The sequence below is a fragment of the Populus nigra genome, chromosome 3, assembly GCF_951802175.1.
Source record: "Populus nigra chromosome 3, ddPopNigr1.1, whole genome shotgun sequence".
Lineage (NCBI taxonomy): Eukaryota > Viridiplantae > Streptophyta > Magnoliopsida > Malpighiales > Salicaceae > Populus > Populus nigra.
Window position 1 is genome coordinate 26,349,739 of NC_084854.1, and position 72,089 is coordinate 26,421,827.

At 38.1% G+C, this 72,089-nt stretch overlaps 6 protein-coding genes across 6 annotated transcripts in view; 4 read left to right on the forward strand and 2 right to left on the reverse strand.

The window, feature by feature from the left end:
• Positions 1-3,479: 3,479 nt before the first annotated feature.
• LOC133689502 (uncharacterized) lies at positions 3,480-5,378 on the reverse strand. Its single transcript, XM_062109358.1, has one exon. The coding sequence runs from the start codon at positions 5,376-5,378 to the stop codon at positions 3,480-3,482; it is 1,899 nt and encodes a 632-aa protein (XP_061965342.1).
• A 29,862-nt stretch (positions 5,379-35,240) lies between these two features.
• LOC133689503 (uncharacterized) lies at positions 35,241-37,292 on the forward strand. The gene has a single exon (XM_062109359.1). It carries the CDS (start codon positions 35,241-35,243, stop codon positions 37,290-37,292), a length of 2,052 nt encoding a protein of 683 aa, XP_061965343.1.
• A 2,194-nt stretch (positions 37,293-39,486) lies between these two features.
• On the forward strand, positions 39,487-40,369 carry LOC133689504 (F-box protein CPR1-like; the record flags this gene model as incomplete). The annotated part of the gene is made up of 1 exon (XM_062109360.1): positions 39,487-40,369. A coding segment is annotated over exon 1 (861 nt), but the record flags the coding sequence as incomplete, so codon positions are not given.
• Positions 40,370-40,908, forward strand: LOC133689505 (F-box protein CPR1-like). Its single transcript, XM_062109361.1, has one exon. It carries the CDS (start codon positions 40,399-40,401, stop codon positions 40,906-40,908), a length of 510 nt encoding a protein of 169 aa, XP_061965345.1. The 5' UTR covers positions 40,370-40,398.
• An 8,769-nt stretch (positions 40,909-49,677) lies between these two features.
• Positions 49,678-55,581, reverse strand: LOC133689506 (uncharacterized). Its single transcript, XM_062109363.1, has 2 exons — positions 53,515-55,581; positions 49,678-53,273 (listed from the first exon to the last, which is right to left on the reverse strand). Exons 1-2 carry the CDS (start codon positions 55,338-55,340, stop codon positions 49,823-49,825), a joined length of 5,277 nt encoding a protein of 1,758 aa, XP_061965347.1. The 5' UTR covers positions 55,341-55,581; the 3' UTR covers positions 49,678-49,822.
• A 13,657-nt stretch (positions 55,582-69,238) lies between these two features.
• LOC133687899 (uncharacterized) overlaps positions 69,239-72,089 on the forward strand; it is a 4,741-nt gene continuing 1,890 nt past the window's right edge. Inside the window, exons 1-2 of the mRNA XM_062107235.1 lie at positions 69,239-69,444; positions 71,785-72,089. The exon at positions 71,785-72,089 is cut by the window's right edge and continues 1,890 nt beyond it. Of these exons, the coding sequence (XP_061963219.1) occupies positions 69,443-69,444; positions 71,785-72,089 (307 nt within the window). The 5' untranslated portion in view covers positions 69,239-69,442. The remainder of the gene's footprint in view (positions 69,445-71,784) is intronic.

The window sequence follows — 72,089 nt, forward strand, 5'->3', positions numbered from 1 at the left end:
ATGTATTTCACAACATTAATCTGAAGTCACTTTCATGTATTTCACAAGATCAATATTGAAAACACTTTCATGTTTTTCACTTGGGCAGGTCGCCCATAAGAATTAGACCAACTGAAAATCTATGCAACACTACCATCGTTTTTCTTTGCAAAACTTACTATGCAAAGTCAAAAGAAAATGAATTTTCCAATGCCTTTGCACCGTAAGCATTGTAAAGAGGGGGCAACTGTTGTAACCCAATTTTGGATCCACCAAGATTTTCTCGAATGTTATTTTTATTTCTATTACTATTTATAAAAATCCAAAAAAATTAAGAAAAAAGTTTAAAAATTCAAAAATATACTTTTCTCAAGTCAACCGCATCTTTCCATCAAAACCGAGTCCACCGGGTCAATACGGGTCAAACCATGTCGATCAGGGTAAAAAATGAGTTTCTGGCCGTTTCGGGTCAAAACCGTCATTTTTTGTCAAAACCGAGTCCACCGGGTCAATACGGGTCAAACCATGTCGACCAGGGTAAAAAATGAGTTTCGGGCCGTTTCGGGTCAAAACCGTCATTTTGGGTCAAAACCGAGTCCACCGGGTCAATACGGGTCAAACCATGTCGACCAGGGTAAAAAATGAGTTTCGGGCCGTTTCGGGTCAAAACCGTCATTTTTGACCAAAACCAAGTCCACCGGGTCAATACGGGTCAAACCATGTCGACCAGGGTAAAAACTGAGTTTCGGGCTGTTTCGGGTCAAAAACCATCATTTTCGACCAAAACCCGGTTCACTGGGTTGATACCCATCAGAAGTTTTTTTTCTCTCAGTGTTTCAACATAATTTTCGGTAATTAAAATTGATTTTTAGCGGTTAAGTCGGGCTTTTTCTAATACTGATTTGAGTTTTAATTTTATCTATATAAATATTTATTATTATATATAATAAAACAAAAAATCAATAATTCAAAGTATTTTTTTCAACGGAGCAGTTCAATTATGCATGTAGTAGTTATGTTAATATATTTTTTTTATTTGGGGTAGATGAAAGGTGGATGTGATTTGTCCCCTACTCATTGGCTATAAATAGCCACGAGAGCGGGAAGAAGAAGGAAGAAAAAAAAAAGAAAAGGGGAAAAAGAACAAAGAAAAAATCTTTACTATTCACGTTTTTTTCACTATTTCTTCATGCGAGTAGGATATTGATTTTCAAAAAAAACAATTTGAAAAATACCAAATATATCCTAACCGTTAGATCTAGAGTGTTTAGATCTGAACCGTTGATTTAATAGGGTACAATAGAGCTTACCACACCAAATTAAAACCCAAATCAATCTCAGCCCTTAAAACAATTCTCCTTTAGATCCGTTGCGCCACGTCATCCGGTGTAACGAGCGTTCGGTGCACCGCGACACACCAGATCGGCTCCTCTCATCCGGACCGTCCGATCAACTTCCAGATCCAGCCAATCGCAGCCGCAAGATCAGTTCAAAGGAGATCCAACGGTTCACAGCCTTCAGATGCACCGGTGAACCATGCGCGCGTTCACACCATAGCACAGCTTAGAGTCTCTCTCTCCTCTCGCCGGCGACTCTCTCTCTCTCCCCCGATCTCCCATCTCCGGCCGTCTCCAGCTTCCGCACCACCACAGAAAGTTTTCTCCCTTGATGTAAAGAAAACCCCCGGTGGTTTTCATTGATTTCGCCGCCTCAGTTGGCCGGAAAAGGGTCGCGATTGTCGGCGGCCACCGAAGCTTCAAGTCGTCGATTCTCCTTCGTCAGCCATCAACGACCGACGATACCACCTCCATCAGAATCCTCGTCCTCAGATCTACCAGGATCGACCGTCGGTTGGACAGAAATCTCGCCGGGAAATCTCGCCGCCGCCCACAGTAACCGCGCGTGTGCCACACGCGCCGCCAGTGGCATTTTTGTAATTTTTCGAGAAATCCGAGGGTATTTCAGTTCTTTACCTATACATTGACACTCAGGTAATTTTTTGGGTTTCAACTGGTATTTTTGATATTTTTTATATATAAATGCTTGTAAATTTTCTTGCATGTTGTAAAAAAAATACAAAAAAACAAAGTCGACAAGTCTCCTAATTTTTAGGGACTGATGTCAGTTTTAACGCGTCTCCTATTTTTAGGGACCGACGTTAACCGTTTTTAAAAAAACAAGTTACCAATAAACCCAAAATATAATGGATTATATCCATTATTTCTTTTGGTAACCCATACGTAATTCTCCTTTTTAGGGACAAACATCAATATTTTAGACGAGTCTCCTAATTTTTAGGGACTGATGTCATTTTTAATGTGTCTCCTATTTTTAGGGACCGACATTAATCATTAAAAACTTTACAAATAAGCCCAAAATATAATCGCATTTGAATCAAATAGAAAACACACAAGTAAGGGTAACCTTTCTATTGAAAGGATGTTTTAAGGGTGGTGTCTACCTTCCCTTAATCATAACTAACCCCGTACCCGAATCTCTGGGACCAGTGTCTAATTTGGGATTTCTAGTTCCCTCAAATTACTAGATGGCGACTCCAATAAAATCTTTGTTTCCCCCAATCGAGAAAAAAACCCTTTTTGTTAAATAAAACAAAAAAGCGGGAGCCGTCGCCCGACGTTGTGTATCGACACTAAGTGTATGTGATGTTGTGGAAGATCCACTTTCATAGTTCCTGAAAGTGGAAAGTGTTTGGTGTAAATGCACGAATAAAAAGATAAATTTAGAAAACGCATGATCTCATTATTTAAAACAAAGGTGGGCTCAATGACAATGACAAAATCTGATTGACATCATGAGCCTCGATTGTCAACCAGGGAAAATAAAGCAAACAAAAGCAATGACAAAAGCATGTTAAGGCAAACAAAGTTGGTTTACATTTTAAATACTATTGGGGCTTCTTGAGCCACCCAGTTTTGAAACTTCTCACCTTCGGCCAGCTTTCGTACAAAGGTCTTAGTAGAGACTTCTTCCAAAGTGTGGATAGTTAGTTGTGGTAGTGCTTCATCTTTCTTTCCTGCTACCGTCTTCATGCCACCTCTTTCCACCTTATTCTCCTCCAAGGTGTTTGTGCTCATTTTTGACAGTTCTTGACCAAGGCTTTCTGCTCCTTCATCGGGTTGCATTAGATATGCAGCTTTTGGGAACGACACTCTAAGGGGAGGGATTTCAAGCTTTTCTTCTTCAGGCTCTCTTCCTTCAATCCTAGCCATTCTTTTTTCCCTTCTTCGACCAGCAGCCCACCGATGATCCATTTTTTTAGGTTTATACCCCAGTCCAAATCTTTGATCAACACCTTTCATCTTTATCGGATTAACCCTTTCTGGTACCCCAGTGATAGGGTTATACTGAAATGGGATCCCGCATTCCAAGAAGCATTGAGTTGCCATCCTTGCTGCTTTTGAGATCCTTGGCCTTCTTAGTACTGTATTCTCAGGCACCCAGTCAGTGTTCACAATCTCAAAAGCATGGATATTGTTATCCTAGCGATCCTCCACCTCGATGAAAGGTATGGCCACATTCTTCATTATGGATACTGTCTCCTCAGCTTTGATAGTTACCAACATCCCATTCATGATATACTTCAAGCATTGATGTAATGATGAAGTTACCGCCCCAACCGCATGAATCCAAGGTGTTCCTAACAACATACTATAGGAAGGGTGGATATCCATAACTTGAAAGGTCACTAAGAACATTTGTGGCCCCACATATAGCTCCACTTCTAAAGTCCCAATTATTGGCCTAGGTGAGCCGTCATATGCTCTGGCCAACATAGTACTCGGCTTCATATGAGATTCATTAATTGACATTTCTTCCAGCATGTGCTTTGGCAACACGTTAAGAGCCGAGCCATTATCGACGAGCACCTTTCCTATGAAGCAATCCTTGTACCTAACAGTAATGTATAAGGTCTTGTTATGTCTGGTACCTTCAGCATCAAGCTCATCAGCTGTGAAGTACAGGTAATTAGTTGCATGAATTCTCCCCACCAGATGCTCCATGGTTTTCTGTTCAATGTCTTGGGGCACATACGCCTCATTCAATACCTTTTGCAAAGCGTTTCGATATGGCTCAGAGCTAAGTATCAAGGACATAAGGGAAATCCTTGCTGGAGTCTTTTTTAATTGATCTACTATGCAATATTCGCTATGCTTTATCAACTTCAAAAATTCATTCAACTCCTCTTCAGTTACTGACTTATTAACTTCTAGTGCTTTATCAAGATCTATCACTTCTTTGCCTTTTGTTTTCCTCAACTCCTCGGGTGTGAAGCATCGGCCACTCCGAGTTAACCCACTGATCTCAGTTTGGAACAAAGGAAGAGGGGTTTGAATGTTGGAGGCATAACTATAATTATAAGGCATGGCATTGTGACTTCCTTTTGTGTAGGAAGGTTTAGCCAAGATTAACTTTGGGGGCCCATTAGCTGTTGGTTGGACCCTACATACTCCTGAAGTCTTATCATTACCTTCCATCATACTCACCTCACGACTACCCTTCATGGGTTCGATCCTCAACTCTCCCATTATCATCATTTTCGCAATCCTCTCGCGAAACTCGATGCAATCCTCAATATGATGTCCCTCTCTACCATGGAACTCACAATAGTCACATCCCTCCAAATGGCTTTCAACATTTATCTCTAGAAATCCTGATTGTACCAACATGTCGTATAACTTCTTCATGGACACCTTCAACACCTTGCCTTGATTCCCAACTTCTATCATGCCCACTCCATTATTACTTGTGGTATAATTAGGCAATGGATTTGAATTGATGTTGGGCATGTCTTTGAAAGATACCCACCCCCTCTTGATAAGCTCTAACAATCTCCTTTTAAAAGCGTAACAAGTTTCAATTCCATGCCCCGAATTACTAACATGGTATTCGCAAGTTAATTCTGGTTTGTACCATATTGGAAAAGGCGGTTGGATTGGTGGTAGAAGGATCGGAGCTATCTGTCTAATGCTCAGCAGTTTAGCGTAGAAGTCTTTTAAAGGCATGGGTAGTGGAGGGAGCTGCCCCGAAGTGTGTCCTGTATATGGCCTTTGGTGGTTGTTTGGCTGGTGATTTGTTCGATTGGTGTTAAAAGGTTTGGTAAAGTTCATGTTGGCGAATTGATGGGTAGGCATTTGTGGGTTTTGGTAATTTACCTTTTTGCCTTTGTACCCACCTTCCAAGTTGTTAACATCACCTTCCCTTTTCCTTCCAATAAAACCTTTCTTCTCTAAAGGCTCCGCTATGCACCCAGCTTTAATCCCTTGCTCTATTCTTTCTGCCACGCGTACAACATCATAGAAATGCTGAGATGAGCTGCCCATTAAATGCTCGTAGTAAGGTGCCTTGAAGGTATTGGCGAACAAAGTCACCATCTCCATCTCTATCAAAGGGGGTTAACATGTGTTGCCTCATCCCTCCATCTTTGCGCATAAGCCCTTACTAACTCTTGGCTTCTCTTTTCCATTGACATAAGGCTCGTTCGATCCAGAGCAATTTCCAAGTTGAACTTATACTGTTTAAGGAAAGCTTCCACTAAATCCTTCCATTTCTTGATTTTGGCATTATCCAACCTTATGTACCAGCTTAGTGCAGACCCCGCTAGATTGTCTTGGAAAAAGTAGATCAGCAACTTATCGTCATTGATCACCTCATCCATCTTGTTGCAATAGGATCGAAGGTGAGTGTTTGGGCATTCCAACCCAGTGTACTTTATAAACTCCAGTATCCTAAAATCTTTTGGTACCATGATGTTTGGTACCAAGCATACTTCAGAAGCTCGCATGGGGTTAAACCAATCATTTCCCTCAACTGCTCTTAACCTTTCTTCCAAAGCGGATATCTTGTCATCGTTCATAAAACCAGTGGACCTATTATCAGAAGGCCCATCCGCTGTTAAATCTATGGTGATGTGAGCTTGAGTGGGCTGGATGGGAATGGCAGGTGTAAAGTGTTGCTCCGTTACTGAATCTGCCCCCAAGTTCTGAGATACCTCAGGGACATGAGCTGGCGGTTTTCCTTTTGGTGGTTGGGTAGACGTTTCCTCCCCGTTCTTGGCTCTTATAAGTTGCTTAAGCAGATTGGTCATCCGGGAAACTTCATTTCTCACGGATTCCAATTCACTTTGGTAGCGGGATTCTAGGACGACCCTCTCTTTGTTCTCTATTCTTGATCTTAGCCTAGTATAGTGGACCTTGGATGGGGGACCTATGTTTCACAATCTGGAGTGCATGGAAAAATGTAAATGAATGTATGATAATGAACAATGCATGATGCATATGTAATGTGAGCTTGTTTTTCAAAAACGATCGATGGCCAACATTTCGCTTGCGTAATGGGTATGGACTCCTTTGTCACGTTCCTTATTAAGGGTAGTTTTGCTCAAGTTGTTGCTTTGGTAGACTTAACCCTACTCTATAAGATATATTTCACAAAAGATGGGTCAAGGCCCCATCTTGTTTAACTCATCATACTTCTCGATTCGGTCCATCAACTCTGCTTGAACGTGCAAGAATTTATCCTGATTGTATTCAACATTTTCTTGATAGTCACTAAAGTCGGCCTTTAATGCTTCTAATTAAGAGCTGCTCTGCATCCAATCCAAAATTAGTGTTCCCCTCTCTTTCTCGAACTCTTCCATTACAGCCTTTCCTTTGCTCAGTTGCAGCTCCAACATCATTATTTTTGCATCTCTAGATTCGAGTTGTTTGTTTAGAAATACTCTGCTTTTGTCTCCTTCCATCATCATCATTTCTAATGTTGTTTTATCTACCTTACTCTTTCCCAATTCTATTTGGAGCCTTTCTAATTGCCCCATAAGGTCCTCCTCATTACTAACCTTTTTTCTTTTGAATGACCCTTCTATAATTCGTGAAGGCCCGTCTTCAGAACATGGCATTCTAGGAGTGATAGTCGGGGTCAAATTCCTCCACTTTTCATATCCTTCACTTGAGCTGGGGTCTCTCAACCTTTCAGACTCCTTTCGAATTAAAGTCAAGTGGCTCTAATCTTGTTTGATAGTTTCAAGAACTTCTAGCGCGGATTGTTCCTTGAAAAACCCGGAAAATTCAGCGAGTCCCACAGTTCTTGGGATGTGTTGTATGCCGCCTAATTGTCTTATCACCAAGGTCGGAGCATAGCTGACATAACCTGTGATCCCAACTAAAGGTACCCAACATTTTTGTTTGCAACTTACTAAGACATCAACTGATTTGACCCAAGAGGCTTTCCAACTAAAGTTGCTACTAGGTAACTCTTGCAGTTTTTTCATCCAACCCTGATCGCCTAAGCTTCCCCATTCTTCTTCTTCTACTAACTTCCAAGGTTTTTGGTTAAACCACCAAACATTATTAAAGATCGGCTTTTTGGTTTCAATATGGCTTACCATCCAGATGTATAATAACTGAGTACAACATCTCATTGCGCCTTTCCCAGTCTTCCTGAAATGGTTGAGGGTCAGGAAGGTTTCAACTAATATGGCAATTATAGGGTTGACATGAGTATTTTCATATTCCATAAATGCAGCAGCAGCTTCTAGGCTTATAACCCCTGTTAAGCTTGGAAATAATACAAGACCATATATCCCCAGAGCGATTAACCTGTCTCTTTCTAGCATCGATCCATATTGTGATTTTTTCCTTTCTAGTTCAACCTCCAGAAATTTCCACTTTAAACCGCTGGCATTCTTCTCTAAAAATTAGCTCAGATATGGACTTTTCAGCAATTTTGACATTTCAGGAATTACCTTGTCACTTCTCAAAGGGAAATAAACCTTGTGCAGGTGTTTGGGAAACTCCATCAACATTCCATACTCCTCTACAGTGGGACACAAGTCCAGATTTCCAAAGGAAAAACATCTGTAATCAGGATCCCAAAAGTTCATCAGGGCTTTGATTGCTGGGTTCAATACTTCTATCTTCATAATTTCTAACAGTCGCCCATACTTCACGGAAAACGTCGCCTCATCAATGTTCTGACTATGAACCAACATTCTCTTCATCTCATTTACCATGCAATTCAGGTCTTTGACTAATGGAAGCTTCCTTGCATTACATCTAGAGTCGTCTCCCTCTGATAGTTGTGACAATTCAGAATTTTGCCCATATTCCACAGTAGTAAATTTGGTAATGATGGCCATCTTATCGTTAAAAAGACCTGAAAACCAATATCCTTTATGGTTAGCTTTATGTATTATGCAAAACATGTACAGTGGAGCATACACCCTAAAGACTGGTTCTAATTCTTTTATGCTTGACAAGGGTATGAAGGCAATATGGGGGCTCAATAGGTAATGAGATGGCATATGGACCAATTATTACCAGTCTAAGCACTCAGCGAAGAGTTGGGGTTTACACAAACTTAAACCTTGACTAAAAGTCATAAGTTAAGCTGCTAGTCCCCCACTTAACCTAAAGTTTTCCCGTATAAACTCTCACATAAAAAGAATGATGTATGAAACAATTCTATATAATGTATGAATAAATATGTACAAAAATTAAAGCGTGTAAATAAAATAAGCATCTTAATGACAAAATACGGACAAAACCAACAACAAAAATCAGACAAAACAATGCTTAGTCCACAAGGTCCCCAGCAGAGTCGCCATTCTGTCGCACGTGTGCGGCGTCGCGGCGATCGTCCTCCACACTCAAATGGGTGTGTGTATCTGGAAAATATAGGGAGACAAGGAATTCTTGCCTTTATATCAGTGGAAAGAATGGAATGGAAGTCGTCACCTAGTATTATAGTCACTAGGAACCCTAACTGGTCTCAGAGATCGGGTACGGAGACTGGTTGCATAAAGGGAAGGTATTAGCACCCCAAATACACCCTAACTAAGGTAAGCTGCATTGTTTTATTTGTCTGATCAAAATCTAAGGTTTGGTCGTGTTTTCTAATTGTTGGTCCTGTCTATCTAAGATTCAAGAAAAGCCCTCCTCAATAAGGAGGTTCTTATCTTTAATGGGGTAGAACCTAATCGTTCTAACGTTGGAAAAACATTTAATATCCGGAATATGTATTACGTGTAATATCATACCCCGGATACTAAAAGACAAACAAAATAAAATTTTTGTTTTTTTTAAATTTTGGCCAATGTTCTCTTGACTCTAATAAACTGGTTATCAAAGCCAAAATGCATGCTAAAACATTGTTTTTTTTTGTATGAAAAACACAATATGATTTTTTAGCTTTGAGACACTTGGCCGTATGCACAAAACATTTTTTTAATTTTTTTTTGTATTTTGAAAGTTTTGACGAAAACCGGGTATTTTAATATCAGATTTTGTATTTTTAGCAACATCAAAATACTGCTTGATATTAATCAAAATGGCATTAAACAAATTCATGGGAAAATCGCAATTTCTTCGAAAATATACAGTTTTCTTTTTAAAAAAAAAATAAACTGAGCTGGGCTCAGCCAAGCCGCGTGGGCTGGGCTGATGTTCCAGTATTAAAAGAAAAACAATTGGGCCGAACCTGGCCCAATTGTGTGGGCTGGGCCTGTATTGGCCCAACTAAAAGGCTGGACTCAACCCCAGCTGCGTGGGCTGGGCTAATATTCCAGCCCAAAAGAACCAAACGGATGGTTACTGTACTGCGCACAGTAACCCGCCAAACTTAATTAGCTAGTTACTGTGCACATCACAATAACTAGCTAATTAAGTTTCATTTGCTGCAGAACGTGAATTGCTCACGTTCTGCATGCAAATAAAAACGGCAGGGGAGAGGAGGAAATTACCTGGAGCAGGGAAGCACAGTTGCAGTCGTCAGTGGCGGTGGAAGGTGGCAGTGGCAGCGGCGGCGGTTTTCCTCCCTTCTCTCTTGTGTCCTCTGTTTCTCTTCTCAGCACTCTCCTCTGTTTTTCCGTTACCTTCTCTTCTTCTCCTCTGTCTCTTCGTAATTGTCAACGGCGGTTGGAGATGGCAGTGTCAGCGGCGGTCAGGTGGTGTGTTGTGGCAGTGGAGAGGAAGCACAGTGGCAGCTGCGGTTGTTCTTCTTCTCTGGTATATATTTTTTCTCTGTCACTCCCCTTTCTCTCCTCTGCCTCCTTTGATGGCTTCTCTTTCTCTTTCAAAAAAAATTGTCTCCTCTCTCGATCTCCCTCATTTTTCTTTTCTCCCCTCTAATTTCTAGTGTTTCGGTCTGCTTCTCTTCACTCCTTTCTCTCGAAAAACACTGCTCTTTCTCTCTTTCGGTCTCACCTCTTTTTCTCTCCAAGAAAACTGTCGGTCTCTCTCTCTCGGTTTCCCTCACTTTCTCTTTCAACAAATCCTTCCAGCTCTCTCTCTTTCTCCACCTCCTTCTCCCTCTGCACTTCCTCTGTATTTATAGGCAAAGGAAGAGAGGGCCACCCTGCCCTCTCCTCTCATGGTGCAGGGCATGGTGGCATGCATGGGGGCGGCTACTACACAGCCGCCCCTGCCTCTGCAGGGCATGGCTCTTTTGGCATGAGGGCATGGTGTCAGTGAAGGGACAAGTCGGGTCGTTGGTTTTTTGGGTTTTGGGAGAGAGAGAGGATAAAAAACAGGGGGAAAATGCTTCTTCTTCCCCTGTTCTCTGCGCGTCCAGGGGAAGAAGAAGGCTTATGGTGCCGTTCAAAACGGCACTGTTTGCTCTTCTCTTTTTTTTTTCTTTTTTTTTGTGCAGTGAAACGCATGAAACGGCGTCGTTTTGACCAAAACGAGCCGTTTCATTTAAACGAAAACTGGCGCCAAAATGGGTCCAATTTCAGATCAGCCCTTCAATTTGCGCATTTTTTCACTAAGGTCCTTGGTTTTGAATTTCTTCAATCGAGTCCCTAATTGGCCACCAAACTTCAATATGTATGCAATTAAGCCCCTGATTTGACTAAATCAACTCTAAAAAATTATAATTTGACCCAGAACTTTAATTTCTTTCAATTAAAACCCAAATTGACTTAAAAATCAATTTTTCTTGCGATGAAACCCTCCATAAATTCAATTAAACCTTCAATAAAATTTAATTGAGTCCATAAACATCTGATTTTGTATATTTCTTTCCTCAAATAAAATTTTCTTTATCAATAGGGCTTGAAAATATACCACTTTTCTTCAAAATGGGCAGGTCACCCAAGATAATGAGACCGTTTTCTTTTAAAAGGTGAAGTCCTTGGCTGAGTGGAACACTCAGTAAGCTAGGAAGACCTTTTGTTTTCTTTACATGCTTACTATGCAAAACATTGAGAAATTTTTGCTTCGTAAGCATTGTAAAGAGGGGGCATCTGTTGCTACCCAATTTTTAACCCATATTTTCGATAAAATTTCAGAAAAATCAAAAAATAGCAAAAAAACAATGAAAACCCCAAAAAATGCATTTTTGATATATTTGCATCGTTTTTAGCATTCTCAACGTCATCTCAAAAGAATTTAAATTTTCAAAGGTATTTGGAACGCGTTCAACTTTTAACGCGTAAATTTTATGATCACTAATTTTTCTTGTTGAGTTGACGTTGATATTGCTCGCTTTTAAAAATACAAAAAAATAAGAAAAATCAAAATTTACAAAAAAAAAAGGAAAAGAAAAGGAAAGGAAAAGTTGAGGGGCTAGTTTGAAAACCTAGCAAAACTTTTCCTATAAATACCATGCTATAGTAAAAAGGAAAGGGGGAGAAAAATTTTGAAGTGAGAATTAACAGAAAACCTAAACCTAAACAAAAACCAATCTCTTCTTCATCACGGGGAGAAGCCGCCACCCTTTGAAACCAAGTTGGCCGACCCTCCCTTTGAAAAAACCAGAAAGCCCCTCTCTGCCTTTATAGTCTTCTCCCTTCTCCCTTCTCCCCATTTGCCTACACACGTTGTCCCATTCCCCTCTCTTTTGGTCAAAAACCCGAGACAACAACCGCCACCCTTGGAAACCCAAAAAAGGGTCGGCCCCTCCCTTTGAAAAACAAGAGCCCCATCTTCTCCCCATTTCCGATACCCAGCTGCTCAAGCCCCTCTCCATCCTCCCTGCAAAAAACAAGAGAAAACCCACTGCACACAGTGACCCCTCTTCCTATAAATACCACCTAGCAAAACTTTTCCTATAAATACCATGCTATAGTAAAAAGGAAAGGGGGAGAAAAATTTTGAAGTGAGAATTAACAGAAAACCTAAACCTAAACAAAAACCAATCTCTTCTTCATCACGGGGAGAAGCCGCCACCCTTTGAAACCAAGTTGACCGACCCTCCCTTTGAAAAAACCAGAAAGCCCCTCTCTGCCTTTAGAGTCTTCTCCCTTCTCCCTTCTCCCCATTTCCCTACACACGTTGTCCCATTCCCCTCTCTTTTGGTCAAAAACCCGAGAGAACAACCGCCACCCTTGGAAACCCAAAAAAGGGTCGGCCCCTCCCTTTGAAAAACAAGAGCCCCATCTTCTCCCCATTTCCGATACCCAGCTGCTCAAGCCCCTCTCCATCCTCCCTGCAAAAAACAAGAGAAAACCCACTGCACACAGTGACCCCTCTTCCTATAAATACCACCTAGCAAAACTTTTTCTATAAATACCATGCTATAGTAAAGAGGAAAGGGGGAGAAAAATTTTGAAGTGAGAATTAACAGAAAACCTAAACCTAAACAAAAACCAATCTCTTCTTCATCACGGGGAGAAGCCGCCACCCTTTGAAACCAAGTTGACCGACCCTCCCTTTGAAAAAACCAGAAAGCCCCTCTCTGCCTTTAGAGTCTTCTCCCTTCTCCCTTCTCCCCATTTCCCTACACACGTTGTCCCATTCCCCTCTCTTTTGGTCAAAAACCCGAGACAACAACCGCCACCCTTGGAAACCCAAAAAAGGGCCGGCCCCTCCCTTTGAAAAACAAGAGCCCCATCTTCTCCCCATTTCCGATACCCAGCTGCTCAAGCCCCTCTCCATCCTCCCTGCAAAAAACAAGAGAAAACCCACTGCACACAATGACCCCTCTTCCTCTGGTTTTCTCCCTTTTCTTCTCCCAAAATAGCTAAAGCTTCGCCCTTCCCTTGGCCAAAAAACTAAACTAGGGAGCCGAAGCTTTCCCCCTGATACGTGCATGAAGATACATGCAAACCGCAACAAACCAGAAGGTGGCAGTAGCGCACGTGGTACGTGGAAGACACTTGGACGTGGATCATGCTTGGTCGCCAGATTGTTAGTGGGGTTTGTTATGGAATTAGTCATTCTCCAGTTATTTTTAGTATTAACAGTTAATAAGGATTCCTCGAAGGATCCCTTGTTTGTTTCCCATTTTCTAGATAGTTTCCCAAATTCTAGCATTGTTTGTTATTCAATTCATGTATAAAAGGGCCTGCTGGCATCCAATAAAGGTATCGAAAATTATCCAATACTGTCTCCTCTCTTACTTCTCTGCTTCTCTTCTAACTCCCTAAATTCAAACTTATCAGTGGTATCAGAGCCAGGTTACACAGTTGTCATGGATACTCGCGGAAAAAGTAATGTTGAATTCCGGACTGAGGTCAATGACGCCTTAGCTAGGCATGAGTCTAGCTTTGATCAGGTGAATGCTGCCCTTCAAGCAGTATTAACCGAACTACAAGCCATCCGCACCCAAAAACACCCAAGCACTAACCCTCCCGAAATCAATCCCTTTGCATCAGAATCATCATCCCAGTTACATAGTTCTTGCAACCCAAACACCACTGGTCAAACACACTCCCACCTCAAACTCTCATTCCCTCATTTTGATGGCAGTGAGCCCACAGGTTGGGTGTACAAAGCCGAACAGTACTTCGAATTTCAGGCCATTGACTCGGCCCAGCAGGTCCAATTAGCCTCCTTCCATCTAGATGGAATTGCTCTCCAATGGCACCGATGGCTGACCAAGTTTCGGGGACCCCTTATGTGGAACGAGTTCGTGTAAGCCCTTTTGCAACGATTCGGACCCACAGACTACGAAGACCCATCGGAATCGCTCACTTGTCTCAGACAAACTACCTCTGTAGCAGCTTACCAAGAGGCTTTTGAGAGGCTCTCCCATCAAGTTGATGGACTACCGGAAGGTTTTTTAATAGGATGTTTTGTTGCAGGGCTGCGAGATGAAATCCGTATTGATGTCAAGATTAAACATCCCCACACACTGGCAGAAGCAATTGGAGTTGCCCGACTAATTGAGGAGCGCAATCTACTACAGAGGAAGACCCATCTTCCAATTCAGTCTTCTTCCATGAATTTACCCTCCAGGGCACCAGCAAATTCAGCAGCTAGAGTGTTGGGACCACCCCCATCACAAAGACCAAACCTATCACCAACATCATTCCGGAGGATCACCACTCAAGAAGCTCGGGAACGAAGGGAAAAGGGGTTGTGTTTCTATTGCGATGAGAAATTCAAGCCAGGTCATCGCTGTGAACGACCACAATTGTTTATGATCGAAGACAGCTCCAACACTAGCCTTGAGGAAGAAATAACAGATACTGAGGACATCATCAATTCAGAGGACATGCCCGAAATTTCATTCCATGCTATCGCAGGTGCTGAACACCCTCAAACCTTACGGGTGTTGGGTCAATTGGGCAACAAGAAGGTGACCGTGCTCATTGACGGAGGCAGCACACATAACTTCATTGATCAGGTGGTGGTAACCAAATTTGGGATACCCATTAATCGCAGCCAGTGATTTCAGGTAATGGTGGCTAATAGAGAGAAAATCACTTGTACTGGGCAATGTCAGAGCCTCACATTAATCATTCAGGGCATAGCCATCACTGCCAATTACTATGGTCTACCAGTCACGGCTTGTCAAGTGGTACTGGGTGTGCAGTGGCTTGAGACACTGGGTCCGATTGAAATGGATTTTAAAAAGCTCACTAAGAGCTACAAAACGCATGGAGAGAAACACACCTTTTACGGTTTGAAGCACACGGGTCATGCTGCCTTCATAGAGAAGGAGTTTCATGGGTTACAAGGGAATGGATTCTTCCTTCAAATCATTCCCTCACATTCCATCATTGACAGTAGCAGCCATCCACCGGAGCTTAAGGCCCTTCTATCCGAATTTTCGCAGGTGTTTGAGGAGCCCACGGGTCTGCCTCCCTAGAGAGCCAAAGACCACCACATACCTCTACAACCCAATTCCGGCCCAGTAAGTGTGAGACCCTACCGCTACCCATATTACCAGAAAACCGAGATAGAAAAAATGGTGCAAGACTTGTTGAAGTCTGAATTGATACGCCCCAGTAATAGCCTATTCTCCTCTCCTGTTTTGCTAGTCAAAAAGGCGGATGGGGCTTGGCTTTTTTGTGTGGATTATCGCGCTTTGAATGAAATCACCATCAAAGACAAATATCCAATTCCTGTAATTGATGAGCTCCTAGACGAGCTGCATGGGTCTCGTTACTATTCCAAATTGGACCTACGATCCGGTTATCACCAAATCCGGGTACGAGACGACGACATACCTAAAACAGCATTCAGAACTCATGAAGGCCATTACGAGTTCGTTGTCATGCCATTTGGTCTCACCAATGCTCCGGCAACCTTCCAAAGTCTTATGAATGATCTTTTTCGTCCCCACCTCAGGAAGTTTATTTTGGTTTTTTTTGACGATATTCTGGTTTATTCCAAATCGTGGGAAGACCATTTAACCCATTTGCACACTGTTTTGAAGATTCTAGCAGATAATACACTCTTTGCAAAGGAGTCCAAGTGCAGATTCGGGGTTACACAAGTTGATTACCTGGGCCATGTTATTTCAAACCAAGGAGTATCGGTGGATCCTACCAAAATTCAAGCAGTGGTTGAGTGGCCTACCCCTACGACAGCCAAGGGGGTCCGCGGATTCTTGGGTCTGGCCGGCTATTACAGAAAGTTCATCCGCCATTTTGGAGGAATAGCCGCACCACTTACCCGATTGCTGACCAAGGATGGGTTCCAGTGGAGTGCAGAAGCTGATTTGGCTTTTCAACATCTGAAGGAAGCCTTAACCCAGTCCCCGGTCTTACGCATGCCAGATTTCTCTCAATGATTTGTGGTCGAGTGTGATGCCAGTGGGATCGGAATTGGTGCAATACTTTCCCAACAGAATCAACCCGTGGCATACTTTAGTGAAGCACTAAAAGGGTCCTCTTTGACACTATCCACTTATGAGAAAGAAATGATGGCCATCGTCAAGGCAATTCGTAAGTGGCGACCATATCTGCTTGGTAAACCATTCACAGTTCGCACGGACCAGAGGAGTCTAAAATATCTCCTGGAGCAGAGAATTACTACCCCAGCACAGACACGTTGGCTTCCTAAAATTCTCGGCTATGACTATGTAATCGAGTACAAGAAAGGGAGCGAGAACCAAGGGGCAGACTCACTGTCCAGAGTAGTGGAATTTCAGTTTTTGTCCATTTCGTTCCCAAAGGCAGAGTGGTGGCCAACTCTGCAACAGAAGGTGCAACAGGATCCATTTTATGCCAACTTCAAATCAACAGACCCCTTCGTGGTTCAAAGAGACGGAGTGTGGTTCAAGAAGGGTAAGGTGTTTTTAAGCCCGAATTCTACTCTTATCCCTCTACTTTTGGCAGACTGTCATGCCACGCCGATTGGTGGACACTTTGGGTTCCATAAAACACTCGCACGCATTAAGCAAGACTTTACCTGGCCCAGAGTTCACGTCACATCAATGTACCACATGTCAACGCTTCAAAACAGATTGCATGAAGCCAGCTGGGCCTGCTGCAACCCTACCTATGCCATCCAAAGTTTGGACTGATATCTCCATGGACTTCATCAAAGGATTGCCTTCCTCCCATGGGTATACTTGTGTAATGGTGGTAGTGGATCGCCTGTCCAAATATGCCCATCTCATTCCGTTGAAGCATCCCTACACAGCAATCATTGTGGCCAAAGCCTTCATCTCCTGCGTCGTCCGCCTGCATGGTATTCCAGCCTCTATTGTGAGCGATCGTGACAAGGTGTTTATTAGCTCCTTCTGGCGCACCCTCTTTCAGTCCCAAGGCACTCAACTGTGCATGAGCTCAGCTTACCATCCTCAGTCGGATGGTCAGACTGAAGTTGTCAACCGCATCCTCGAACAGTATTTGCGGTGCTTTGCAGGTGACCAGCCACGCAAATGGTTCGACTGGATTCCATGGGCAGAGTTCAGCTACAATACCTCGCTCCACTCTGCCACTAAGATGACGCCATTTGAGGTGGTTTATGGTGTTCCCCCTCCTAGTTTACTCACCTATGTTCCCGGTACCTGAAATGTTCAAGCCGTGGATGAGCATCTGCGCGATAGAGACTGTCTCCTTCGTGAGCTGAGGAGGAATCTGTTGATTGCCCAGAACATGATGAAGAGCCAAGCTGATCAACATCGCAGGGATGTCTCCTTTGACGTTGGAGATTATGTGTATTTAAAGCTCCAACCTTACCGTCAATCCTCAGTGGCATTTCGTAGCTCAGTGAAGTTAGCCCCACGGTTCTTTGGGCCTTACCAAGTCCTAGCTAAAGTCGGAATAGTTTCCTACAAATTAGCACTGCCACAGGATTCCCAAATCCATAACGTGTTTCACGTTAGCCTGCTATGGAAATACTTTGGGCCCCTCCCTCCTACATCAACAGTGGCGAGCCTTCCTCCTGTTTCAGAATCAGCCAATATTCTTCCACAACCTGAGGCTGTCCTGGACCGACGAGTAGTTCACAATGGGAAATATCATCCAAAACATGAAATTTTGGTCAAATGGGATGGTGCACCAGTGGAAGATGTTACTTGGGGAGAATGAAAGGCGTTTTATCAAGACCTATGTTGCTACCCAATTTTTGACTCACGTTTTGATAAATTTTCAGAAAAATCCAAAAATAGCGAAAAACATTGAAAATCCAAAAAATACATTTTTAATACATTTGCATCGTTTTTAGCATTTTTAGCATCGTCTCAAAAGAATTTAAATTTTCAAAGACATTTGGAACGCGTTCAACTTTTAACGCGTTATTTTTAAAATCATTGATTTTCTTCATTGAGTCGACATTGATATTGCTCGTTTTCAAAAAAATACAAAAAAATTAAGAAAAATCAAATTTACAAAAAAAAAGAAGAAAGAAAGTTGAGGGTCCAATTTTGAGATCCATGCAACATTTTACCTATAAATACTGGTCCACAACTCAAACAAAAGGGGGGGGGGCAATTTTGACAACATCAGAAAAAATACAAAAAAAACCTAACCCTAAACCCATCCTTTTTTCAAGAGGAGCTGCCCCCCACGTTTTGGTTTTTTTTTCCTCTTCAGCTGCAGAAGAGATTTTCTTCTCAGCCCTTTTTCTCATCAGCAAAAATCAAGCCCCCCGGTTTCCCCCATCTCACTCTCTCCCTCACTGCAAACCATCTGTTGGCCCTTTCTCCTCAGCCAACAAAGCCACGGTTGATTCCCCCTCCCCGTTGGAAAATTTTCTCATCTTCTGGCCAGCCAAGAGCTTGGCTCCTTTCACTGCCGACACTACAGCCCCTCTCTTTTTTTTTTTTTTTCACAGACCGGACTCAGCCTCTTCTCCAAGACCACAGCAGCCGGCCACAACTCCCCTGCTCCTTTGCCAAAAAAAGAACCAGAGAGGGCGGCGATTCTCTGTCTTGAAACCAAAGGAGCCGCTGCCCCCAGCAGTCTGATTTGTTTTCCTGTGTTGGAAATAAAGACGCCATCCCTGGGGTCCTGGTGGTTGCCGTCCCAGAACAGAGCCAAGGACCCCCTTTGCCGTTTCAGTTCCACCTTTCCCCGTCTCCTCAGACCCACTGCTCTCGCTTCAGCCAGCGGGTCTTTCCTTCCTCAGCCGGCGAACAGCCAACAGCGGCAGCAGCAACCCAGCAGCGCGCACAGACCGGCAGTCTTTGGTCATGCCACCGGCCACCTGAAACAAAAAAAACTTGCAGAGATGCAGCAGATATGAAAAGGAAAAGGGGTAGAAGCAGATCTGCAAAACAAAAGAATTAAAATCAACTGTTGTTGTGCGTTGTTTCCTTTGTTGCAGGCGACGGTGGGTGTCACCACCGGCAGAAAAGAGAAGAGGAGAAGAAGCTGAGTCGGGCCCACATTTTCCGGCATTATCACGGCGGCGCGTGAACCCACGCGCCGCCACTGTTCCGGCTTGCAGAAGTCCTTCCCTGCAATTTCTGGAGTTTTAGGGACCATTTTTGTAATTTTTAAATTTATGTAATGTAATTTTTGTGTAGTGTTGAATTTCTTTTTATTTGTAATGTGGATGCACCAAAAAAGGAGGAAAAGAAAAGAAAAAAAGAAAAGTATAGTGAAAGTGAATGTGTGATTTGAATTTTATTTATGAATGTTTTTTCTCTATGATAAAATTGCAAGAATAAAGAAGAATTTAATATTTTGATTTGCTCACGGATAAAGAATTATGAACTTACATGTAAGTCGTATTTCTAAAATTCGATGAAAGAACAGAATTTTTAAAACTTCTTTAACACATCAAGTCCACGAAGCAGCTTACCTCAGGTAGGGTGCGTTAGGGTGCTAATACCTTCCCTAACCACAACCAGTCCCTTACCCGCAAATCTCTGATAAGACCAGTACCCGGGTTTTCTAGTAGCCTTCAATAAATTACTAGGTGGCGACTCCCAACGAACCAATCAAGCAAACATAACGAAAAATCGCCAGCCGACGCAGCTCGCGGATTTTTTTTGGCGTGCGACAACCTATCCCACCTTCATCCTTGCGGACAAGGATTCTTAAGGGGGAAGGATTGATACGTGCATGAAGATACATGCAAACCGCAACAAACCAGAAGGTGGCAGTAGCGCACGTGGTACGTGGAAGACACTTGGACGTGGATCATGCTTGGTCGCCAGATTGTTAGTGGGGTTTGTTATGGAATTAGTCATTCTCCAGTTATTTTTAGTATTAACAGTTAATAAGGATTCCTCGAAGGATCCCTTGTTTATTTCCCATTTTCTAGATAGTTTCCCAAATTCTAGCATTGTTTGTTATTCAATTCATGTATAAAAGGGCCTGCTGGCATCCAATAAAGGTATCGAAAATTATCCAATACTGTCTCCTCTCTTACTTCTCTACTTCTCTTCTCACTCCCTAAATTCAAACTTATCACCCCCTCTTCCTCTGGTTTTCTCCACCCGACAGAGGCCTGCCGCCGCTCCTCTCATCTCAGACCGAACACTGCGACAGCCCCCCCGTTGTTTTCTTCCCAGCCTATCCTCAGTCCCATCGCGCCAACAACGCCACAACAACACCTCAGCGGCCACGCCCCTCCTCTGGCCGTCGCTCTCCCTCGCGGCCAAGACAACAACCGCAAGAGCCCCAACAAACGACAGCAGCAAGGCCACCGCCAGCAGCCCAAGCAGGGCAGGACCCGCCAACCACAGCCCCCGACCCTCACAGGTCTCCACCGAATAGACCCCCACCACAGCAGCAGCCGATCTCCTTTAGCGCCAGTCGGCCAGCTCGCCCAGACCGCATCGGAGCCTCCAGTAGCAGCCCAACACAGCGGCGCCCATAGATCCCCGATCTGTCCGCCCCCGGTCTCAAGCACTCCTCCCACAACTACCGGATCCATCACCCGGAGAAGGAAAGAACAATGAACCGAAAACAAAAAAATGACAGCAGATAATAGATCTAAAAAAGGAGAGAACCGGAAACATTGCTGTTTGCGTTTCTTGGTGTTTTGCAGGTAACGGCGTTGCTCACCGCTGGCAAGGAAAGGAAGAGGGGAGGAGGTAGTTACAGGCCCCCTGTTTGTTTGGATTTTCTGGCGGCGGCGCGTGGAGAAGACGCGCCGCCACTGTTCAGGCGACCCAAAGGCTTCACGATGTTGTTCCTGTGGTTTGGAGTTTACGGCACTGTTCAGGATTTTAGTTTAGGACTTTTTTTTTGTAAAATTTAAATTGTTTAATGTGTTATTTGGATTGTTTTGAACATTTGATTATTTTGTAATATTTAGTTATGTATATTACAGTAAAAATCAATGATATGTGTTGTCGCACGTCAGAAAATCCGCACACGGCGTCGGCTGGCGATTTTATCGTTGTTATTGCTTGCTTGAATTTGATTGGTTCGTTGGAGTCGCCACCTAGTATTTAATTGAGGGTTACTAGAAAACCCAGATGTACTGGTCTTGTCAGAGATTCGCGGGGTAAGGGACTGGTTGTGGTTAGGGAAGGTATTAGCACCCCTAACACACCCTACCTGAGGTAAGCTGCTTCGTGACTTTGATGTGTTAAAGAAGTTTTAATAATTGTCTTTTCATCGGATATTAGAAATACAACTTACATGCAAGTTAATAATTCTTGACCGTGATCCAATCAAAATATTAAATTCTTCTTTAATCTTTACAATTTTATCTTAAATAAAAATAAAACATCCATAAAACAAATACAAACACACCCATACACTTTCACTATATTTTCTTTTTCTTTTCCTTTCCTTTTTTTTTGTTTTTTTTTTACATACACAATTTTTACATGTAAAACAAATAACAAAAATTCAAATTAAATCAAATACAATAATATCTAAATATACACATCATCTGAAAGTTACAACAAAAACACAAAGAAATCCTCGGGAACAGTGCTGCACAGCCTTGGTGCCGTCTGAACAGCGGCGGCGCGTGGGTCCACGCGCCGCCGCCGGCGAAGACCAGCGAGCTGGTGGATCGGGATCGCCTCCTTCTTCTCTTCCTGTCTGTACCGGCGGTGCATCTCCCCGTCACCTGCAAAGCAACCCAATCAACACAAACAGTTTCCGGTTCTCCTTTTTTTTAGATCTGCCTCGGCCTCCCTTCTTCCTCTTGATTTTCTACTCTTCCCTTCTTCCTCTGGGGCCAACGCCGCCGTTGCCTGTTGCCATCTGGATGGTTGAAGATCGGAGGAGAAGCTGTCGGGGTTGGTGGCGCGTCGGTGGTCTTCGCTCCTATTGGTGGCAGCGGTGGTTGGCCTTGTTGCTGTCGTCCGTGGGGTCTGCTGGTGGAGGAAGAAGGACTGCTGCTGGCCGGTGAGGGAGATCGTGGGTCTGAGGAGACGATCTGTGAGGGGGAGCCGCCTGTGGGCTGCTGAAGGCTGGTCTGTGGGTAGAAGCTGTGGTGGTCTGCTGTGAGGGTGGAGAGGCAGAGGTGGAAGGCTGAAATGGCAGGGGAAATGGCCGAGAGGGAGAGGGGCAGAGGAAGATGGTGAGCGGCGGGGGAAAAAGAAGAAAAAAATTCAAGGGGAGGGGGGGCTGCTGTTCAGCTGGGCCAAGGAGAAGAGAAGAAAATTAAAAAGAAATGGCCAGGGGGGAGCTGCTGGTAGAACCGGCCAGAAATGAAGAAGAGGGAGGGGGCTGGCGAAGGGAGCAGCTGAGAGGGGAAGATGACAGTGAGCGGCTGTCCAGTTGAGGGAGAAGAGAAAAAAAATCCCCAGGAGGGAGGCGGCTGCCTTGGGTTAGATCGGTTTAGGGTTAGATTTTTCCCTTTTTTGTGTTGCCTCTTTCAAATTACAAAATGCCCCCCCTCCTTCTACAAAATCAGTATAGCATGGTATTTATAGGAAAATTTTTACTAGGTTTTCAAACTAGTCCTTCAACCTTTCCTTTCCTTCTCTTTTCCTCTTTTTTTTGTAAATTTTGATTTTTCTTATTTTTTGTATTTTTGAAAACGAGCAATATCAACGTCGACTCAATGAGGAAAATCAATGATTTTAAAATTAACGTGTTAAAAGTTGAACGCGTTCGAAAGACCTTTGAAAATTTAAATTCTTTTTAGACGACGCTGAAAATGATAAAAACGATGCAAATGTATTAAAAATGTATTTTTTTGGAATTTCAATGTTTTTCGCTATTTTTGAATTTTTCTGAAAATTTATCAAAACATGGGTCAAAAATTGGGTAGCAACATGTGTGTGTATTTTTTATTTTTGTTATTGAATTATAAGGATTAAGTGTTTAATTTAAATATAGTTAAATATCTCAAGGACAAATAAAATCATGTTGTATTTCCCGTAAAATGTAAGAACACATTTCTATATCTATTGTGGGATTTAATATCTAATTTATTAAAGCCTTAGAATTTGGCTAATAATTTTTAAATCACATCAGGTCACGAAGCAGCTTACCTCAGGTAGGGTATGCTAGGGGTGCTAATACCTTTCTTAGCCACAACCAGTCCCTTACCTTCAAATCTCTGACAATGACCAGTAAATCCGGGTTTCCTAATAACCCTCAATGAAATACTAGGTGGCGACTCTCAAAGAACCAATCCAGCAAACATAATGAAAAATCGTCAAATCACCGCGCGAGGGATGTGCGACAGAATGGCGACTCCACTGGGGAAAGGTAAGACTAAGCTTTGTGTTTTTTTGATGTGTTTAAATTTTTTTGCTTTTGTCTTATGTTTGTTTTATTCATGCATTGTATAGAATTCTCTCATGCATCACAAGCTTTAATTTTTAAAAGCACACACAAGCTTCAGGTTAGGTGGGGGACTAACAACTTGCCTTATGACTTGAGGCAAGGTTTAAGTTTGTGTAAACCCCAACTCTTCGTTGAGTGCTTAGACTGGTAATAATTGGTACACATGCCAATCCATTACTTATTGGGCCCTCATATTGCTTTCAAGAGAGTGATCACTAGGACAACGAGAGACCCTTTTTAGAGACCAAATAGTAAACCTACTTTTTGTCTCAATTAAAAAGATTAGAACCTGCCTTTAGGATGTATGCTTCGTTTTGCATCTGACCAAACCCTTCTTAAAGTATCTTGAATTCAGGACTTACGGGGGATATAATGGTCATCACCCAAAAAATTTCTATTGTAGAGTTTGAGCAAGGATAAAAATTCTTGTTTCATCATACAAGAGTTACGACTATATGTCACCTCTCAAAAGGCAAGTTCATCATATAGATTACATGTTCATACATTTATCATGCATGCACCGGGATGAAAAGTAGGTCCCCTACGAGTCTACAACACACGACTTAGAGAAAAAAAAAGGAAGATAAAGAGTGTGCCCGCCGTAACATCCATTTTCAAGAAGAGTTGGAGTCTCTGAAGACGTGTGACTTACCTCTAGCTTACTCGAGCAAATACTGAAAAATAACTCTAGGGAAGTTCCTTCCAACCGACCTAACATCTTTGTTCAAAACCCAACAACGACTCAGCCTGAAGAAATTGGGGGCAAACATGGTCAAGATGCCTCAACACAATCCAACATTTCTGCAAAAAGCTTTTGTGGGAAAGCTGACCGAAGGGGAATTACACCATCGGTGCAGAATGGAGCCTGTTCTTGTTCTGCGAGAAAAAAAAACTACCTAAGTTTGATTATGCCTGCAAAACTTCTTGATTTTTTGTTTCAACCTGCTCCAGTGTTTGTTGGTAATTTGGCTCAAAATTCCACTAGATTTTACTTGTCAAATGAGCCTTTATTGTTAATAAGATAATGTGCTTATAACATGTCTTCATTTTTGTTGTTGTTTCACGCAAATAACACATTGAACATAACCTTTAAGCATGAAACCATTACACCAAGAATCTTTGGGTATGTTTCCCCTTTCTTTCAAAACTATGCATGATCGCACATGAGGATTTTTGGGAATTCAAAGTTTAGTACAAAAACATAAATCATGTTGATGTTTGTCCGAAACAAATGAGTTCAGGAAATTCAAGTGATTCCTTAGAAAGGTAACCATACACCTAGAAAACCTAAAAAAAAAATGGAAAGAAAAAAATGAAAAAAACACTATGAAGTGACTTTAAAGTTGAGTTTGATTTGAATGAATAATGAGAAATCACGTTGCATACTCGCATGAAAGCAAGGCTTACCGATCCTAAGTGCATGTGTTTGAGATGAAGAAAGGCTATCTTTGATAATCTTTTCACAAGACTAAAATATATCATTTGCAGTCCCTTTTTTAGCCTAATACTTTTCTTGAGATAAATAACCTTGGCTAGGATCACACCCCACATTGGGGGCAAGTGCGTTGACATAGAAAAAACCTCAATGATTGAAAGTACCCAAGCAACATTGGGGGGCATAAAAGAAAATTTTCAATCATCAAAGGTGCCCAAACAAAGCTTGGGGGCATAAAGAAAAATCCAAATGATCCAAAAATTTTGAGCAAAGAAAAAACCAATGCAATGATGCTCAAAATCAAATGAAGAAAACAAAAACAAAGAGAAAGAGCCTAAGCCCAACATTGGGGGGCACGATAGACAATTTTGGGAAGACATTCAAATGACAGGAGGTAAACAAACAAGCACAAGTGATCCTTAGTCTTGAAATCCCTTAAACACCTTTTGAGCCTGTAAATATCCTTTTTCTTCATAACTAATAGCTCAAGCCTACATTACATACCTAATGAAGCCCTTTCTGATCAAAGGCAAGCAATCTGGATCGGTAGGCAGTGCTTTCTCATGCGAACCAAATCATTATTCATGCAAATAAAATAAATGCTTTGAAAATCGGTTCTCTGTAACCCTCAAATTGAAATTTGAACAATTTTTGACCAACCAAGTGTCACTTCACATTGTTCACAAAAAAAAAATAGAAAATCGATTCTCAATAGGAATCACTTGAATATTTTGCAGAATGAGTTTGCTTTTAATCGATGTGAAAATGATTTTTGTGTCTGGAATAGATTTGAAATTCCAAAAATTTATGCATGAAAACTTCTTGTCAAACCTTCCTTCACATAGCCTCGTCCCCAAACCTAATTTGAATAATTAGGGGCATGATCAAACTACGGGGCAAAAAAAAAATTGCATGATAGGGCTGGCTCTAAGATTCCCTTTCTAAGAAAATGCTGGGCAAAATTGACAACCCTTGAGATCAAGGGTGGAGGACAAATAAGTATGATGACATCAAGCCCTTCCTAGAGGTCAAGATCATAGGATATGACTCGAGTAAGCAAGAGAGACAAAACCATCGATGTTACTATCAACACTCCAAGTTTTGAGAAAAGAAAGACACCTTTAAGAAATGGGGACCTATATTTCTTAGGTAAATATACATGCATATTGATCATAATGCATTGCTTTCAACATTGTTAGATCGGTATTTCATCATTACCTTTTGGTGTAGCGTGTTTTCTAACCCTACCTCATTTCAAGTGCGTCTTTGAGCCCTCACTTCCTTTTGTGTGCGCCTTTGAGCCATCATTTCTCAGGTAGTGCGTTTTCTAACCCTACCACATTTCGAGTGCGCCTTTGAGCCCTCACTTCTCAAGCAGTGCGTTTTCTAACCCTACCTCCTTTCGAGTGCGCCTTTGAGCCCTCACCAACATTTTTTCTGGGTAGGCCACCCATTACAATGAGACTAACATTTTTTCTGGGTAGGTCACCCATTACAACGCGACCAATTCTCCATGTTATTTTATCCGGGTAGGTCACCCATCATAATGAGACCATCATCATTTTTTCTGGGTAGGTCAGCCATCATAATGAGACCAACATCTTTCATTTGGGTAGGTCACCCATCATAATGAGACCATCATCTTTATTTGGGTAGGTCACCCATTATAATGAGACCATTCTCCATGTTTTTATCTGGGTAGGTCACCCATAACAATGAGACCACTTTACACTTTTCATTTGGGTAGGTCACCCATCATAATGAGACCATCATTTTTCTTGGTAGGTCACCCATAACAATGAGACCACTTTCCATCATCTTGCATTTGGGTAGGTCACCCATCACAATGAGACCATCATCATCTTTCTTTGGGTAGGTCACCCATCATAATGAGACCATCATATTGCATATGGGTAGGTCACCCATCATAATGAGACCAACATCTTGCAAATGGGTAGGTCACCCATAACAATGAGACCACTTTCCACCTGTCATTTGGGTAGGTCACCCATCATAATAAGACCATCATCTTCCATTTGGGTAGGTCACCCGTTACAATGAGACTATCTTTCATCTGGGTAGTTCACCCATTATAATGAGACCATCATTTCTTCCATTTGGGTAGGTCACCCATAACAATGAGACCATTTTTTCTTTCCATCTGGGTAGGTCACCCATAACAATGAGACCACTTTGCTTGTCATCCGGGTAGGTCACCTATAACAATGAGACCACTTTGCACCTGGGTAGGTCACCCATCATAATCAGACCATCATTTTTTCTGGGTAGGTCACCCATCGTAATGAGACCATTATTTTCTCTAGGTATGTCACCCATTATAATGAAACCACACACACATCTTTGTATCGGTTTTGGTTAAAGAAGATCGCCAGATGGGATCTCAGGTTAACCCAACCACACACAGAGTTTAGCTTTGGTTAAAGGGAATCACCAGATGGGATTTCAGGTTGACCGAGCTACACACCAATTTTGGTTCTGGGTAAAGGAGATCGCCAGATGGGATCTCAGGTTAACCCAATCAAAAGGCAGGTCGCCCGTGAAAACAAACCAGCGTGAGTATGTGTGGGCAGGTCGCCCCTGAAAATAGACCATAACGAGTATGTGTGGGCAGGTCGCTCGTGAAAATAGACCAGTATGAGTGTGTGGGCAGGTCGTCCTTGAAAATAGACCACTTTTCTTCAAAATGGGCAGGTCACCCAAGATAATGAAATGCCACTATCACCGATGTCCATACCGACGGACAAACTTCCATCGGCATTTCATAGAGAGTTGAAAAATAATTACTTGAAATGCCACTATCACCGACAACCATACCGACGGACAAACATCCGTCGATATTTCACAGAGAGTTGAAAAATAATTACTTGAAATGCCACTATCACCGACGTCCATACCGACGGATTCCAGTCCGTCGGTATGTTGCCGGCGGGTCACTGTTACCGACAACATCACCGACAGACTGTGCGAATTCCAAAGAGCGGTGCATTAAATGCATCTCTGACCGCGTCATTTTGCCGACAGAATTACCGACGGACAGCGAAAAATATGGAGGGTAATACAAAATGTTGGTGCAAAATTCAAAAATTACCTACGGATTTTCAAAACTTCACTGACGGAATAAATTAAAATAATATTATTTTTAATTTTCGTCGGTGAATCCGTCGGTAAAAATGCGCTATAAATCCCTGCGACCGCTCCTTCAGTTCATTTTTTCATCTTCTCCATTCTTCACCTATCAGTTTCAATTTTTTTTCCTCTAATTTCTTCAAGACTTTTACCTGTAATCTCTAACAAGTTTTCTTCTGAATCTTCATCAAATTAAAAGGTATGTGTTTCCTCTATTTCATTTTACGTTAAAGTTTTTTTTTTAGCTATTTTTTTTGGTATGTTTTTTGTTTTGGTGTATTTTTATAATGTAAATAAAGTCTTGAAATAAACACATTATTAAGGTAAGCATATTTCATTCCTAAAGTCTAGCTTTTAAAAAAAAACAATTATTCAATATATTTTATTGTTGGATTGGCATAATAATTGAATAATTTGTTGAATTATAATTGTTAATGTTGAATTTACCTTAGAATAAGTAATTGAATATGTTGGAATAATTAGTAATTTTACTATATTATTGCATGATTTGTATTTAATTATTTGCATTAATTTTCATTGTTAGTCTAGAGTTTTTTTTTTTTGAATTTATTGAATATTTTTTATTGTTTGTATTTATATAATGATTGAATAATTTGTTGAATTGTAATTGTTAATGTTGAATTTACCTTAGAATAAGTAATTGAATATGTTGGAATAATTAGTAATTTTACTACATTATTGCATGGTTTGTGTTTAATTATTTGCATTAATTTTAATTGTTAGTCTAGAGTTTTTTTTTAATTTATTGAATATTTTTTATTGTTTGTATTTATATAATGATTGAATAATTTGTTGAATTGTAATTGTTAATGTTGAATTTACCTTAGAATAAGTAATTGAATATGTTGGAATAATTAGTAATTTTACTACATTATTACATGATTTGTGTTTAATTATTTGCATTAATTTTAATTGTTAGTCTAGAGTTTTTTTTGAATTTATTGAATATTTTTTATTGTTTGTATTTATATAATGATTGAATAATTTGTTGAATTGTAATTGTTAATGTTGAATTTACCTTAGAATAAGTAATTGAATATGTTGGAATAATTAGTAATTTTACTACATTGTTGCATGATTTGTGTTTAATTATTTGCATTAATTTTAATTGTTAGTCTAGAGTTTTTTTTTAATTTATTGAATATTTTTTATTGTTTGTATTTATATAATGATTGAATAATTTGTTGAATTGTAATTGTTAATGTTGAATTTACCTTAAAATAAGTAATTGAATATGTTGGAATAATTAGTAATTTTACTACATTATTGCATGATTTGTGTCTAATTATTTGCATTAATTTTAATTGTTAGTCTAGAGTTTTTTTTTTGAATATTTTTTATTGTTTGTATTTATATAATGATTGAATAATTTTTTGAATTGTAATTGTTAATGTTTAATTTACCTAAGAATAAGTAATTGAATATGTTGGAATAATTAGTAATTTTACTGCATTATTGCAAGATTTGTGTTTAATTATTTGCATTAATTTTAATTGTTAGTCTAGAGTTTTATTGAATAATTTGTTGAATTGTAATTGTTAATGTTGAATTTACCTTAGAATAAGTAATTGAATATGTTTGAATAATTAGTAATTTTACTACATTATTGCATGATTTGTGTTTAATTATTTGCATTAATTTTAATTGTTAGTCTAGAGTTTTTTTTTAATTTATTGAATATTTTTTATTGTTTGTATTTATATAATGATTGAATAATTTATTGAATTGTAATTGTTAATGTTGAATTTACCTTGTAATTAGTATGAATGTTATATGTATAGATGTGATGTTATATACAATATTAGTATAGTTGGAGTCAATTGGTTGTGGCTTTTGTCAATATTTATAGGTTTGTGGATTTGGGTAGTATCTAGTATAGGGGAGGTGTTGTCGAATTTTTTTTAACATTTGAATTTAATTATATAATTATTCGTATACAATTATGTAGATGCGTAGAACGAAAACCACAGCTCGTCGCTCACGTATGGTCGCAGCTAGTTCTTCTAGCAGCGAGGATGACATATCCTTAGGTGCCTCTCAAGAAGAGGCACTTACGCCATCTGCGCCGTCAACCGATGCTGCCTCTTTCAGCACGGGTTCATAGTGCAGAGGTGGCGTGCCTTCGCAGTGGAATCAATTCACCCACAAGTACGAGGCATAGTGGAAGGACGACCTTTCAATGTAAGTTTGTTAAGGTTTTAGTTTTTTCTTTTAAATTATAACATAATTTATGAACAACTAATCAATATTTTATTAATTTAATTTATTTTCAGGTTCACAAACATTGAGGCCGCCCGAGTAATATCATCGACGTTTAAATCATCGATGGAGATTCCATTATTTCAATGGAGTCAAGTATCCAGACATCCTGAATAGATACCTCAAATCGATGCATGGTTTAATAGATTTAAGGTTGGTATTAATTTCTAATTTCCAGCTTATTTCTAAAAATTTATTAATATAATTGTAAATAAATTATTATTTTTATTTATCTAATTATTTATAAACATCACAAATTCGCCTAGGACAGGGCGCATGACAAAGTTGTGAGGAGGGTGTCGGAAAATCACGCGGCAACTAGGTAACATCGAAAACAATACAAGATTTTTTTAGAAAAAAATTTATGTTTCAACGTCTAATTTCTCGCTATGGAAGTAGGTTGCGTGATTTTTGGTATGAATCACAAAAAAAGGCAAAAAAAAAAAAAACGAGAGATAGGGGTCTCCAAGGCTGGAACGACGTGGCTGTTTGGAGGGATTTCAAACCGATATACATCCCGGAAGATATATGGCCGCGCTATCTTGAGCACGTGATGTCTGAGCGGTTCACACAATGCTCACAGTCTGGTACTGGCAACCGGAATCAACCAATTCATGGCTCGGTGACAACGCAACGGCTCCGTTCCGTTTGCTGCACATGTGAAACGGATGGTAAGATTAATTTAAATGAAATATATCATTAAATTAATTTGTTGTTAATTAATCTTTTTTCATTATAGGCAACGTCTCTTGGACGTGAGCCGAGCTCGATGGAGCTATTTGTGGAGACGCACGTGCGGAGTCAAGACCGTCAAAAAAGGGCTCAACAGTTCATTGACAACCGTGCTCAACACTTCGTGGTATGTTTGTTCAACCATTTTATTTTGTAAGTTATTATTTTTATTGAATTGAATATGATGATTACTTTTTTTTATTTTCAGGAGACCTATAATAGCCGGTTGAGGGAGAGATATGGGGACGATCCTTTGACCCATCCAGAATTCGATCCGGATTTGTGGATGGAGGTTGGATCGTCTGGTGGACTCGATAAAAATCAGGTTTACGGGCTCTACAACACTACGGCCGAGAACTTACGGGCGGCCCGTAGTGTTTCAATCGTTGGGAGCTCTCAATCAGTATCGAGCACTCAATCTAAGAAGTTTGTGGCCTTGCAGCAACACACGGCTCAGCTCATCAAAAAATACGACCACCTATCAGCGGAGTATGCACCACTCAAAGCGAATTATGAACAACTTCGCGAAATGGTCATGAACATGGCATCACAGAGTGGTGATACATGTGCGTCTCATCCTCTTTGGTCATATAACCACCAGCCTCCTCCTCCAGCTCCACCTTTATATTAATTTGTAATAAATATTATTTACCTTTAATAGTTCATTTAATATTTTTTTTGAAACATATTCAGTTTGTAATGAATATTATTTAACTTTTTTTTTTGTTTTTGATGTTTAATAAAAATTTTATTTGCATAATTGGTTTTTATTACCATTAATTTATATAATTTTATATTGTATTCTAAATAATTTTTTAAAAACATATTTAAAAATAATCACAGAGGGTTTTACCGACGGAATATATCCGTCGGCATTTGACATTAGCTGCCACAGTCACCGATGAATTTACTGACGGATATATTCTGTCGGTATTTCACACTCATCGACAACTTTACCAACGAACTTAATCCATCAGTATTTGACAGTACCTGCCACAATGACCGACGAATGTACAGAAAGATATCTTTGGTCGGTATTTTAAACACTTATCGAAAACTTTACCAACAGTATGTATCCGTCGGTATGTCACACTATCACCGACGGGATAAATCCGTCGGTATATTTCAAGCGGGAAACTTTTTTTTTTGGCGCTCAATTTCCGTCTGTAAAACCATCGGCAAATGTTTTTTTTATGTTGCCGACCAATATAGCGACGGATGGTGGTATTACCGACGAATGTATTCCATCGGTGAGGACGTCGGTAAATAAATTACCGACGAACTCTTAATCACATACCGACGGAATATTTTCGTCGGTAAAACTGTGAAATCTTGTAGTGTCCATAAATTCAATTAAACCTTTAATAAAATTTATTGAGTCCATAAACATCTAATTTTGTACTTTTCTTTCTCAAATAAAATTTTCTTTATCAATAGGGCTCTCACCGGTCAATGATATACTGTCAAATTTCAATCTTTGTATTTTTGAACCTCCTCAACCAATTTTTGATCATTTTCTAGGCGCTCTGGCATCCTCTTTTCACTGCTATTTTTTTATATATATTTTTGATTGATTTGTTTTTCCTTTTTTATGCGGAGACCCAAAAATAGGTTATAACAAGTACTATACAATGTTAGATTTGTTTTTAGGACATGTTGTGATCAGAATAATCAGATGCTTAATGAATGGCTCAACAGTGCAACAAGACTTTGGTAATCATGTATAGCTTTCCCAGACAGAGAAGCTTAGTCTGTTTACTTTTCAAAGTTGTAGGAAACTTGTTTTTAGGCTTGCGACTGGTAGCTTTTATTTCAAGAAAAATTGTTTTTTTTTCTTTAAATGTGGTCTTTTAAAAATACAAAAAATGTATAATAAATAAAAAAAAAATTTGCATGTTGCATACTATTAAGTTTCTCAAAATATATAAAAATTATATCTTGTTAAAAAAAATAAAATAAATGATATGTTTTATTTTTTTCAGCATGTATTTTGGATTTAATAATCAATTTATCGAATCCATGAGAATTTGCCTAGTATTCCAATAATCACTAAAATTTTAATTCATGAGAATTAATGGTTAATATTCTGGTATAATTGTTGAACCTACAAGTGAGACTGATATTTAAATATCAGAAGTTGACCAGAAAATTCTTAAAATTATTCTAAATATTCACCAATTTTAATTGGTAGTATTTTTCACTATAACACACGAGTTGTGGAACCCTTCCGCCTTCCAAGATAGGTAAACCTTGTTAGGGTACTTGTATCGATCATTTTCATAAGAATTCATTTGGGATACGAGCCTTTAATGAATTTGAAAAAATCATATTTATTCACATAAATAAATCCTCATTATAAGTCATAGATAGACCACCAATTAGAAACCCATCAAAAAACCTTTAAACCATATTCAAACCACACAATGCAGTTTATTTTAAGTAGAGTGCGATAAGGATGCTAATAGCTTTTTTTTTTATCTTTAACTAATTTCTTACCTTTTGAATTTATGATAAGATCACTCTACTTGGTTTTTCTAGCGACTCTAAATCAAATAAGTAGATGGCAACTCTAACAATCCCTTGACGCTAATCACCCACGTGCAATAATGATAATCAAGTAGATATATTGATATAAAGTACAACAAGGGATGGTGGCCGGCCAAAAAAGAAAGGTACAAGGACTGAAGTCTAGCAATCAACAGAAAAATACAGAAAATTAAAGCCAGGCAACCAAGTCCTCGAGGTTTAGCTTGTGAATAGAGGAATTAATTTATTCTATATACTTACCTTTAATGTGTGCATTAAACCTTTCATAAAGTTGTATATAGCTTGTGACGAGAGTAAATAATTTATTCTATTCCTTCTAAGCAGTATAAAAACGTTTAACATTTTGGTTACTGACAGGAATTTCATTTCCAAGTTCATAGCGTTCCACAATACCATAAATAAATCACAATCTCTATAATTAAAACACAAATTTGTTGCACCAGGATTGGGAAGGCAACTAAAGCTGCTTACACAGGAGCGTAGTCTTCTAGCTCTGAGTGAATGTATGTATATATGCTGTTGTTTATGCATTAAGTTTTTTATTATTGATATTTTAGGTGGATATAAAGGTGATGCTATTTTATTATTGTTTTAATATACATATATATATATATATATATACACATATATATATATATATATATATATATACACATATATATATATATATATATATATATATATATATAATATGAGTTTGTACCTTAACAACTTTTGAACACTATCAAGATGTATGGCTCCTCCATACATGTATATTGAGGAAGTAGGTCTTTGACCTTGTAAAAAAAGTATTAGAAAACATTGAAATTAGATTTCATAGATATGAGATCCTAAATAATCTTACCACTGATAAGCTAGTTTTTGTGGTTGAAACTTCACCACGCTATTGCTTGTGTACGTAAATTTTTGTTTGCTTCCAGGGCTATATATGATTTTGAAAGCCAGTGTGTTGAACTTGTTGAAAATGTTCCAAAATTTTCAAAAATATGTTTTGAAAACTAGAAAATTCTAGAAAACTCTTTTATTAATTAATTAAATTTATTTTCTTGAAGATGTGTTATTTTGCTACATTTGATGGAAGTAAAATATTTATTCCATGCTCTCTTATTTTCCACTTTCTTATTCTCCAAGAATGTTGAGATATGAGTGAATGTGTCTATTTTCATATTTTATATGAAAATTTAACTAAATATTAAAGTGTACATGGAAGAGGAAAACAAGCATTTAAAAAAAAACAAATCCCTAGTTTTTCTATCGATATAACTAAATATAAAAGTTTATAATTAAAAAGAAGAAGAAGAAGAAGAATAAGAAAGAAAGAAAGCACGAATGTTAATTGTAAAGTTGGTGTAAAGAGATTTTTTAAGTGTTAAAACTTTTGTGAAGGTAGAAAAGGTTTGGATTCAATTGTATTAGAAAACTATTTTGTGAAAGTAATTTAAACACGACCGGATTTTTAATTAGGAACAAGGGACTCCAATATAATTTATTCTTTCAAACTAATTTTTGGCTTAGCTCAAAAACAATACTAGGCTTGGCTTCTTAAATGAATTACTTAATTTAAAATTTTTGTATCTGATTAAATTCTTGTGTAGTTTGTTTGTCATATTTTACAAGTCGTGGGATATCTCCATTGCTTGAAACGGACTTTTTTAATGATTTTTTTATATTTAGTTTTCTTTAATTAAGTTCATTTTGCATTGTTTGAAACTATGATGATTTTAGGTGGATTTATTTTGGAAATTTTTTGTTGTTATGCCCCAGTCATCAAGGATGGATATGCACCATTTGAGTCAAATTGTTGAAAAACTATGGAATGGATGGGAGCTTCGAATATTGATGTTACTCAGTCTCTTTCTGCAAACTATCCTCGCCATTTTTGGTGATCGGCGGAAGTACGCCACCGGATTCTGGCTTCGTTTTGTTGTTTGGTTAGCATACATGTCAGCAGACTGGGTGGCAACTTTTTCACTGGGTATCCTTGCTCGCAGCCAAACCAACTCTGCAAATCCTAACTTGATTCCAGTATTTTGGGCTCCAGTCCTTCTTCTTCATCTTGGTGGCCCTGAAACCATTACGGCTTATTCGTTGGCAGACAATGAATTGTGGACAAGGCGCCTTCTTGAGCTACTGATCCAAGCTGGTGTGGTCTCTTATGTCTTATACAAGTTATGGAGCAGGAATACCATCATATTTGTAGCCATTCCCATCTTTGTTTCAGGAATTATTAAGTACGGGGAGAGGATTTGGGCTTTCAGGTTAGCAACCTCAGAGAGTTTTAGCGCCCACGCAAACCAACCTTCTGTGAGAGTACCTTGCATCACGATGGAAGATTTAACACCGATCGGCGATCATTCAAGTGAGGTGAGACGTGTTCGTCAAGCTCGTCTTTTGTACAGAACGGTCCAGATTCTGTCCCAAAATCTTATTCTCGAAAATTTTGATCAAACAATCACCTATGGGTTGGTTTCTGAAAAGAAAGCCGAGGAAGCCTTCGGGTTGACGGAAATAGAGCTGGGATTCATGTATAATCGGCTTTATTCTAAGGTGACAGAGATTTTTTCTCTACGCATCATTCTCCACTCTATCACCTTCTTATCCTCTATTTCTGCGTTAATCTCCTTCTCAATAATGACACTGAGCAGGAATGTCTATTCAAAAAATGATACAATGATATCTTACTTGCTGCTGGCGGGAGCTGTCTTGCTTGACTGCTACTCTATCACTGTGTTTTTCTTGTCCGACTGGGGTGTGATTTGGCTTAGCGGTATTTTAAAGGCATCTCATATTGTCGGTCGAATCTGTTTTCCGTTACATGCATTTTTCAGGAAGCTCAAAAGATGGTCAAGCTCAATGGGACAACGCAACCTAATAAGTGATCTATCAAAGAAACCAGTAAACAAGCTTCTTAAGAACTTTCCAGGGAATTGGAACATTCATAGCAGGGTGGATGTGGACAAGGATTTAAAAGAATTGATCTTCAAACAAGTCAAGGATAAACGTTCAAGGTACGATCCCCATACCAGTGATTTCTTTTACCTCCTCAAGCTATTGGAAGAGAGAGGTTGCAGTGTGCTTCGAAGAAAGGGTTGTTTCCGTGAATTGGGATGGAGTGTGGATGATGCAGAATTCAGTCATAGCCTCCTCACTTGGCACATTGCTACTCATGTTTGTTACATTTACGATTCCAAGAAGAACGTTTTTGTGAATCATCAAAATTGCGCAATGAGCAGATCATTATCTAACTACATGTTGTATCTCCTGGTTCAATGTCCAAATATGTTAGCGATGGAGCTCAGCGGAACAAGGTATACTGAAACTAGAATTCATTTGCATCGTCTCCTATTCATCAGGAATGGTCAGAAAGAAGCGGAGAGCAAAATTTCCATGGATAAATTGGATACATTATCGTTTCCCGAAGCTCAAGTGAAAGCAGTTTTCTATGAATTGCTTCGAAGTCCGTCTACCATGTTAAAAGAAATTAGAGAACAAGACGAAGAAAACTCAGCCCTGCTAGATGGTTGCATGCTTGCTATGTCATTGCAGTCATTGGAGTCACAGGGTGATTGGGCAAATGAAAAGAAATGGGAAATGATAAGTGAAGTGTGGGTGGAAATGCTGATGTATGCTGCAAGTCATTCTGGATGGAAGCAGCATGCTGATGCACTTGCCCGAGGTGGGGAGCTACTCACTCATGTCTGTCTTCTCATGGCACATCTCGGTTTAAGTAAGCAATGTCCACCTGCACTAAGTGACGATTTGGATGCTCGGTATAGAAGGCTTGATGATATTCTCGAGACTGTCGTCTCTGGGTATGAGGTATAAAGTACTATTGGTTTTATTTTATTAGTAATATTATTTTTAATGCTTCAATTCGGATGGGACTTTGTCATGTACCTATGATTATATTATGCCTTTTTGGCTCTATGCAATTCCTCTTCATCAGCTTATATAGTTAATTTAATCCTTCTAGGGTTTAGCTTTATTTTGCTGTTCTGATATATATATATATATATATATGTTCAGTTTAAAACTTGATTAAGAAGAATTATTGTCTTTATTATGTAAAAATTGGTCTAGAAATTCTAGATAAATAATAATAATTAAAAAAGAAATCTGGAAATGTTTGAGCTACAAGTGGCTGAACTCTTATTTGTTTTTTTCTTTTTCTTGAAACAAACATTTTCTTGTTCTTCATTATCCAAAAACTGATGTGAAAATACTTTTAATACTATCAAACTTATACACACACACACACACATACCCAAACAAAAGAGCTCAAAGCAAGTTCAAAGACGAACCTCCAAAGTACACCACGTGACAGTGGGCTAGCCGTTGATTTGCTCACCAACCGATCAGTGATTTGAAACAATATGTAATCTCAAGTTATTTGCAATAATCGGTTGTAAAAAATAATAGCAAAAATTATCATAAGATCATAGGTCTAAAATATCAATATCAGTTACATTACTCAATTTGATAAAATAATGATAAGAACTCATCCATTATAAATTGAATGACCTGAATAGTATCTGATTTTTTTATTGATATTGACATTTTAGTAATTATTTAAATATAAAACGAATTTATATTAAGATTTTTTTATATACTAAGGCAAAATCTCATGTTCTTAATTCTTCATAGAAAATTTAAGAAATCTCACCAATTAAATTAAGCTTTCATATCAATTTTCTTTTTATTAGAAAAAAAATGAAAACAAGAATAATAGTATACAAAAGTAAATTTTGAGACATTAGGTCTACAATACAGCCATAGTTAATAAATAGTGACTAATGAGCTCATTCATAATTTAGTTTGAATTGAGTTTTTTTTAATTATTTTAAAAATTAATTTGATAAAATTAATTTAAATAATTTGACTAGTCAATTCGATTAACATAATTAAATTTAAGTGAAGTTTTATTAAATTTAACTAGTCAATTCCCAATCATTTTAATTTTTTAAAATTAAAACTTATCATTTTAAAATAGTTCCAAGTTGATTTTCTAATTTATAAATTAATTCAATTAATCCATCGCTCGAGCATAAATATGGATACAGATCAAGGTTGTCAATTATGTTCCGTTCCGTCCAGAATGGCCGAAACATTCCATACCAATTCAAAAAACGGAACAAAACGGAACAAATTTCATCTCATTTTAAATCTCGGTCCGTTCCGAATTTTTCGGCTAAATTCCCCCCGAAACGTTCCGGTTCCATTCCACATGTTCCGTTCCGCTCTTGAAAAGCCATTGAATCAAATTGAATCTTATTCAATTTAATTAATTAAACCACCAAATTATAAAAAGCTCTTTTTTATTACTATTTTCTATAACAATGATATTAATAATAACATTGAAAATTATTATTATTATTTTCATTAACAATGATATTAATTTTTTAAAATTAGATTTATCACTAATATATATGGTTTATATTCATGTTGTTTTTTTCATGTTTATACTTTGTAGGAATTTAAACAAAACAAGGGATATTTTAGATTTCATTAGCCTTAATAACATTGACCTAACTTTATATTTAAAATATTTGTGTTAAAACATTTTACTTTCATAATATTTTGATATTTTGTTTAAGTTGAATTACTTTAAGTTAAAGATCTATTTAATCTTGACTATTTAGAAATATTTTAAATTCTGAAATTATATTTGTTTGGCATTGTGTTTGTATTGCATAATTTATAATTAATTTATCTTGAATTTGAATTATGTTTGTTGAATATATATATATATATATATATGAATAATATAACCCCGAAACAACACGTCGAAACAATCCAAAACTAAAACATTTTATTTTAATTGAAAAAACAAAATATCTATTAAAATAAAATTGACAACCTGATAGAGATGATTTTGTACGTCCATGTTCTTTTCCTCCCATGCCCAAAAAGGCCACCTCTCAAAATGTTGTCAAGTTGTACTTGATTGCCTTCTCCCACCTGTCCACTCACTCTTGCTCTCAGATATAGCGGCGGGCAACCCAACATTACCCAGCTAACCAACCTAACCTCTTCATTAAAAAATGTCGAGAATCCCCCACGAGATCATTCACGACATTTTGCTTCAACTTCCGGTGAAATCCCTCGTCCGTTTCCGATCTCTATCAAAGCCAATTTGTTCCTTAATCGACGGCCCGGATTTCATCAATCTCCATCTAAACCATTCCATCACTACCAAATCTAATCACAGTATCATCCTCAAAGAGTGGGATCTTTTCGCTGTTGATTTTGATGCTTTATCTGATGCGGTTGAGGTTAAACATCATCCCCTTTATTCCGGTGGTGGAACGGAGGTTATTGGTTCGGTTAATGGGTTGGTGTTTTTGAGACGTTCTGAGAAAAATATTGCTGTGTATAATTTGTCTACAAGGGAGTGTAAGAAATGTTATGCGGCGGAAACTGAGATTCCACGGCGGGATTTGACAACTGGGTATGTTTATTATGGGTTTGGTTATGACTCTTACGGTGATGATTACAAAGTGGTGAGAATGGCACAGTTCCTTAGAGAAGATGGCGGCGGTGATGGTGGTGGTGGTGGTTTCGGTTGCGAGTATGAAGTTAAGGTTTATAGTTTAAAGAATGATAAGTGGAAGAAGATTGAGGGTTTGCCGATTCGGCTTAGGTTATTAAGCAAGCCCTTTTTTCATATTTTGAATAGGAGAGGGTATGGTGTTTTTGCAGGTCACGCTTTGCATTGGATTGTCCCGCAAAGGCGTGAACTTGGTATTAGAGATTGTGTTCTTGGTTTTGATATTAGGGATGATAAGTTTTTCGAATTGCCGCAGCCGGATTATGAGAACAAGGGTATGAACTTTCAGGTTGATGTTGGGGTTCTAGAGGGGAATTTGTGCGTAATGTGTAATTATGAACATGTTTGTACTGTGTTACTCTGAAAGAGTTGAATCATCCTTTGATGTGTTATAATCATGGGATTAAAGTTTTAGGTTCTGTTAATGGGTTGCTTTGCATTTCTAATGTTGTTGAAGATATTGCTGTGTGGAACCCATCAACTAGAAAGCATCGTGTGGTGCCCTTTTTGCCTATTGAGCTGAAAAGGTATTTTGGGACCAAGTCTTGTAGTGTTTATGTGTTTGGATTTGGGTATGATAGTGTTAGGGATGATTATAAGCTTGTTAGGATTGCGCAATTTGGAGGTGGGGGGAAGAGGAGTTTTGAGTCTGAGGTTAAGGTATATAGTTTGAGGAAACAATCGTGGAGGAGGATTGGTGATATGCCTTATTGTGTTCACTATCCTGGTGCAAATGGGGTTTTCGCTAATGGTGCTTTGCATTGGGTTGTGGGTGAGAATCCTGAATCGAATGTGGCAAATATAGTTGTTGCATTGGATTTAGGAGTCGAGGATTATAGGGAGCACGTCGTGAACACTATCAAGATATATTGTTCCTTCATATCTGTATATTAAGGAAATAGGTCTTTGACCTCGTGGTGGCAAAAAAATAAATATTAGAAAACAATGAATTTAGATTTAATAGATATGAGATCCTAAATGTTACCAATGATAAGTAGTTCATGTGATTGAAACTTCATTATACTATGTCATATGTCTATGCGAATTTTGTTTGATTCTAGGGATATATATATGATTTTGAAAGCCAATGTGATACAGGCAAAAGCTATGTATAACTGCATGAATAGCAAGTAAAGACTTGAAAGATTTAATTAGCGAAGAAGAGAGTTAAAGATTTGAACTCTGAATTAACAATTTTATTCTTCAAATTATTTACAAGACCTTTAAATACACTAGAAAACTCTATCACCACTAGGAAATAAACATAAAATCCAAAACAACATAAAAAAAATAATAAAAATTGTCATATTAGGAGCATCAACTCTCAAAACGTAATTCTAAAGGATTTGACGGTCTGAAAAATTACTTATAGAGTCATCTATAAAAATTTAAGTTTGATTCAACGATCGAATCTCCCATTATAGTAGTTTTAAGAGTCAACTAGTTAAGGTCATTCCAAGCCTTTTCTTGGACTTAGACCTATACCATTTATCTATAAAAGCATTTTCTAAACCATCCACATAGTCTGTCTAGGCTAGATTTCCATCTAGAAATGTTAGATCATCACCTGAATGCTTAGAATCACCCGTGTCTACAAGCCCAGTTACATCATGCTCCCCGGGTCGGAGAGAACTCGTCTCGAGTTTTGTTCTTTCTCTAGATAGGGTGTTAAATGCTTAACATTAAATACATCAAAAATCTTAAGATGAGTAGGAAGGTGAATTCTATAAACATTTTCATTTATTTTCTGCAACACCTAACAAAACCTCATTTTCCTTTCTTTAAGCTTGTTATACTCACCAAATAAAAACTTGTCATGGGTAAGGACTACCCATACTAAATCACCAACATCAAACACAACTCTTTTACGATGAGTATCAACAAATGCCTTATAATGGTCATTGCTATCAGTGGTTATCTTTTTGACATGCTCATGGATACAATGTAAATAATATGCCATACCATCAACTTGAACACCTAGCCATCCGAAATGAGAAACATGCATTAACTTTAGCACTCTTGAAGGGTTCTGTCAATGGATGATCTTGAATGAACTAGGTGGGGTAGTTCAATTTTGAGACCTGTTATAAGAAACCTTTGCTTGTGGTAAAGCCATATTCCATTGTTTTGGCATGTCTCTCACTAGACTTTTCAATAAGTTTCCAAGGCATTGGTTCACCACCTTTGTCTATCTATCCATCCGAGGATGATATGCACTACAAAAGTTTAGTTGAGTCCTCGTCTTACCCCATAAACTCTTCTACAAGGTACTCGTGAACTTCATATATCTATCGAAAATGATAGATCTAGGAATGCCATGTAAATGAAAAACCTTGTTAAAGTAAAAATAGGTTACTCAAAATGTCATCACCCAATTTTGGATGATTCCCCAAAATTCACTTTTCTCTCAAAATAAAAAAAATCAAAATGAAAAAATAAAATAAAGACTGACAATGTAGAGAAAGCTGATCAAAAAAGACTGCCAAAATAAGCCGGGAAACCAAGTCGCAATTTTTGAAGGAGATTCAAGACCTATTGGCACCCCATTGTGCCCAAAAATAGAAAAGTGCAAATTTAAAGGTCAAATTAAATGAGTGTTGGACGAATTTGCATAAAAATTAAGTCTAATGACATAATTAAATTTTTAATGGGCTAATTTGATTTAATCATTGGCCAAATTAAATTTTAATTATGTTTAAGAATTAATTTAGGTCCAGATGAAGGAATTAATTAAGTGCAAGGACTTAATTATACTTTAAATGGGTCAAATTAATTTTATTTGGGGCTTAATTGGTGAAAAATTAAGTTTGGGAGCCTAATTTGGGCTTAATGGAGAAGATTGGAATTTTAAGAGACCAAATTTAATTTTTACCAAGTTAATTGATTGGAATCAGGGGTCAAATTGCAAGAAAATTGAAGTTTTGGGGCCAATTGGGGGTTAAATTGACAAAATCCAAAGCCAAGGACCACACTGCAAGAGGCGCCAAACTGCAGGGGCCAAATTGACAAAATTCTGGGGGCCAAATTGAAGACATTGAAAGTTTAACAGCCAATTAGGGGCTTAATTGAAGCAATCCGAGACCAAGGACCAAAATGCAAAACGCGCGCCAGAGGAAGGATTGATGTGAAATCTGGCGCTTTGGCGCCAGTTTTCATTTAAATGAAACGGCGCGTTTTGGGAAAAACGACGCCGTTTCATGCGTTAAAAAAAAAAAGGGGGGGGGGAGGACCAGGCGACGCGTCGCCTGGTACTGTTCATCTTCTTCTCCACTGAGCTGCCCGAGTGGCCGACTTCAAGCCTTGTTTTCAGCCTCGTTTCTTCCTCCAAATCCGACAACGTGTGCACCAAAATGTCCACCTGAAACCCCTTTATCCTCGAGAATAGTCCGGTCGGGTCAAAAAACTTTGAAACGGCTTCGTTTATTGGCCCAAAGTGGCCATCTCGTTCAGTCTGCAGCCTTGGATTGCCAAAATTTGGCAGTTCGAGGTGCACACTTTGAACCAACGGTTTGGATTCCTCGAGTCGAATCAAGGGCTGAGACTTTTTCCCCGTTGAAGACAAGATTACCCTCTTTCCAGCCCTATAAATAGGAGCCAATTCCACGCTCAGGGGACGGAGAAAATCGAGCTCAAAGTTGGCCGAAAACCAACCTTCTGTATTCATTTTTCCTGCAAACAATCCTTTTTCTGCTTCCTCTCTCTACCGTGGCCTTCAGCCACCACCACTGTCGATACACGACGTCGGGCGACGGCTCCCGCTTTTTTGTTTTATTTTAACAAAAAGGGTTTTTTTTTCGATTGGGGGAAACAAAGATTTTATTGGAGTCGCCATCTAGTAATTTGAGGGAACTAGAAATCCTAAATTAGACACTGGGCCTAGAGATTCGGGTACGGGGTTAGTTATGATTAAGGGAAGGTAGACACCACCCTTAAAACATCCTTTCAATAGAAAGGTTACCCTTACTTGTGTGTTTTCTATTTGATTCAAATGCTATTATATTTTGGGCTTATTGGTAATTATTTTAAAATGATTAACGTCGGTCCCTAAAAATAGGAGACACGTTAAAATGACATCAGTCCCTAAAAATTAGGAGACTTGTCTAAAATACTGACGTTTGTCCCTAAAAAGGAGAGTTACGTCTGGGTTACCAAAAGAAATAATGGATATAATCCATTATATTTTGGGTTTATTGGTAATTTGCCTTTTTTAAAATGATAAACGTCGGTCCCTAAAAATAGAAGACGCGTTAAAAATGACATCAGTCCCTAAAAATTAGGAGACTTGTCTAAAATATGACGTTTCAACCCTAAAAAGGAGAATTATGTCTGGATTACCAAAAGAAATAATGGAAATAATCCATATTTGATATTTACATTTTTGACATCGGTCCCTTTTTTTAAAAAAGAGACGTGTCGACAAATAATATTCGTTTATAAAAACAAATTTTATTTTGATATTATTGAGAAATTGATATAACCATATTCGAGAATTGGGCTTTGGATCCACGAACAATAATATGATAAAATGGGTATGGGAACCACGTTGTTTTGTATATTTTTTGTTTTATTGTTTTTTACATGCAAGAAAATTTATATACAAAATAAAAAAATGTTAGAAATCTCAAAAAATTTACCTGAGTATCACTGTATAGGTAAAAGACTGAAATACCCTCGAAATTCTCCGAAAATTACGAAAATACCACTGGCGGCGCGTGTGACTCACGCTCGGCTACTGTTGGCGGCGGCGAAATTGTCCGGCGAGATTCTAACCAAACGATGGTCGATCCTGGTAGATCTGATGTCGAGGATTCTGATGGTGGTGGTCTCGATGGCCGTTGATGGCTGACGAAGGAGAATCGACGGCTTGAAGCTTCGGTGGCCGCCGAAAATCGCGGCCTTTTTCCGGCCAGATGAGGCGGCTAAAACGCTGAAAACCACCGGGGTTTTTCTTTACAGCAGGGGATAAACCTTTCTGTGGTGGTGCGGAGGCAGGAGGCGGCCGGAGATGGGAGATCGGGGGAGAGAGAGAGAGTCGCCGACGAGAGGAGAGAGAGGCTCTGAGATGTGCTACGGTGTAGACGCGGGCACGGTTCACCGGTGCAACGGAAGGCTGTGAACCGTTGGATCTCCTTTGAACTGATCCTGCGGCTGCGATTGGCTGGATCTGCAAGTTGATCGGACGGTCCTGATGAGAGGAGCCTTGATCTGGTGTGGCGCGGTGCACCGAAAGCTCGGTACACCGGATGACGTGGCGCAACGGGATCAAATCTTGGAATATTTCAACGGCCGAGATGTGTCGGGATATATTTGGTATTTTTGAAATTGTTATTTTTTTAAAAACAATATCCTACTCTCGTGAAGAAAAACTAAAAAAAGTATAACAGTAAAAAATTTTCTTTTGTTTTTCCTTTTTTTCATTCTCCCCCGCTCTCGTGGCTATTTATAGCCAATGAAGAGGGGACAAATCACATCCACCTTCCATCTACCCCAAATAAAAAAATATATTAACATAACTGTTACTTGCATAATTGAACTGCTCCGTTGAAAAAAATTACTTTGAATTATTGATTTTTTGTTTTATTATATATAATAATAAATATTTATATAGGTAAAATTAAAACTCAAATCAGTATTAGAAAAAGCCCGACTTAACCACTAAAAATCAATTTTAATTACCGAAAATTATGTTGAAAATACAAAAAAAAAACTTTCAAATGATATAAAACCGGTGGACCGGGTTTTAACCAAAAAATAACAGTTTTGACCCAAAACGGCATGAAACTCATTTTTTATCTTGGTTGACATGGTTTGACCCGTATTGATCCGGTGAACTCAGTTTAGGTAAAAAATGACGGTTTCGACCCGGAACGACCCGAAACTCATTTTTTACCGTGGTTGACATGGTTTGACCCGTATTGACCCGGTGGACTCAGTTTTGGTCAAAAATGACGGTTTTGACCCGAAACGGCTCAAAACTCATTTTTTACCCTGGTCGACATGGTTTGACCCGTATTGACCCGGTGAACTCGGTTTTGGTCAAAAATGACGGTTTTGACCCGAAACGGCCCGAAACTCATTTTTTACACTGGTCGACATGGTTTGACCCGTATTAACCTGGTGGAATCGGTTTTGACGGAAAGATGCGGTTGACTCGAGAAAAATATATTTTTGAATTTTCCTTTTTCTTAATTTTTTTGGATTTTTATAAATAATAATATAAATAAAATAACATTCAAGAAAATCTTGGTGAATCCAAAATTGGGTTACAACAGTTGCCCCCTCTTTACAATGCTTACGGTGCAAAGACATAGGAAAATTCATTTTCTTTTGACTTTGCATAGTAAGTTTTGTAAAGAAAAACGATGGAAGTGTTGAAAAATGCAAAGATTTTTCGGTTGGTCTAATTGTTATGGGCGACCTGCCCAAGTGAAAAACATGAAGGTGTTTTCAATATTGATCTTGTGAAATACATGAAAATGATTTCAGATTAATGTTGTGAAATACATGAAAGTGATTTCAACAATAGTCCTATTTTCCAGGTGACCACCCCGATGATAAGATGCGAGGAAACTCGCAAGTGGTCTAATTGTTCCAGGCGACCTGCCCGATGATAAAATGCGAGGAAACTCGCAAGTGGTCTAATTGTTCCAGGCGACCTGCCCGATAGTGAAATGCGAGGAAACTCGCAAGTGGTCTAATTGAAAATACTTGAAAGTGATTTCAATATCATTTTGTGAAATACATGAAAGTGATTTCAGCAATGAGCTTCAGGGTTGATGAAAAATTCTAAAGGAAGTCATACCTGTATGGTTGAAATCTGATTTGTAAATCGATCTCAGAGATGATGAAATCTTCTCAAGAAAGTCTTGTATGTACGGTTGAGATTCGATTTGTGGATCCCAAAAATGAGGAAAGCTTCTCAAGAAAGTTTTGTATGTACGGTTGGGATTTGACTTGTGGATCCCAAAAATGAGGAAAGCTTCTCAAGAAAGTCTTGTATGTACAGTTGAGATTTGAGCTGCCGTTCAAAACGATGGTAGGAGTAAATTCCTTATAAATCACGCAGTATTTGGCAAAAGACATCATCAACTTCTTGCATTATCAATACTCTCAAAGGTCTTAACTTTTGAAGCTTTAACCATGTCTTCCTCTTCTTCCAATGCTAACCCAAACCCTGTTCCTGCAGAACATCCTGCAGTTTGGCGTACTACCTTTGAAGTGAATGGTCGTCCGGTTACAATAGAGGATACTGTAATGGACAATGAAGATATTGCTATAGCCGTGGCTAGAGACATGATCCTTCCTCGTGATGAAATAATGTTAGCTGCCAGGACCGATATTGAAGCGGTGAATCAGTCACTTGCTCTCAGTATCAGAGCTACTTCGTCTTTGGTGAACGTTGCAGAGCGTCTTCATGCCAGAAGACTTGAGTTGAATACTCAGGTTCTTGATCTCCATCATCAGATTGAGAATTTAAGGAACAGACTTCGTGATGAGAGACGTTATAGAAACAACTTGGAGATGAGAAACCAAGAGTTAAATACACGTGTTGACTTTTGGCGGGACTATGTTAACACCCGACACCTTGAGTTCGAGGAAGAGATGGAGCGTATGCATAAACAATTTGAGGAATTTCGAGGCATGATTAACCATCAAGATGAAAATATCCCTGATCGTCCTCGCACTGTTTAACATTTGTACTTGTAAACACCTTTTCCCATGAATAAAAATCCATCCTTCTTGTCTTCATTTATGAATTTTGCTTTTGTGGAATCGCCATATTTGATGTGATTTACAAGAACTTCAATTCATGTGAGTCTCGTTGGATCCCAGTGGGAATATTGTTTCATGAAATATCTGCAAAACAATTATGCAATGCATGTGAAGTTACATGATATGCAATGCATTTTACTTGTTTTTTTTTTTTTTTTGAAACATAGGTCCCCCGTTCATCTTGTTTGAGGATCTTGATCTTGATTTTTTAGTGAGCTCTTTTAATTCACACATCCTTCAAATCTACTCAAGCCGACCCATGCCGCTCATTTTCTAAGATAAGCTTTGTTTGAGTTTCCCAACAATCACTGCACCTTTCTCTATTGGTTACTTTACTGAGAGCATTAACTTCTCCTTGGCCCAACATTGTTCTATTGGCAACATTCCCATTATTGAGGATTTTGTAACCAATTTATATGATCAAAATATGAGGATTATCCCGCTTCACCTGGGATTTTCATATACATTCCTCTTACTGAAGATGTAGAAGTCATCTTGTTGTCTAACTGATCATATTGTGAGAGTCAACAATCTCCTTTCATAGATACTGCAAATCATACTGTTTCAGTTCTCATGTTAGGCGAGATCTACAAATTTATCATGTGTATTTTCCAATAAGGAAGCAAATTTCTTTGTGCCATTAGGGATCTGGTAGCTGCTTCTTTGCCCCTCTAGGAGAATTAACTGCCTTATTTCATTTCCTCCTTTGCTCTTGTTGTCATTAAAATCTCTGATTTCTCAACAGTGCCTTGTAGTGTGTCACATGTTCATTTTTTCTTACAAAGGAAACCTTTTTCAAAAATGATTCTTCAAAAGATCTATTTTGTTCTTGAAAACTGAAACCTCCAATGTCTGTTTATAACAATGTTCAGGCAATTTTGGGGCTTTATGTCAAATCTCTTAGTAAAGGTCTTAGTAAAAGTAATCTCAGATGAAGGTAAGTGATGAGATGACCTTCTGCTTGGGTTTTCAAGGTGTTCAAGCGATTGCTTGAATGTATTTTGAGAAAAGGAACAATTTGCCTTTTTATTTTGACAGCATGAATAATAACGAGTAATTATTTGCTACGCCATAACTCTTTATGGAAAAGTCTCTTATATTTTGAGAACACAGTTTATTGATCCAGGTTGCTTACTCGATTAGAAAGGACTTTCAAGACACGTAATGTATTTTATGGCTCAAGGCTATAAAAGAAAGAGTATTTTATAAGCTGAAAAGAGTGTTTAAGGGCTTAAAAAAAACTATAGATCACTATTATCTTATCTTAGCCTTTTCTTTTGCTATCTTGACAACAAAAATGATACTAAATATTCCAAATTAGGAACTTTTGTGATTTTTTTTGTTATTCCCATATTTGTTGGGAATTCTCTCAATTGTTTTGAATTTTATTGAAGCCTTTGTTGTCAGACTTTATAAGCTCACATGCTTTCAAGACGATTTCCATGATCATTTCTCTCTTTTTGCCCCCTAGTGTAGGGTGTGATCTCAATTCAGGTTCTTATGAAAGAAAAAGTTTTAAATGGACTCAGCTCAAATTGGGACTCCAAAGGATAATTTTAAAGAAAGTGAAAGGAATATCAAAGATGGCCTTTCCTCATTTCAAGTAAAATCAGTTAAAACCAATAAACGTTGTCCACATCCAGCGTAATGCTTTGGATTTATAAGATACCATGTGTTGCGAGTCCATGACAACTAATATATTACCAATCATTATTCATGCTGATAAAATGTAAATCCAAGGCATAATTTGAATGATAGTTGTTCCAATTGTATGTTTTGGACTTGTTTGGTCATCTCTTTAAAGGGAATTGCTCTGAACATCATCCTAAACAAATCATTGATTTATTTCATGGAAATCACAAACAAAATCAGTTCTTTTAAAATCTCATTTAAGAAGAATGGGTTCTCCTGTAAAAAGGTTTGAAAGATCAAATTGTTGAGCCATTGAGATCATGCATGGGTTTTTGGTGAGGTATATGCAAAGAGAATTTCCTGGCCAAACTTTATTTAATTGATTATGATTGGATGAAACACATCATACATAATACTTTTTCACAGAATCAGAGTTCACAGGCCTAGATACATCATCTCCATCCATTCTAGTTAACAACAAGGCCCCTCCAGAGAATGCTTTCTTCACTACATATGGGCCTTCATAGTTCGGTGCCCACTTGCTTCTATCCTCACTTGGTAATGGTAAGATTTTTCTTAGTACAAGATCCCCTTCTTTGAATTCCCTTGGTCGGACTTTCCGGTCATATGCTTTGGCCATCCTTCTTTGGTATAACTGGTGATGACAAATTGCAGCCAACCTCTTCTCACTTATCATGTTTAGCTGCTCGTATCTCACTTTAGCCCATTCAGCTTCTTCTAGTTCAGATTCCATTAGTACTCTCAAAGATGGAATTTCTACTTCCAAAGGCATCACCGCCTCCATCCCAAATACTAATGAGTAAGGTGTAGCTCCAGTAGATGTCCTTACTGCTGTGCGATACGCATGTAGAGCGAAGGGAAGCATCTCATGCCAATCCTTATAAGTGACTACCATCGTCTGGATAATCTTCTTGATATTCTTGTTTGCAGCTTCGACAGCACCATTCATCTTCGGTCTGTAAGGAGACGAGTTTGAGTGTTTAATTTTCCACTTCACACACAATTCTGTGATTATTTTCCCATTAAAATTTTGGGCGTTGTCGGTCACTATCTTCTCAGGTGAACCGTACCGACAAATCAAATCTTTCTCAATGAAACACTTGACCACCTTTTGAGTTACATGAGCATAAGAGCTGGCCTCCACCCACTTTGTGAAATAATCAATGGCTACTAAGATAAATTGATGCCTATTGCTGGCCTTTGGGTTGATTGGGCCAATCACATCTATTCCCCACATTGCAAATGGCCATGGTGATGTCATATTGAATAGAGGAGCTGGAGGTGCATTTATCTTATCACTATACACCTGACATTTATGGCATTTTCTGACATAATCAATGCAATCTTTCTCCATGGTCATCCAGAAGTATCCAGATCGTTGCAGTTGTCTGGCCATCATATGCCCACTTGCATGAGTTGCACAAATTCCTTCATGAATTTCTTGCAATGCTACCTTAGCTTCGATTTCATCTAGACATCTTAGTAAAGCCCCATTGAATGATCTTTTATATAGAATTTCTCCATCCAGGTAAAATTCCATGGCTAACCGTCTCAAGGTCTTCATATCTGCTTTAGATGCCCCCAAGGGATACTCTTGATATTGGATAAACCGCTTGATGTCATAAAACCATGGGTTCCCATCTACTTCTCCTTCAATTGCACAACAATGAGCTGGAAATTTTCTAATCTCAATGCAGATTGGTTGTACTCTGATGCCGTAATCAGTTTTGGCCATAGAAGCTAAGGTTGCCAAAGCATCAGCAAACTGGTTTTTATCTCTTCCCATATGGGTAAAATCAATCTCATCAAACCCCTTAGTCAGTTTTGAGAGATATTGTTGATAGGGTATCAATTTTTCTTCTTTGGTCTGCCATTCGCCTTTCACTTGACAGATTATTAACATTGAATCCCCATAGACATCAAGCTTCTTTATCTTCATCTCTAAAGCAGCTTCTAAGCCAAGGATACAAGCCTCATATTCAGCAGTATTGTTAGTACATTCAAATTGTAGCTTGATTGAGATAGGATATTGCTTCTTATCAGGTGAGATTATCACAGCCCCTGCTCCATTGCCGGATACATTCACTGCCCCATCAAAATACATGATCCACCAATCATTCTTCTCTTTGTCTTCTTCGACTATCAACACATCCTCATCCGGGAAGTCAAATTTCAAAGGCTCATAATCTTTGATAGCATTATCTGCTAAATGATCAGCAATTACACTTCCCTTTACAGATGTCCTTATCTTGTATACAATGTCATACTCTGCCAACATTACTTGCCACCTTGCTATTCGGCTTGACAAGTAAGGTTTCTCAAAGATGTACTTAAGCGGGTCCATTTTTGAGATCAACCAGGTGGTATAATACAACATATATTGTCGAAGACGCTTCGTACTCCACACAAGGGCACAACATAGCTTCTCAGTCATAGTATATCTGGATTCACAATCGGTAAACTTCTTACTCAGATAATAGATAGCTTGCTCCTTTCTTCCAGACTCATCCTGTTGTCCTAACACACAACCCATTGCTACCTCGGTTACTGTCAAATACAAGATCAAAGGTCTTCCAGGCACAGGTGGCACTAACAAAGGTGGATTCTGTAAGTATTGCTTTATTTTGTCAAAAGCCTCTTGACAGTCGTTGTCCCATGTACCAGGATTCTTTTTCCGAAGTAATCGAAAGATTGGCTCACATGTTGTTGTTAACTGAGATATGAATCGAGCGATGTAGTTCAAACGTCCTAAGAAGCCTCTTACTTCTTTCTCAGTTTTAGGAATTGTCATTGCCTGAATTGCTTTCACTTTATCAGGATCGACCTCTATTCCTTTATTGCTTATCACAAATCCCAGCAACTTTCCAGACTTTACCCCAAATGAGCATTTTGCAGGATTCAGCTTCAACTGATACTTCCTTAGTCTATCAAATAATTTTCTTAGAACCTGAACATGATCTTCTCCGTTCTTAGACTTGGCAATCATATCATCCACATACACTTCAATCTCTTTATGCATCATATCATGGAAAAGCGTCACCATTGCCCTTTGATATGTGGCTCCAGCATTCTTTAATCCGAATGGCATCACTTTGTAACAAAATGTTCCCCATGGTGTGACAAAAGTGGTCTTCTCTTTATCTTCTTCAGCCATTTTAATCTGGTTATACCCGGAGAATCCGTCCATGAAGGAATAAGTTGAACTCTTAGCAGCATTGTCCACCAGAACATCTATGTGAGGCAAAGGAAAATCATCCTTGGGACTAGCTTTGTTTAGATCCCTGAAGTCTACACATACTCTGATTTTGTCATCCTTTTTTGGGACTACCACTATGTTAGATACCCATTGAGGGTATTTAATAACTTCTAGAAAACCGGCATCCCACTGCTTCTCTATCTCTGCTTTGACCTTGAGTAGAATATCCGGGCGAGTTCTTCTCAATTTCTGCTTAACAGGTTTACATCCTTCTATCAGAGGCACTCTGTGTACTACAATATCAATGTCTAGACCAGGCATATCTGCATAAGACCAGGCAAACACATCCGTATACTCTTGTAGTAGTGCTGTTAAACGACATCTTTCTTCTGTGGTAATCAGAGTTCCAATCTTTAGCTCTCTTTTATCTTGCTCTGTGCCTACATTTATCACCTCTAATTCTTCTTTTGCAGATTTCCAAGCATGCTCGGATTGTTCTACCCGTCTAGTAAACTCTTTCATATCATCTTCATTCCATTCCTCTTCATCCATTGCAATTACATCCTTATCAAAGTTTGGCCATTCATTTTCAATGCAATATGTTTGTGGATTTATGGAGGATTCATTTTCAGGATTCCTGAAAGCGGAAGGTGTTTATAGTGTAAATGCATATCTTGTAGTCAAACAAAGCAAAATAAGATAACAAATGTTGAGGAAAATGCACGATCTCAATAATATTTAAAGTTAGCTCAATAATTATAAAAAGACCTTATGTTGACATCTTGAGCCAAGATTTCCAACTAGGTACAAAAACACAAAGCAAACTTCAAAGGAAAGCACACAAAGCACATAAAAGCGAATAGACGCTTAATCATTACTTCTTGAAAACAACTGGGGCTTCTTCAATCTCCCAATTCTGGAATACTTCATCAACTGAAAGCTTTCGCACAAAGGTATTGGTTGGAGCCTCTTCTAGAGAGTGGACAGTTAACTGAGGTAACAACTCATCTTCTTCTGTTGTTTTCGGCTCATCATTATAATTCCAGCCTTTTCCTTCACCTTCCTCTACATTGTTGATATCCATGACAGCAAGTTTCTGTCCCAAGACTTCTATCATGTTTTCAGGTTTCATTACATATGCTGAATTTGGGAAAGAAACATGGATGGGTGGGATTACAATGTCTTCTTCTTTTGGCTTTCTTCCTTCCATTCTGGCCAACCTTCTTTCTCGCTTAATCCTAGCAGCTCTCTTGTAATCATCTTTCTTAGGCTTAAAGCCAAGCCCAAACCTCTGATCAGCAGCCTTAACTTTCATCATGTTGACTCCCTTAAAACTTCCAGTAAGTGAAGCATTCTGGAATGGTAGCCCATGTTTCAAAAAGCACTTAGCTATCATTCTGGAAGTATCAGAAATAATTGGTCTTCTCAGCACCGTATTCTCTGGTACCCATTCAGTGTTCACAATCTCGAAGGCATGGAGATTTCCATCTTTGCAATCTTCTGCTTCAATATAAGGGACTGACACATTTCTTATCATGGACAAGGTTTCTTCTGCCTTAACTTTCACTAAAGTACCATTGATAATGTACTTCAGACATTGGTGTAGAGATGATGTCACAGCCCCAGAGGCGTGTATCCATGGTCTCCCCAATAACATGCTATATGAAGGATGTATATCCATTACTTGTAGGGTTACCAAAAACATCTGAGGCCCTACAAACAATTCAATGTCAATGGTCCCTATTACCTGTTTAGGGGAACCATCATATGCTCGAGCTGTCATAGTGCTTGGCCTCATATAAGTAGCATCAATTGGCATCTCATCTAGCATATGCCTTGGTAGCACATTCAGAGCTGAACCATTATCCACAAGCACTTTGCCGATCAGACAGTCCTTACATTTCACGGTGATGTACAAAGGCTTGTTATGCCCAGTCCTTTCCAGGTCTAGCTCATCTTCAGTGAAGTATAAGTAATTAGAGGCTTGAATTCTTCCCACCAAATGTTCCATTGTATCCTGAGTAATATCTTGGGGCACATATGCTTCATTCAACACCTTTTGCAACACTTTACGGTGTAATTCAGAACTCAAGATAAGTGACATTAAAGAGATTCTAGCAGGAGTTTTCTTCAACTGATCTACCACACTATACTCACTATGCTTCATCAACTTCAGAAATTCATTAGACTCATCTTCACTTATAGGTTTGTTCACTTCCATACCTTTAAAAACATCAACTATTTCTTTTCCTTTAGCTTTCCTCTGCCTCTCCAATTCTTCTGGTGTAAAACACCGACCACTTCGAGTTAAACCACCGATTTCAGTATGGAAGATAGGAGTACGATCCTTAATGTTGAAAGAATATCCATAATTGTAAGGCATTGTGCCATAACTTCCACTATTTATGCATACAGGTTTAGTCAGGATTAGTTTTGGTGGACCACCCACAGTTGGTTGGAGTCTACAAACCTCCATTTTTTTCTCCTGACGGCCTATCATCCCAACTTCACTGCTTTCTTCTTCATTCTCTATCCTTATCATGCTGAAAGTCAGCATCCTTTTCACTTCCTGGTGAAATTCTTGACAATCATCAATGTGATGTCCCACCTCGCCATGAAACTTACAGTAATTATTTTCATTCATCACTGGTTCAACCTCAGGTAAATATCCAGACTGTACCATCATACCGTACAGTCTTTCCATGGAAACCTTCAAAACTCTTTCCTTCTTACCCTCTACTCCTACAACATTTACCCCTCCACTACTTGCAGCATGATTGGGTAAAGGGTTAGAATTCACATTCGGTGCATCATCAAAAGTTATCCATCCAGCTTTTATCAATTGCAGAAGCTTGTTTTTAAATGCATTACAGCTTTCAATGTTATGCCCAGCAATGCCAGCATGATACTCACATGTCAGATCCGGCTTATACCAATTTGGGTATGGAGGTTGTAGTGGGGTTAAGGGAACATGAGCCACTTGCCCAATACTCAACAACTTTGAATACATTTCTCCCAAGGGAAGTGGTAATGGTGGCAATCGTTCTTGGGTTCTTTGAAAGTTCCTTCTTGGAGGATTAACAATTTCGTTACTTTGTTGGTCATTTGGTGGGTTTTGTTGGTTGGTAGGGAAAGGCTTAGTGAAGTTTACACTTACAACTTGTTGGGTAGGTATTTGAAAGTTATAATGATGGTAATTTTTCTTCTTACCCTTATACACTCCTTCCACGTTGTTCACCTCAGAATCCTTCTTTTTCCCAGTAAAGCCTTTCTTCTCAGTAGGCTCTAACATTCTCCCCATTCTTATTGCTTGTTCTATCCTCTCAGCGATAGTTACAGCATCATAGAAATGTTGAGTTGAACTACCCACTAGATGTTCAAAGTAAGGAGATTTAAAAGTGTTGGAAAACAGAGTGACCATTTCTTTTTCTAACAAAGAGGGTTGAACATGAGATGCTTTTTCGCGCCATCTCAAAGCGTATTCTCTTACAGTCTCTTTGTTGCCTTTTTCCATGACTAACAAGCTTGACCTGTCCGGGGCTACCTCCATGTTGAATTTGTACTGCTCCACAAAAGCTTTTACCAAATCTTTCCATTTTCTAATCTTGGTATTATCTAGCCTTGTATACCAACTTAGTGCCGATCCAGAAAGACTGTCTTGAAAGAAATGGATGAGAAGTTTCTCATCATTCACTACTTCTGCCATCTTATTGCAATAAGATTTAAGATGTGTGACTGGGCATTCAGTTCCAGTATACTTGATGAATTCTGGTACCCTAAATTCTTTGGGTACAACTACATTTGGAACTAAACACATCTTTGCCGCATGAACAGGATCATATAAGTCTGCCCCTTCGACTGCCCTCAATCTGTCTTCTAGAGCGGTCAACTTCTCATAATCAACATGTTTAGAGAATTTCATCATACGTGGGTCATCAGCTGTCAAGTTTACAGTAACCGGCACTTGTGCTGGTGGAACATTGGTAGTGGACTGTTGTTCAAATAAAGAGGGATTTGCCCCTAAATTTTGAGACGTGAATACAAAAGGAGCTGCTGGCATAGAGACAGATGGAGTTGCGACTGCTGGCTGAGTAGAGGTATTTTCTATGGACTTGGATGCTAGGGCCTGCTCGAGTAGACTTGTAAGTCGTGTAATATCATTTTTCATGCTCTCCAACTCCCTTTGGTAATGAGCCTCTAGATGTGCTATTTCTTCGTTCTCCATTATTTTCCTTCGTAGTCGAGTGTAATGAATTTTATGGTCTTTTGGGGGACCTATATTTCAACATGAGTGAATGCAAGAAAAATAAATGAAATGCACAAATGGAATGCAAAATGTCATATGACTTATGCATGCTTGTTATTTGTTTCCAATTTTCTTTTAACTTATGATAAGGAACAGACCAGATCAGATTCTCTTAAGAAAGTTCTCACTGAGGACTCCAAACCTACAGGGACTTGAACCGATTTAGGGGAGAAATTTGATGCCATAAATCAGAATAAAAAATAAACATTTCTCATGATGAAAAGATGACAAACTGGTCTTTTATTAATTTACAAAATTAAAATCACAACAAGTCAATCTTTCCAAAGCCTTGGACCGTCATATGCTGAGATCTCATTAATTCCATCTCTGATCAAACCAAAAAACTGATGGAATTCATTTCTAGTCATTGGCTCACCATCTGCTACTTGTTGGGCTAGGCCTCGTAATCCTAAAGCATAATTCTTGGCATCATCTGCTTGTACATGATAGCGCATAGCTTCAGAAGCCCAACGTTCTGCTTCTCTTTCTGCATTTTCTTTTTCCGATGATAAGGTTTGCTCAACAGAAAGCAAATGGTCGACATGCTTATCTAAATTGGCAATGACTAAAACTTGATTTTGATGTTGCTCTTGAAGTGATCCATTTTTCTCTTCCAATTTTAATACCATTTCCTCAGCTTTTGATGCTCTTTTAACCCATCTCTTCATGTTGACATCTTGCTTCCTCTTATCTTCTGACAAAAGTACATATTTTTCTTGTAATTGCTGGAACTGAAGTTGTTGATGTTGTAGTTGAGCTGACAAGTCATCCTTTTCTTGTTTTATGATAGCCAAAGTTTTCTCTCGAACGGCGAGATTAGATTCTAACTTTCTTTTTTTAGCCCATAACTCTTCCACTTCAGCATTCAAACTTAGGTTATAAGATTCTTGTTGGGCGCGGACTTCTTCGTGTATGTCTTCAGCAGACTGAATCACAGACCTGGGTGGCCCTTCAAAAGGAGGAACTTTGTACCCTTTCCCTCTCTTCTTTTGCCATATTGGATATCCTTCAGTTGTTTTTCCTTCTACTCTCTTAGCAGAAGTAACCCTACCAGGATGTTTCCATGCCTTCTTCACTGACTCTAATAACTTCTTCGAGGTCTTGAAATCTTCATAAAATGTTGCCAGTTCGGTAGTCCTTGGAATAAACTGCTCAAATCCAAATTGTCGTAAAACCATGTTGGGACAGTAACTAATACAGCAGCGGGCTCCTATCAACGGGACCCATGGGTACTCACCACAGTATGCCAGATAAGATTTGAAATAGGAGTATCGACTTCTCCAATGAAATTGAGATCTACTTAGACTTAGGAACATTGATTCCCATGTGGTTCTTCCTACTTCATGCAAATGTTTTTCAGCAAAATTCTCCAGCTTAGAATAAAGATGCCATGGGGTACCAACCAAACCTGAAATCTTCCCCTCGATCATATGACTCACAGTCCAGACAAATAACAACTGCAAACAACATCTTAAACGACCCCTTCCGGCTTTTCTACAATAATTCAAGGATGAGAAAGTTTCTGCCAATATTGCTGTAGCAGGGTTAATTTTAAGGGCCGCCACATTTTTGAATACATTAACAGCCTCAAAATCGATCATCCCCTCGGCAGATGGGAAAAGAACCAAACCATATATGCCTAAGGCCAAAATTCTCAATCGAATTTCATTGCTTTCATCATGTAATCTCCTCTTGAATATGGCTTCTAGTTCATTACAAAACCAACCTTGGCTATTTCCTCGTTTAGTTGCATGTGATTTTGCTAGTTGACAGTCTGTCTGGGTAATCCAAGCAAAGTTAGAAAGTGCATGCTCTATAGGTGTGTAAAAGTACACCTTTTCTGACTTGGGACAATTTAGCAGGGATTCATACTCCTCGATAGTAGGAGTCATATCCACAGTATCAAATGTGAAGCACCGATATTCTGGATCCCAAAACCCTATCATGGCCTGAAAACAAGCATGTTGGACCCTAATCTTCAGTAAATATGATAGATCCCCATATTGTTTCTGAAAAGTGATTTGATCATGAGAGGATAACTTTTCCCAGCAATCTAGCAGTTGTCCTGTACCAAGTGGTCTGTCATCTAATTTAACATGCTCTGGCAACTGAGACTCAAATTCTGATGGCAAACAATCCCCTTCATCATGTTGGCTCAATTCTGATCTGGTCAAAAATTCCTCAATAGTATTGCCTTTTTCCATCTCACACTTCCTATAAGGATCGGTGGAGATTTAATGAGAATATGAAATGTATATGAACATGTATGTGAACGCATTGACATTTGTTTGTGTCTTAAAGGGTATATCCTAATTGATAGGATCTAGCTCATAAGATTTGGTTCGGTTTAATCTATCCTTAAAGATATTCTTTGGTTCTTAGATTGCCCGAATTACCCATGGAGTAATCGGCCTCTTAACCTTATACAACATGAGTATGGGAAAAAATTTCCACAATACCCGTTGCATAGGGTGAGTTACAATCCAAGCGAAAGTCCAAATGAGCATCAGTGGACATAAGTCACACTTGCCACCTGAATCTTTCTTTTCTAATCTTAAAAAGGACGAGCTCGGGTCCAGAGCTTTTTTTGTTCACCGTCAAGTGTGTGAAGACATAAATAAATAAACATGCATGTGGCAATATGAAAAATTAAAAAGAATCACAGTAGATATTGCATAAAATAAATACTGCAAATAAAATAAATACCCAAAAATAAATAGCAATAAAAAAGTAAATGAAAAGCAAACACAAGCAGTTGGCTCAACCCTAAGTCCCCAGTGGAGTCGCCATTCTATCGATACACGACGTCGGGCGACGGCTCCCGCTTTTTTGTTTTATTTTAACAAAAAGGGTTTTTTTCTCGATTGGGGGAAACAAAGATTTTATTGGAGTCGCCATCTAGTAATTTGAGGGAACTAGAAATCCTAAATTAGACACTGGGCCCAGAGATTCGGGTACGGGGTTAGTTATGATTAAGGGAAGGTAGACACCACCCTTAAAACATCCTTTCAATAGAAAGGTTACCCTTACTTGTGTGTTTTCTATTTGATTCAAATGCTATTATATTTTGGGCTTATTGGTAATTATTTTAAAATGATTAACGTCGGTCCCTAAAAATAGGAGACACGTTAAAATGACATCAGTCCCTAAAAATTAGGAGACTTGTCTAAAATACTGACGTTTGTCCCTAAAAAGGAGAGTTACGTCTGGGTTACCAAAAGAAATAATGGATATAATCCATTATATTTTGGGTTTATTGGTAATTTGCCTTGTTTAAAATGATTAACGTCGGTCCCTAAAAATAGGAGACGCGTTAAAAATGACATCAGTCCCTAAAAATTAGGAGACTTGTCTAAAATATGACGTTTCAACCCTAAAAAAGAGAATTACGTCTGGATTACCAAAAGAAATAATGGAAATAATTCATATTTGATATTTACATTTTTGACATCGGTCCCTTTTTTTAAAAAAGAGACGTGTCGACAAATAATATTCGTTTATAAAAACAAATTTTATTTTGATATTATTGAGAAATTGATATAACCATATTCGAGAATTGGGCTTTGGATCCACGAACAATAATATGATAAAATGGGTATGGGAACCACGTTGTTTTGTATATTTTTTGTTTTATTGTTTTTTACATGTAAGAAAATTTATATACAAAATAAAAAAATGTTAGAAATCTCAAAAAATTTACCTGAGTATCACTGTATAGGTAAAAGACTTAACTACCCTCGAAATTCTCTGAAAATTACGAAAATGCCACTGGCGGCGCGTGTGACTCACGCGCGGCTACTGTTGGCGGCGGCGAAATTGTCCGGCGAGATTCTGACCAAACGATGGTCAATCCTGGTAGATCTGATGTCGAGGATTCTGATGGTGGTGGTCTCGATGGCCGTTGATGGCTGACGAAGGAGAATCGACGGCTTGAAGCTTCGGTGGCCGCCGAAAATCGCGGCCTTTTTCCGGCCAGATGTGGCGGCTAAAACTCTGAAAACCACCAGGGTTTTTCTTTACAGCAGGGGATAAACCTTTCTGTGGTGGTGCGGAGGCAGGAGGCGGCCGGAGATGGGAGATCGGGGGAGAGAGAGAGAGTCGCCGGCGAGAGGAGAGAGAGGCTCTGAGATGTGCTACGGTGTAGACGCGGGCACGGTTCACCGGTGCAACGGAAGGCTATGAACCGTTGGATCTCCTTTGAACTGATCCTGCGGCTGCGATTGGCTGGATCTGCAAGTTGATCGGACGGTCCTGATGAGAGGAGCCTTGATCTGGTGTGGCGCGGTGCACCGAAAGCTCGGTACACCGGATGACGTGGCGCAACGGGATCAAATCTTGGAATATTTCAACAGCCGAGATGTGTCGGGATATATTTGGTATTTTTGAAATTGTTATTTTTTTAAAAACAATATCCTACTCTCGTGAAGAAAAACTAAAAAAAGTATAACAGTAAAAAATTTTCTTTTGTTTTTCCTTTTTTTCATTCTCCCCCGCTCTCGTGGCTATTTATAGCCAATGAAGAGGGGACAAATCACATCCACCTTCCATCTACCCCAAATAAAAAAATATATTAACATAACTGTTACTTGCATAATTGAACTGCTCCGTTGAAAAAAATTACTTTGAATTATTGATTTTTTGTTTTATTATATATAATAATAAATATTTATATAGGTAAAATTAAAACTCAAATCAGTATTAGAAAAAGCCCGACTTAACCACTAAAAATCAATTTTAATTACCGAAAATTATGTTGAAAATACAAAAAAAAAACTTTCAAATGATATAAAACCGGTGGACCGGGTTTTAACCAAAAAATAACAGTTTTGACCCAAAACGGCATGAAACTCATTTTTTATCTTGGTTGACATGGTTTGACCCGTATTGATCCGGTGAACTCAGTTTAGGTCAAAAATGACGGTTTCGACCCGGAACGACCCGAAACTCATTTTTAACCGTGGTTGACATGGTTTGACCCGTATTGACCCGGTGGACTCAGTTTTGGTCAAAAATGACGGTTTTGACCCGAAACGGCTCAAAACTCATTTTTTACCCTGGTCGACATGGTTTGACCCGTATTGACCCGGTGAACTCGGTTTTGGTCAAAAATGACGGTTTTGACCCGAAACGGCCCGAAACTCATTTTTTACCCTGGTCGACATGGTTTGACCCGTATTAACCTGGTGGAATCGGTTTTGACGGAAAGATGCGGTTGACTCGAGAAAAATATATTTTTGAATTTTCCTTTTTCTTAATTTTTTTGGATTTTTATAAATAATAATATAAATAAAATAACATTTAAGAAAATCTTGGTGAATCCAAAATTGGGTTACAACAACCACCTTCATCACTTGGCTTCTCACCATCATCCCCACCTCTAGTAGCCATAAAACCATCTCACGTGACAGTTGCACCACTTCTCTCCCTCTCTCCTCTGTGAAAATCTTCTCCTCTGCCACCGTGACTCCAGCAGCGGCGGCGACAGCAGAGGTAGCATCCACCACCTTGCCCAGAAGCTCTCTTCCTTCCCAAAGGCAGCCGGGGTAGCAGTTCTCTCCTCAGCCACACCAACAGCTCCAGCCGTGAGCTTTCCTTCTCCTCTGCAGGACTCGTTTCCTTCTTCTTCCAGCCGTGACCAGTGCACGCCGCCGGTCTCACCACCTCCAGTTGCACCGCTCACCACCAGCCAGGTCGCCGACTCTCTCCTCTCCACGCCAGGTAAATTCCTAATCCCCCTCTCCCGATTCTGCATAGCCACTGCATGCAGAATTCATTTCTGCATGCAGTGGCTAATTAATTAGCCATGTAATTGGGCAGGGCCAGACGGGCCGGGTCTGGCCCAGCCCGAGAAAAAAAGAATAGGACCTGTTGGGCCGAGACCGGCCCAACCCAAGGGTCCTGGACCGGACCAAGGGCTTGGCCCGGTCCAGCCCACTTTTTTAATTTTAATTAATAAATAAATTTAATTAATAATTATTATATATTAAAAAATAAAAAAATTCAAAAAAATATATAAAAAAATTAAAATCACTTCAAAAAAAAATGTGTTTTTCTTAAATTTGTTTTTACCAAGGTTGCTTGATATTGGGTTGTATACTTACATGTTAAGATACAAGTCCGGTATTAAAATACCCGGTTTCTCCAAAAAAAAAAATTTTAAAAAAATTTTATGCATACGGCCAAGTCCTAAATAATTTTCCAAGCATGTTTGTTTCCAAAAACAAAAAATTTGCATCTTTCTCACGTTTTTAAAAAAAGATGGATATCATAACTAGTTTATGATCATCTGTTAGGATTTGGCCAAAATGTCAACTTTTATTTCAAACTTTTTTTCTAGGATTCAGATGTAGACTTTAATATTTGTGGGGTGTAAAATTACATGATAAAGTACACTCTCGGGTATTAAAGATACAAGGTGTAAATAAAAGCAAATTTTAAAATTCAGACTTTAGAATGGTTAGGATTTAACCCAAATAAGGTAAAGACTCCCTCATGAAGGGAGATCTGCCTTGAACTTTAGAAGAGACCAACAAATAGAAACTCGACCTAGAAAGAAATAATCAAACAACAATGCAGCTTACCTTAGGTAGGGTGCACTGGGGGTGATGCGTCTTCCCCTTGCACAACGAGTCCCTTACTCAGACTCTCGCAGACCATAGGTTCCTAGTGACCATAATACTAGGTGGCGACACCAAAGAACCAAGCAAAACACAAATAACAAAATAATGAAATCGCCAGCCGATACCGCGCGGGTGACGTGCGACACAAAACTCATACATGGTCTTCCAACAGGCTATGAAATGGGCATGAATTTTTCCATAGAAACAAAATTAGAATCCATGGTTCGTTGGGTATGAGGTAAATCTAACACAAAACCCATACTAACATCCAACCATGAGGCATTAGGAACTGGTAAGGGAGTATACAATCCAACATTTAACAAGGCTCCCTTAGACCTTTAACAGATAGCACATCTCTTCACAAAACTGGATACATGCCCTAGCAGCTTAGGCCAAGAATAATCAACAAGCACTAGGGCCAATGTCTTGTCTCGCCCAAAGTGTCCCTCACATTGCATCCCACGGATAATATGCTTTCTTAAAAGCAATTTGTCATACATAATTGCAAGCAAAGAAATAAGTAGCCATTAACAAGTACAAAGTGACCTCGTTTACCTTCATCCATTAACTTATGTTGTTAATTTATGTATTTCAGTGCCTCATGATTTATAATAAGGATGAACTCCTTTTACACTAGGTAATGTCACCAATGTTTGATAATCTGAACAATAATATAAAATTACAGATCATACATGGAGTAAATCTTCTTTGAACTGGATAACATCTCACAAAAAAAGGCAATAAGCCATCTATCTTGGCTAAGAACTCCCTTAAAGCCTATCCTAGAAGCATCAAAATTTACCTCAAAAAACTTCTCAAAGTCTAGAAGTGCTAGCATAAGAGATTCAATCATTTTTGGTTTATAAAGCTAAACATCAGATTTGACATCGTTTGTCCATTTAAAAGTGTGCCTCTTCAAACACTTTATAATAAATGCAATAACAGAACTGAAGTTTTGGATGAATCTATAAAAGGATACAAGTCCGTTAAGGCTCCTGATATCATGAACACTCTTTAGAGTTGCCTACTCTATAATGATAGAAATTTTAGATGGATCAACCTAAACCCCATCAACAGTTATAATAAAGCTTTGAAAAGTAACTGTATTAGGGAATAAATTATACTTCTTACGATTCACATACGGATTCCCTTTCTTAACATTTCAAAAATAATATGTAATGCTTTAAATAAGACTCTAGAGTGGGGCTGTAAATCAGAATATCATAAAAATAAATGACAATAAATTTGCCTATGAATAACCTCAATACTTGATGCATGAACCTCATGAAAGTGCTAGGCGCATTAGACAAACCAAATGGCATAATCATCCATTCATATAACCCTTGCTGATTTTTAAAGGTTGTCTTCCACTCATCCCCTAACTTAATTCTTATATGATGGTAACCACTCTTGAGGTCAATCTAAAAAAACAATCTAAAACCTGCCAACTGATCTAAAATGTCATTTATTGATGATATAGGGAACTTGTACTTCACTGTAATTTAGTTAATTATCAACTATCCATATATATACACTGTGAACTATCCTTTTTTTAGACTATAAGAGCTGAGACAACACATGGACTCATGTTTTCTATAATATAACACTTATTTAACAATTGCACAACCTCTTTCTGCAACTCTGTAATTTTCTTTATCCTAAATTTATAAACTTGTTTGTTTGGGAGACTAGAACCTTGAATCAAGTCAATCTAGTTTGAATGTTTCACATAGAAAGCAATCCTTAGAGTAATTCATCTAACATCAAATTTTAAAATTCTGTCAGAACACCTTATACCTCCTGGGGGTTGTCATCAACATCCTCCTCCTCCTTTATTGTTCTACTACTAGGAATTAAGGCATATATTACTTGTTCACCCTATATCTCCCCTATAACAAGCTCCCTTTTCAATTCTCATTTCCACCTTTTTTTTCATTAGTCCAAAACTATACATATTCCTTTTAAGCTTAGAGTGTACATATTGTTTTGACCATCATACACTACACTTCTATCAAAATGTCATGGCCTATTTAAAAAAACATGACATGCATCCATAAACACCACATCACACCAAGCATTATCAAAAGAAAAATTCCCATGAAAAGGACATAAGATAATGTTTGTCAACAATTACCTAGTTATCTTTATTTAACCATGTCAACTTATAAGGCTTAGGATGATTTTAAGTCATCAGTTGAAGGTTCTTTACTACCTCTGTTGAAACCACATTCACACAGCCGCCATTACATATGATTAATATGCAGACCTTGTCTTTAATAGTGGATGTAGAATGAAAGATATTGTTATGTCACATATCCTCTTTTGAGTCACGTTTAGGTGTCAACAAACTCTTTCTTATAACAAAAGTATTATTATTGTCTCCATGTATAATCTCTCCATCATTGTATTAATCTTCATCACATTTGGAGGCTAGGGAGAAGAAAGCAGAATAGATCGGGGGAAGAGAGGTAAGCCGTGGGTCGGCTTACTGGGGCCTGTCTTGTGGATAAAGATGAAGGAACGAAAAGGCAGATGGGGGTGGTGGTCAGCCCTTTCTGCGTTCCCTTTTTGCGGGGGAGGCGGCCAGTGGTAGGGGTTGGTTTCAAGGGTGAGCGGCGGAAGGGAGAGTGAAGGGAGTGAGGGCTGTCAGGGGAAGGGAGAAGGAAACGCTGCTGTCTGGGAGAGGGCTCTATGGGGTTAAGGTGGAAGACGCTGTGGTTGAAGAGAGAGTGGGTGGGGGGGGATCTGGTTCGGTGCTGGAAATGGCGATGCTGGCGTTTGTGGTTCTGGTGGGTGTTCGGGTGAGAGAGGGAAGATCTGGTGAGGGAAGGGGAAGATATGTGAGGGGGAGCTGCTGCGGGGCAGATGGAGGTGCAGCGGGGGAGGAAGGAAATGGGGGGTCTCTCTGGTTTTTGTCAAAAGGAAAGGGAAATGAGGGGGCTCTCGGGCTGAAGGTTGAAGATGAGAGGAAATGGGGGAAACGATGATGGCCTGGCAAAGGGAGAGGGCTTCTTTGGGCGGCGGCTGGTTTTTGGTAGAGATGGGGATAATTTTAGTGTTTCATGGTAAAATATTTATATTTTGATTTTTCTGAAAACAAGCAATATTAATATCGATAACATAACTCAAGATAGATAAAAATATTACTTTTTTATAAATGCTTGATAAAATATTTTTATTTTTATTTTTTTAAAAAATAAGCAACATCAACTCAACTAGATAAATCAATAATTTTGAAAATCATGTGTTAAAAGTAAATCGTGTTTAAAATTTTTTTAAAATTTAAATTCTTTTAAGATAATGCTGAAAATGCTAAAAACAATACAAATATATTAAGAATATATTTTTTTGAGGTTTTCGTTGTTTTTAGTATTTTGGTTTTTTTTCAAAAATTTATCTAAAGATTGGGTCAAAAAATAAGTAGCAAGAATCTTTATGGACTATGATAAAAAAATTTAAAGGATATAAGTTGTACAATCTTAATAAAAAAACAGTTGTGGTTAAAATGGTTGTCAAGATTGATGGAGAAGGAGAATAGAATTAAAAGGTAGATGATGGTGAAAAATATAATTTTCTACTAATTCTTAATAAAGAAGATGAGAGATATAAAAATTATCAAGAACTAATAATCACACCTCTACAAATATCAATAAGTTCAACTTCATCTTTATCTTTTTTTTTTCTTCTAGTGAAAGCTCAAGTAATGGCAACTCACCAAGTTCACCAAGAAAAATAAGGAGCTTTAATTATTTGTATAAGGTAACTAATCCTATTGATGATGATGTAACACTATATATATCGCACCTTGCTACATGTGATCCTATAGTATTTGAATAAGCTATAAAGAATGAAAGGTAGAGAATTATTATGGATGAGAAGATTGTATCAATTAAGAAAAATGACATATGAAAATTGATTCCTAGACTAAAAGAAAAGAAGTCAATAAGTGTCAAATGGATCTACAAAGAAAAAAATAATATGAAATGAGAAGTGGAGAGATACAATGCGAGATTAGTGGTAAAAAACTATAGTCAAAATCAAGAAATTAACTATGATGAAGTTTTTGTCCTAATTGCTAGATTGAAAGAGTTTAAATGCCACAAAAAAAACCTATGAAAATTTATGTGAATAACTCATTAGTTATTGCTCTAACAAAAGATTCAATATTCCATGATAGAAGTAAATATAATGACACATGATTTTATTACTTACGAGATTGCATTAAAACAAAAAAAGTTGAAATGTAAATACTCAAAACCAAGTTGCGAATATTTTTACAAAGTCAGTCAAATATGGTGTTTTTGTTCAGATGAAAGATATGATGGGAGTTATGAATAAATCAAGTTTAAGGAAAAATGTTGAAAATAAACCAGATTTTAGTTTTTCTAAAAAAAAAATTAAAAACTAATTTACTAATTGAATTAAATATATAAATGGATTCACCGGTTCATAATCGGTTCTGCAAAAGATCCCAGTCGAAATTGTGTAATGAGCGGCAGAAGATTATCTAATTACATGTTCTATCTCCCGGTTGACCTTCCAACTATGTTAGCGATAGAGCTCAGCAAAACAAGGTATTCTGATACGACCATTCACTTGTTTCTTCTCCTTTTCTGGCATACTCATAAAGAAAGGAAGCACAACACTACCTCAGATAACTTGGATGCATTGCTTGGCAAACGATCTGTTCAGGAAGCTAAAGTGGATGCATTTTTCAATGAATTGCTTCGAAGTCCGTTTACCATGTTAAAGGAAATTGAAAACATAATATTTAACGAAGATTAAGTATATTAATTTATGTTCAAAACTGAAAACACTATCACATATTAATAATGATAATCATATGGAGAGGCAGCCAAAGAAACATATAGCTTTAGGTAAATCTCAATCTCTCTCAGTCTCTATATATATGTATCTGTTTAAAAAAATTCCCAAGTATTGGTTCGAAGATTTGAATATAAGAGTAAAAAAATCAGAACAAATCTGCTTAGCCATAAGATGAAACTGGTGGAAAATGATTTTTTGACCCAACCCATAGCGCTTTTATTCCCTCAAATACAAATGAGGCCTTCCTAGTTTTACCAAATCAAAAATCGGGCCGATAGACTACAAGAGTCTTCTTCAATCGATCTTTCCTTCGAGGTATAATTTTACCTTAGCTTGCAAGTAAGGAAAGTAATTGATGCTCTTGTCTGAATGAATATTTATGGGTGCTGATGAGACCTAAGTTACAAAACCTGAAAATGACGTGAATGTTTACAAGAGAAATATTTCAAGGAATGAATATCTAGAACGACGTGTGTGAATGTTATTGTTATTTATTTTTGGACACTAAAAAAAATACAAAAAATTAAAAAAAATATTAATAAAGAGAACATGAAAAACACACAGATATTGTTAAAGACTAGTTGAGGATCAAATTAATAATTTAATTTTGACTGATAAAAATTCTATTAACTAGGATAATTCAATTTGAGATAAAAACTAATTAAAGAGAGGCAACAAAGTCCTCAAGGTTTAGCTTGTGAATAGAGAAATTAATTTATTCTATATATTCACCTTTAAATCTTTTATAAAGTTGTATATAGCTTGTGACGAGAGTAAATTATCTATTCTATTCCTTTTGTGCAGCATAAAAAACGTTTAACATTTTCGCTTTGTGAGAGGAATTTCGTTTTCAAGTTCATAGTGCTGCACAGTCTCCATAAATAAATCACTATCTCTATGATCAAAGAATAAAAAAAAGATCACTATCTCAATAAATAATACACAAATTTGTCGCACTAGGATTAGGACTGCAACTTCAGCTGGTTACACAGCAGCGTGGTCGGCAGAGATTTACTTCAACAAACTTTGGGGCTAGCTGCAAGTTCTGAGTGAATGTATGTATATATGCTTTTGTTTTATGCATTAATTCTTTTATATTAATCTTATTTTTGAGGTGGATATAAAGGTGATGCTATTTCATTAAGTTTTGCTGTAGAAAGGTTGGGTTAAAAATGATTTTTTTTTATTCATAAAAAATTAATGAATCAATTTGTACCTCAATTTGAGCACGTCGTGAACACTATCAAGAGATATTGTTCCTTCATATCGTGATATTGTAGTATTTCTTAACAGTATTAACTTCAGCGAAGTCCCCTCCTAGTAATTTTGATGTTTTTTTTTTTTATATAGTAAACGAGTGAATTATATATTAAACAGCCTCATCAAATAGGTGAAACTGAATGAAACATAAATACAATGAGAATATAAAAGAGAAGAGAAGACCAAAGCGACGAGGGACCTAATTAATTAGTCCCTCGTCGCTTTGGTCTTCTCTTCTCTTTTATATTCCCATTGTATTTATGTTTCATTCAGTTTCACCTACTTGATGGGGCTGTTTAATATATAATTCACTCGTTTACTATATAAAAAAAAAAACATCAAAATTTTAGTCCAGTTCATAATACATTCTGAATTTCTAAAAAGATCTGAGCCTGTGTAGCTGAAATAGTAATTTTGATGTTGCATGAGCACTAACTGGCTCGCCTGTAAATCATAATTAATCAAGTCAGCTACTTAATCAGAAAGTGTTGGTGAGGAAAAGATTGTGATTTTGAATTAGTGAATAGTAGATTCAATCCAGGCTAAGTTTTTTTATTTTATTTTATTCTGTGTTGTATGGATCTCTTTGCTTCGCTGGTTTTTCATGTACTAGATGGTTAACCTAATAAAATTATCTCGTTTTTATGATAATTAGTGTTTATATTAGCTGTAAGTTTCAATAATGAGAGCGACGATGCTAATGATATGATATATATTGATGTAGCAAACGTGGTGAGACGTTAGTTCTAAATATTTTGGGAACATGATAGTACTGTGATACTATTTTCATAATATTAGGAGTTCATCGACTTTTTCCTTTTATTAATTATATTTTAATTCTTAAACTAGAGAAAAACTAAATGGTTAAAATTATGTATATAAAAAATTATAACGACAACTATCGAAGAACATGAACAAAAAGATAAAAAGTAATGCAACAAGATTAATGAAACAAAAGTATTTTAAAAAATAACTATAAACTCATAAAAAAAAGTATACATAAGAAATATTATAATAAAACTTAGATAGATAGATAGAATATACATTACCAGATTTAACAGTTTTATAATCAGAAATATTTCGTCGATGTCTTTGTTTATATTTATTAATTTTCTAGTAGTGATAAAAAAAAATCTTAAATGAAAAGGTTTGAATCTCAAGTTTTAGTTTTGTGTTTATTAATTTTACTTAAATCTAATGAAAATTCATCGTATAATATTTTATTTAAGATGTATATTGAATTTATTTTTTTCTATACATGTATTAATGAAAAAAAAGTCTTTAATATGAGATCAGTCCTTTTCAAGTTTTTTAAAATTATTTATGATAAATAAAAGTATATTAGTTGAATAATGTGTCATTTACACCATTATTATTTTTCAAGTTGGTCCTTTCTTCATAAAATTATTAAATCATAATATATAATTTGTATTATTTCGTTTAAAATAGGAGAGCAATCAAACATTTAAATTGAATATTATTAAATTTTTGTTATGATAATAATGAAGTTTTATTGAGAGGTTCAGAAAACCATCAAGTCAACGGATGAATATGTATTGAATACATGTGGTTATAATGACTAGTTAATTTCTTTGTCACATGCTTCACACATGTATTATTTAAGTATATATTTAATATTTCTTTTTAACTTACTATGAATTAATTCAATAATTAATAATTAAAAAATATAAAGTCCATATATTTATTATAAAAATCTTAAAAAATGATTAACTTAATAGTTTTAGGTATTAATTAAACGGATGAAATAGATATTACTTATATATAAACACAATAAGAATTAAGATGGTCTGATTGAAATTAGTACGCTTATTTACAAATTGGATGATTTAAAGTACGTAGAGGCATTTAACTAGTTTTCAATAGTAATTTGGCACAAGCTATGCATCGCAGCTTGGCTGGATGACCAACAATTTTGATTGCGAGGCAGAGACGTTTTAAATTCATATGGCTAGGGTTCGCGTCCCTCTCCAAAACCACCCTAATGACCATTGAACAACAATGAAGAAAAGGTCATTTTGTATGCTGTTTTTAATTTTCTCAAGTTCATTTTGCTCAAATTTTTTGGAACTGTGCTGATTAAGGTGGATTTATTTTTGAAAAAATGTGCTTGCTAGGGACGTGTCGTCAAAGATGGGTTTAGTAAATTTGTCTCAAGATATTGAAGAACTATGGAATGAATGGCAGATTCGCTCATTAATGTTACTTGGTCTCCTTCTTCAAATCATCCTCACCGTTTTAGGAGAACGACGGAAGTATACTGTTGGGCTCGGGGATATTCTTTGGTTAGCATACTTGTCCGCAGATTCGGTGGCAATCTTTTCATTGGGTATCCTTGCTCGCAGCGTAGCCAACACCACAAATCCGAACTTGATTCCAGTGTTTTGGGCACCAATCCTTCTAGTTCACATTGGTGGCCCTG

Excerpts from the sequence above, each read along its gene's own strand:
- LOC133689502 (XM_062109358.1), bottom strand. The coding sequence starts at position 5,378 with ATGGAGATGGTGACTTTGTTCGCCAATACCTTCAAGGCACCTTACTAC.
- LOC133689503 (XM_062109359.1), top strand. The coding sequence starts at position 35,241 with ATGGATATGCACCATTTGAGTCAAATTGTTGAAAAACTATGGAATGGA.
- LOC133689505 (XM_062109361.1), top strand. The coding sequence starts at position 40,399 with ATGTGTTATAATCATGGGATTAAAGTTTTAGGTTCTGTTAATGGGTTG.
- LOC133689506 (XM_062109363.1), bottom strand. The coding sequence starts at position 55,340 with ATGGAAAGACTGTACGGTATGATGGTACAGTCTGGATATTTACCTGAG. Across the intron at positions 53,274-53,514 it reads GCCCCAGTTGTTTTCAAGAA|GAATCCTGAAAATGAATCCT; the intron begins GTAATGATTAAG and ends TTCCGCTTTCAG.